The sequence below is a fragment of the Haemaphysalis longicornis genome, unplaced genomic scaffold (genome assembly GCF_048455015.1).
Source record: "Haemaphysalis longicornis isolate Haplotype H1 unplaced genomic scaffold, Haemaphysalis longicornis Haplotype H1 scaffold_14, whole genome shotgun sequence".
Taxonomy (NCBI): Eukaryota; Metazoa; Arthropoda; class Arachnida; order Ixodida; family Ixodidae; genus Haemaphysalis; species Haemaphysalis longicornis.
Genome location: NW_027526245.1, coordinates 42,735,088 through 42,807,176, shown reverse-complemented (window position 1 = coordinate 42,807,176; position 72,089 = coordinate 42,735,088). Strand labels below are relative to the sequence as shown.

At 46.0% G+C, this 72,089-nt stretch overlaps 1 protein-coding gene across 3 annotated transcripts; it reads left to right on the top strand.

Annotated features, from left to right (window-relative positions):
* The first annotated feature begins 16,918 nt into the window (after positions 1–16,918).
* On the top strand, positions 16,919–24,221 carry LOC144165272 (uncharacterized). 3 transcript variants are annotated; one of them, XM_077695403.1, is made up of 5 exons: positions 16,919–17,319; positions 17,431–17,573; positions 19,041–19,175; positions 20,095–20,213; positions 22,930–24,221. In XM_077695403.1, exons 1-5 carry the CDS (start codon positions 17,109–17,111, stop codon positions 22,982–22,984), a joined length of 663 nt encoding a protein of 220 aa, XP_077551529.1. In that variant the 5' UTR covers positions 16,919–17,108; the 3' UTR covers positions 22,985–24,221. The 3 variants fall into 3 exon arrangements, with proteins under 3 accessions (XP_077551529.1, XP_077551528.1, XP_077551527.1); XM_077695402.1 differs by having other exon boundaries at positions 22,926–24,221; XM_077695401.1 differs by having other exon boundaries at positions 22,907–24,221.
* The last annotated feature ends 47,868 nt before the right edge of the window (positions 24,222–72,089 follow it).

Sequence of the window (72,089 nt, the reverse complement as noted above, 5' to 3'; positions counted from 1 at the left end):
TTCCGGCAGTAAGACTAAGCAACAAAATTAATTAAGACAGTGTCCAGACCACCGCCCGACGGCACTTAAGCTCAACACTACAAGCATTGCTAGAGTGCCGTCTGACGAAATTCCAGTAACGACATGCCTGACACAAGCGAGAGTATCTGCCGTTCTCGTTTAGGGGTTTAGTCTGAGCTTCTTGTTTCGAAGGGAGGTAGTTCAAGTCTGGCTCTGGCCATCTTTTTCTCTTTTACTTTTATTTCAATAATTTCAATGGCCTAGGCTATTTGTTGGTGTTTTAAATACTTTTTTTGTGTTCCTTAGGTTAAGTTAGGATATTTTACGTTGCGTTACTTTATTGGAGAGCGAAGTAGCGCCGGACGCTACATTTTTTCATCGAACCACTGGTGGATATCGCTTTAGCGGAGTGCTTATAATAACATCGAACGGCACTCTAGACAGAGCCATTAATAAGAGGGATGCGTGCACGGTGCACCACAAAAGGAGCGGGTGTAGTATTTTTTTCTAATCACTGAGCCGCGAAGGGAATGAAACCGATGCAAATGCAACGTTCGGGAGAAAAAGTTGTTAATAAGTTTCAACAAGCACGTACGCATGCGTAAATGCACCGAAAATGATCATACATTTAAGAAATCACCGTGAACAATCGTTTTTCACGACACCATATGAAGACGCACACGGCATCTTCAGAGCAAATACAAAACTGCCATGTTAAAAATGCTTGAATTCAACAACAAAACCTATGTCCTTCCTTGGCACCACGGCTAGGTATTGTGCATCAAAATGCGAGACCGCATGTACGAAAACACGTGAGTTTAGATGCAGCTACATGATAACTCACAATACAATCTAACATGCAAGTTGTGAAGGTGTTATTCTTCTATGATTTCGTTACTGCCAATACAATAGTTGGATAACAACGTCTTTGCAGTACGCTTTTGGCACTGGCCACAGCGGCGAGCTTTTTCTGTAAGAACGCCGTAAATTCCTAGTATTCAATCGATGCTTATTCTAGGGAAAAATTGTTTTTCACGGCTGGAGTACATATACTCTGCAGGTTTTGTCCGCATATTGGTTACGAGGGACCGCTTCTTTATTGCGTCACACAGATAGCCTTAAAACTATGTGTGATATCAAAACTGCCATTAATGGAAAAGAAATGTACTTCATTTTGTACAGCATGCCTGGTATCACTGTTTATAAATGTTCTTTTTCACGACAGAACATTCGGGAAGAAGTTCACCAGATCGCCCGTTATCTTTTTTATATTAAGCTATTGCCTTCCGATCAGAAGTAATTGTCTTTCACAAAGCTGTGCCGAGTAACACACAGTAGAATTCATTGAACAGTCGTCAGAAAAAAATGAAAGAATTGATGAGCTAAATGTTGCAACCAACTATTAAGGTTGAGGTGCAGGGCAGGAGCGTAAAATGTGCAAGACCGAAAAATACAAATTGAGTTAAACGATTGAACAATCAAGACAGAATGCACATAACGAAATGTAGGTTTTCACGAGTAGCTTTTCTGGTGGTAGCCAGCGAAACCGTCTGTTGGGAACACAGTTCTTTTTCCCCTACTTGAATCCATGCTCGTTCCCTCGCTCTCAAGCATAACCTCACCTGCATGCCAAGCGATAACTACGCTCTTATTACAATACGCGTTGCTATCTGCCCGACCCTCGCCCATTCCGCTGTTGCATGCGCTCGCGTGAATACATGAATTCACAACAATATTCTGGTCAATGCCCAGCACAAGATGTGTTTCCTGCGGGGAAGAGAAATTTACATTACCGATGTGCAGTGCGCTCGCGTAATACATGTACTCACATCAATATCCTGGTCAGTGCCCGGCACAGGATGTGTTTTAAGTGGGGAAGAAGAATGGACCAGTTTAATTGCTAACATGAGACAAACAACCGTCAAGGCATGTTATGTATGCTTAAAATCAGCTAATTGAAAAGTGCTGATATAAATTTGTTGTTTCAAAATTTCCTGTTCTTGAACTTTTTCTTTAACATTTCACTTTCCTTGGGCTCTTTTTTTGTTTTTAAATTTTAAAGAGAACCCGGGTCAATGCAGTCCGCGCAAAATCCGGTCAACGTTCTACGTAAGTCTACAATATTTTATTTTTATGCTAAACCAATGGTTAACTATGTTGCTCTAAAACCCCACCTTTATGTCGCGCAAACTATGGATGAGTGCTCGAACACTTGTTTGCATAATCTTTTTTGAAGAATCCCCGAAGCAACATTTTTCACGGCCTTTGCTCCCAAGCATGCGAATATCACATGCGGGCATTTGTTTATGACTCAACCGAGAGGTGAAGGTGGGGACGGGACCTGCGAACGATGGGATTCTATCTACGATGTGTTCCTCGTAAATGTTATGTTTGCAGATCATCTTTGAGAGCTTTTCAGTACTTCTGTAACTAAACAGAGCCCTTCTTGCCCAAGACGCCCAACGAATGCATCAGGCTATAGAGGAGACAGCATTTCCCGCCAGATATGTCGAGCGTAGTGTCAGTAGATACGGCATTATTCTACAGTCACTGAGACATGCAAGTAAGTAACGGCAGCTATTTTCAGGTTTATCAGTGTTGCAAAATTGCCGAATCAATTGCCTTGCCATTAACTTCGACTGGTTCATTTGTTAACAACACTACGGAAGATACAAAAAAGTTCATGTTTGGACACACTTCTGCTGCTGAAAGGCTGTAACACAGGCTATCTTTGAATCGCCATTCGCAACGACGCCAGTCGCGTGCAGCCGCATAGCATGGAGGACAAGCTAAGCCTACCAGAGTTGACACCCTAAAACGCATAAAAACAAAATGACGGCACCCATAAACATCCGCAGTGCCAATAATGTTATGTAAGGCGAATTGACGAATGTTCATGGCGAAGGGACGACACAATAGGAGAAAAGTGGGCCAAACTTTGTACGCTTATCTAGTAAGCCTAGCCGATCGCAAGCCACAAGCCCGTGGTGACGACGAGAAACATTTGATACCCTCCTCTATCACCATTTGTGGTGGTTTCAAACAGCTTTAATGTACATCCACTTTCGCAGGGCAGGTTGGCCACCAATTTTTATTTATGATTTTAATGGTTTTGTAAGAGTAGTGCATCGCCTAGTGCCTGCATTTGCACGGTGGTACAACAAGGTTTTAGCGAGATGTAGTGGTCAGATGTAGGCCCCCGAAAAACTCGGGCGGAGAGTGTGAGGGACAGTGCAAAGGTAATAGACTTTGTCCAGTTTAGCACTTGACGTGGTTTAAAGCGCCAACGCAATGCAGGCGTTGAGGTGCGCCGCAGTGGAGGGCTCCGGAATAATTTTTACTACCTTGGGATCTTTAACGTGCGGCAAAATGTCGTGTACATGGGCGTTTTTGCTTTTAGCAGAAAAGCGGCCGCCGCGACAAAGAATCGAATCCGCGTGCTCGTGCTGAGCAGCAAAACGCTTTAGCCCCGGATCTACCTCGGCGGGTCTTATGCCCTTGTCTCTTTTTTTGCGATACCAAGGACACCATCGTAACTGCAAATAACATGAATATCATCAGCAGATGTAGTTTTAACATAGCTTTCTTGAATTGCAACAAAAATGTTTGAGGCATAAGCGAAAAGCAAAGCTTTTAAGGGGACAACTTGGACTACAAACGAATGAACGTCTACTTCTACCTTTTCTAACGTTCTACTTATAACGTTCCCCTGTTTAACGTTCTACCTAAAATTTTTGTTGATATCATGTATGCTGAGCGATTCGCTTGGGACAGTTTTACACGTGGTAATATAAGATAATCCAACAGTCACGTGTTCAAGGATAGGGAGAGGATCTGATGCGCGACGTGACCAAACAAATTTTGAAAGTCTAAAGGGTGAAGCGCCGCCGTCCTCTAAGCGCTTCAACGCACTGGACGTTCAAGGCATGTTGAACGTATGAATGTTGTACTTTTACCTGTGCGAAGAGACGAAGCTGTGACTGCTAAACTGAGTGTGCATAAATTCATAACTACTACACGCATGCGCAAGGTTTCTTAATATGCGTTTTCGATAGCCAAGGGCGTGGTTGTTCTTTGGTGGTTTGTATCTCTGGTTTAGCATTGCTGTCTGTGAACAGGAATTTAGAGTTTTATTTGAACATCCCCAGAGATGTCTTTAGGTTCCTCTATAATCCCAACAGTGGCTCGACATGCCAGTATTGACCTTCTACAGATGGCTGCAAACGTTTGCACGGCAGGTCATGTATTTGTCTCAAGAACAGGTCATAGCCCAGCCCATTCCATCTTTCGGGTCACTACAGTTTCTTTTGTGGCATTTCTTCGCTTGTATGCGTAGCTCATTTCGGTCATAGACGGTGCTTAACACTTAGACAAGAAAAAGAATAGAACAAGGTGATAAACCGAAGCACCTCGCTATGCATGAAATGCAGCTCACTGGTTCCCAATTAAATTGAGATACACGCAGAGCAAAATAAATGTGCGCGTGTCATATCTTCGCAGCTATTTGTTTTTCAGAAAGCGGCCTCCCAATGTGTGCCGTGGTACGAGGACATTTTATTATTGGTTCGCTTCAAACTAGTTTTGAAGCACAATAAAAAAATAATTGCACGAACGTAAACCAAGTGTTTTATAAATCACTTTAAACCATGAGGAGAGAAAATCTTGCCCTCTAACACGCCAGACCACAAATGCTCACATACGTCGATCCAAATGCACAAAACACTTATTTGGAACTCCCGCTCCCCCTTCGTACTGGCACGGCTCTCACACTGAGCGTAACCTTTGTCCCGTACCCTCGCGGGGACAGAAATACGTACAGGTGCAGGATTGTCCACAGAAGTCTCCTACTTAGCTATACTTTTACGTACAATATATCAAACCATAAAGCCGTAAATGACGCTCCGAAAACAGGTGCGCACCTTAAATAAAAGAAGGAAGACAACGTCCGCTCAGATAGTCCGTTGTAACTTTTCTCAGTCCGCAAAAAAACCATAATCTTTTTAACACCACAGCGGCCAAATCTTCTTCAGTGCTGAATTCATTGGCGATGAGGATGCGGTCCGGTAAGATGAGAAAAAGTATTCTTGATGTCGGAGAGGGGTACAGCATTTCTCGCAGTACACCGTCTCCTGTGCTAGAAATACTCACCCATAAGTTTTCTTCAAAACAAAAATTCTATCGTGGTGTCCTAGCTATCCATTTTTACCAGACTTGATGTTCACAATCTCCGTAAACACCGGTGAAGATACACCGAATAGAAGCGGAACGTTTTCGTGGCATCACGGCACTACACAATTACACTGACAGAGAGAGAAGAGAGTTTATTGTCATTTCTTTTAAGACGAATGCACCCTGCGGAAATGTCCGGTATCTTCACCGCATCAGACGGTGGTCAGGAACCCGTGCTCCCTGGCGGTGTCCTCTACCAGTTGGATGACAGCAGCTTGTATCACGGGGAGAGCTGAGCAATGTGGCCTCCCACTGCTCCCTACATCTTAACTATATTGCTTGTTCAAAGGCCTGTGGTTTATTGGGACATTGCCAGACGTACGTTGTAGTGTGGCTGCTGAGATGTTGCACCCCTTGCATCTGGGCATGTACCTATCCGAATAGCTGCGGCGACAAAGGGCTGGGTGAGGGAACATAGTTGATTGCAACCTCTGCCAAGCAACTGTTTGGCATTTGGTAAGCACAGTGTAGGCAGCAGGTATATTCAGTCGGATCAGCCTATACTGCTGAGTAATCACTCGGTAAGTTGCATGTCTCTCCCCCCGCCCCCTCACAGACGGCACGTTGTCGGATTCGAATTCAGCCTGGTTCATGTATCCCCGTGCTGCTTCATGTGCCATCTCGTTGCCCGGGAGAGACGAGTGAGCTCGGGTTCATACCAGGGGTATGTGCCTTGAAACTCGGGTCATTTTGGCGGCAGTGGCGGATGTCCTACCGCACGCATGGTTTCGTAGGGCGGCCTTGGATTCCGAGATGATGAAGTAGCCTGCGTTGCTGTAATTGCAAGAGCTATGGCCACCTGTTTACCCGTTTCTGGGTTGGACGTAGGGATTGAGCAATATGAGTTTGCAGTTCCCGGCTGATCTACCACCACGGCCACTATCGCAGCTTGGCCAGGGTAGTCCCGCGTGTTGACATAGCTAACCGCTAGGTTTGAATTGTACTGCTTGGAAGCGTCTTCGCAAGGGCAAGCCATCGGTCTTGATGGTACTCCGAATGCATGTTTCTAGGCAGTGGGGCTACAAATATTTTTTCTCGTAGGTGCGCTTCAATGACGTCTTTGGTTCCATTCGGTTCCGCGAAAGGTAGGTGCAGCGACTCCAGAATGGCCCGCCCATTCATGGTCCCCGTCAGCCTGTTGTACTAGGCAATGCGTTGCGCTTATATAAGTTCATCCAACGTGTTTGAACGCCCATCTTTAGTAATTTTCTGTGGAAGCAGCCATTGAAATGCCTACAGCCACTTTTGTGGCTTTGCCAATAATTCGGTCCATTTTCTCTTTGCTTTCTTGAGTTTCACAAACGAAGTAACGTAGGTTATTGTGCTGATGATAAAGGTTTGAACTAACCGGAGGAGATTGTGTTCCTTGATACCACGGTCTTTATTGGCTACCCGGGCAATGAGTCTGCCCGTTTGTACAGATACGTTGTGCAGGGCCTGTATAATAACTGTGTTGGTTCCTTTCACATGTATTTTAAGCCTTATAATTAGTATGCATTTATTTCAGGGTATTGGGCTGCCCTGCAGCAGGAGTTCGATGTTGGGGTCATGTCTTTGTCTCCTGCCGTGTTTAGCGGGATTGTAGAAGAGAACTTCCGATTTTTCTGGAGGACATGCGAGGCCTCTTTGGGTTACGGAATCTTTTGACGTGCAGCGGCTGCTTGCAGGCATTCTTTTATGTTTTTATCGCTGCCTCCTACGGTCCAAATTGTGATGTCATCAGCATAAATGCTGTGGCTTTGTCATAGTAAAACAGGTAGTTTAATAATTGCCACATTGAAAAGAAAGGGACGTAAGACCGAGCCCTGCTGTGTTCCGCGACTGACCAAGCGTATGCGGTCCGACTGGAGGCCTTTTACGCTTAGTTATGTGGTTCGTTGCGCTAGTAAATCCGCGATATACTTACAGCCTTCTTGCCCACGTGAAGGTCGCTCAAGTTGTGGTGAGAAGCGCTATGTTGCACGCAGTAAAAAGCTTTGGTAAGGTCTAACGCCATGATCGCTCGAGTGTCTAGTGGGAAACCAGCTGAGTTATCGATGATTTGATGCAGTAACTAGAGCATAACGTCTTGTGAAAGTAAAACCTCTCGTGTACTGTTTAGCCCAAAATGGATAAAATTTTAATAACTACGGCAAGCAGGGCAACACGTGAAGTGGGGCAACAAAACAAATTTTTTGTCGCTAACAATTTAATATTGATTGTGCTCTAATAAATCAGTACGTCACGCTGGTTTCTTAGGCGCTTAAACGCATTTAGTTGAAAATATTACGCTGTAAACCGCTGTCCCACAAAATAACGCAGCAGCCTTTACATTACATGGCATTGGAAACTCGAATGCTAAGTGACCAATGTAAAAAATTACCATCACTTCCTAAAGAAAGTTGGCCGAAGCGCTAAATCTAAAAGTGCGTCCAACGTTCACTGATAGTGTGTCAAATGGTTCGTCAAACCTCCAAATACCCAAATAGCAATCAAAGAACAAACCTGGATTTCACATATTAGGTAAACACACCCCCGTACGATCTCAACCTACACCGATATGTGAATTCTGATATAAAGCAATACCATTGCACTCATTGTTCGCGGTTGAAGCGTGTGCCGTTTTTATCTAGCACCAAACCGTTTTTTTTGCAGACTTTCAAGTGCCCGTTCTGACGCACTTGACGCTCGGTTTTCCGCAACCACTGTGCGTCTAGATACATCAGCAAAGCTTTCAAGTCGACCAACCTGTCTATAGGGCAATTAAGTATATTTTTGACAGAACCAATCGGTCCCACTGAGAAAATGTTTGTTTTAAAAAGCGCAGCCTCCCAATGAGCAAACAGCTGGGATATACTACAAAACTATCGGGATGTAAGCGGCCGTACCATGCAATCCGGTTGCTCTTTGTAATCGAATTCTGTTTGCTGTATAGCAACAACTCCAGGATTATTCCAACGAATAATCAACAGCTGCTATAGTTGGCTTTCTGCGCTTTGTCTTCTCACATTTAGCCTGGCCACGCGCATTGGCACCTGTCAGTTTGATGCCACGTCAGCCTGTGCGCGAGCAGATGCTCCGTAAATCGGCTGCCTTAAAACACCAAAAACACACCAATGCTGACCTTTGTCAAGGTCGTTTTACAATGTGTTCGATAACTGCTGATGCAACCAGGTACACAAATAGTTTTGCGATACTTGGGACACCGTTTGACATCAATGTTAGTTCATTTACTTATTGATACTGCAGGCCAATATTTAGGCCAAGGCAAGAGGGGCACAAATGCAAAAACGAATAAGCAAAACAAGACTAGCATCGTCACAGACAATGCAACAATGCAGAAGCTACATCAAATACATCAAACTACTTCACACAATACAATAAAAGACGAACTCCCCAAACAACGACGATTATAATACGCAGCCGCTGAGGTTGAGCGGCGAGCGCTCACTGGCGGGTTTGTCATTTTGCGAGGTTCTTAAAGCGATAGCTGACAACACATCACTTTGTTCGTAATCTCGCATATGCTGAAACCAGTCATGATATCTTCCCACACCGCAGATATCTTTTGCGCAAACATCAGAGACGGAATGATAATATCAGTAGTTTAAATCACCTCTAGAGGTACAAGCAGACATCCATGCCATCATGCATAGACATTACGCACGAATGTAAAATCACAAGGAAGACCTGAGATTGCCATCAGTGGCTATATTGTTGGCAGTGGGAAGCAGGAAAACAAGGAGTAGCGCCTGGATTCTGTATTTTATACTTTTCGACTCACATGTTCCCACTACCTCAGGCCACGACCTACATGAGACAAATTGCGTCGCAGTTGAATCTTCTGAACAAGGAATTTGTAGTATTATTGGTCGAACGTAAGGAACTATTGGAAATACCCATACGAAGAAGTAGAAGCTTTGGAGTTGCTCCGCACAGCCTCTATCTCGCGGAGAAAGAAATTCTGCAGCATTTTCTCATTCTAAGTCTGCGTTACAAACCATGGGATACTAAAGTAAAGGCTATTAGTGTCCGATTAAGAGACGAGTTGTTCAATCACTTTTTGTCACAAAAATGCTCCTGTATTTTTTAACTTTCTGAGTGACTTTCCCGTAACTCATTTTCCAGAGCTTGGAGATAACATGTCCGCTTTCATTGCATGACAGAAAATGGGCACACAAGACGGATGAAAGGCTTCTAATAACCAAGTGTTTCTTTGCAGGTGAGGGTGGCGGAGAGCTGTACTAAAACGTGCCCGAATGGGACAAATGCGACACTAGAAGATGGCATACAGTGCGCGGTAAGCAATATTTTAGTTGCTCACTAAGACCACTATATTTTGTGATACTTACAAATGTTTTTATTTAAGGGATGCCGTTTATTTCTTTGATATCCTAATTGTGTGGTACCTACCAAACTACGAAAAACCTTCAACAGCTTGAAAGCGTTTCTGCAAAGGGTACTTTATTCTTTATTTTCTAAATTTCAAAAGGTTTCATACAAAACACTGGCACGCTCAGGCTCGTTTATCTGAAAGGTTGAAAATGTGTCAGCAAAAATTACAAACAAGGGCGTCTTTATGCCCCTAAAAGTTATTTTAAATACCAAAGTTAAAACATTTTCTTAAAAAATGGCGCAGTATATGCTCCGTTCGAAATGTCGACAAAAGACGATAGTCAACGGGAGCCCCTGGCAAATCTTTCGCTTTCCCGCTCATCTCTCACGTTTTTCCTCTCACCGTGTTGTTTCGCAAAATGGTTTCTGCTGAAAAGCTTGAGGTTTGCTCAAGTGTATTTAAATTTACCGGGTTCCGCTGCTCCAACTGCGGTATCTGTATGTCACCGCTGCCGTACGTTGGAGACATGCGTGAATCGAGGCGCCCTACTACAACGTTCATAAAACCACGTTCCCCACTCCACAAGCGTTCCAAGTGGAACGTGGATCCCAACCAGTGGAACCTGTAGGTGCTCTTGCCGTTTTATTTCTTTGATGCCACCAAGAGCCATAGTAGCGCGTGCAAGAGCAGGCGAAAGTCCTCTACCGTTGATGTAGTATTTCGTTCGCTATCGCAAAAGCCGAGCATCCATGAATTTCTTAATAAAGGAACACTGCAAATATTACTTGCGTATTGGTTTTAAGCATTAAATTGTCACGAAGCCAAAGACGACGCCGCTGTCCCCAAGGGAACCAAGTTTATTGGATAAAACTTGTGCTCCCCTAACAACTCAAACAATACAGGCGGAGAAGCAGTAGTCAACAAAGTGACGTGCGAAGGCGAGCGCGACGATTCGAATGCGGCGGCATCTGCTCTGTGATAGTTTATCACTCGGCGCGAGGGTTTCTCGACCAGTCCAAGTGTATCCAGAACACTGTAGATCAACGAAGATTATTCTAGGCTGTTGACGTTAGTTGGGAAAGCTCTCCCTATCAGAAGAGATAACATATGCGTCTCAGAAAGAAAGAACGGAACACGCTCACGCAGACCAGCGCAACCGGGCGCAAAAGCAAAAGACAAATAAACAAACCCAATCCAAGGTTCGCGGCAGTACCCCCCCCCCCTATAAGAGTGCATCGACCCGATCCTCACATAGGCGACAGTCTGAACAAATAAAGAATAAAAGTCCATCCCCGTTCGTACACTCTTAATCTGGTTCCACGTAAGATCCACTTAGTAACTGGAACTTTTTTGCAAAAAAGTTCCAGTTATATAATTGGAACCGTGATCCACATATTAAGTGGAACAGTGCCCCACATATTTTTGCAACTAAATTATGTGGATCGGTGTTCCAAATAAAAGTATGCGGATCACTGTTCCAAATAAAAGGGTAGTTTAAGTTACTGGAACATTGATCCATGTAAAATGATTTTGGAATTTATCCGGTGCGCCGTTCCAGGTACCTTCAGACCAGCTGTTTATATAAAACGGTGTTCCTATAGGCATTGGGAAGCTGTCTATGGGACTCCACTTCTCCAATATTTCTGCTTTCCTGTCGGTATACACCGAGGTCATATGCCAGGCTGGTGGATGCATTGGTATCAGCAGGAAACCGCAAGCACCATTTTAACACAGCCTTGATATATGACCCGCAGTGATACCAACAAATGGAAAGCAGAAACCACCGCAGCAGTGTGGTCCCTGACAGTTCCCAACAGTTGCCTATCGGAGCACAGTTCTATATAAAAGTTGGTCTGAGGCACCTAGAGCGGCACACCCTCTTTGGCTTCACCCGCAGAATCCTGTGCTGGGTTTCAGCTGCATATAAAAGAAACAATATACTTGCATTAAAATACGCACGAAACAAACTACTATGACTCACACACTGCTTTTCAACATACTATACAACTTTATTGGGTGTTAGTATTCATACATTCCAGATTTGAATAGCTGTCTATTTTAAATTGCACAGAAAATGACCAACGTACAAGGAATAAATACCATAACGATAACACTAGGCTCCAAGTGGCATTTTCACATATTCACTTTTACTCAAAAACATGGTTAATAAAGACGGTATTAGGGCCGACCGCTTCATAAATAAATAGACGTGTGCGTCTACCGCGGCACTGACACAGACATTATACAACAGTGAGCATCAAATATGCTGTCTTATCAGAAAAACCAAGGTAATTCAAAGGCGGCATTACTCATTGCGCTTGCCACACTGTGTTTACGCATAACTGTTTGGGAAAATGCAGTTTGCTATTAAATTGTAGGGAAAGGCCTAAAAACAAGCCATACACGGTTGTATTATCACAAACCTACAACAGTGCAGTGCAAGAGTTTAGGAAAACAACGCTCGAGCCAAGATTAACGATGAAACATTTTGACACGAGAGGTCACATGCGGCAGTATGCCACAATTAAAACATGATTATTAAAGATGGTAGTTTCCTGACACCAGACGTAAGTGTAATATCAAGCTATTTGTAGGCAAAATAGACTTTATGAGCGTCCTGAAAAGGCCTTTGACTTAAGGCACGTTACTTGACCAAACAATTTGTAGTTGTTTAAAATAATTCATCCCAGGAAATCTCACAAAAGCTAGCGTGAATCTTATATAATTTTGCAAACCAGGTAGCTGGAAGCATGTTACACATAATAAAATTTAACAAGCAGACTAATTATATACGTCATCAATTCAAGCGGGAACAAGTCAGACATCCTTAAGAAGCAAACAAGCCAGCGTTGAATCATACAGGGGACCAGTTTTACAAAGCAGACTTGAAGCATTTTTTCCAGCCTCAACGTTTTACCTTAGGTAAAATTTACAGTTGCGTGCTATAAAAACCCTCCTGTCTTGCTGTCAGTGTAATTGTGACCAAATCCCTGCATCTGCCAAGCAAGAAATGCAACTTTGTTCAAAGGAGAGTACTTGTTCAAGCCAAATAAGCACATTTTAAATTCTTCTACGGCATGGGTGTCAGCTCACTTACAGTACTAAAATTTATCAATGAAGGCACAAGCCATCTGCGTAAATAAGCACAGTCACTTTTGCATCAGCAGCAGCACTGCCACGAAAAAAAATCTCATGAGCTACACTTGAATAATAGGACGTTACAATGCGGTGCCATGAACTACATTAACACCCACTATAGATTCAAAGACAGCCTGCGCATTGTGCCAATGATGAAAAATAAGGCACGACTTCAGTGTTCAGTTGACATAAAACTTGCATGTGCCCGTAACTTAAACCTCTTCATCTGATTTTACCCCCTTCATGCCTTTCATCTGACCTCCTTCATGCCTTTCAAGAGATACTTTAACCTCTACCAATAATTTAAAATCCCAAGTAGAGCTGAACACTTCAAGTATTTCAACAAAGACTCCAACTTAAATGACACCAGGCCACTGTCAAACTTATCATGCTTTCCAAGAACTCCCTGCAAAAGTCCCAAGAACTCTTCAAAGGCACACAACCATAAGAACATGATGACACGATGAAAAAGATGACATATGCGGCGAAGAAGATGACCACATCCTGAAGTGACAATGCAGGCGGCGAATCCGTGATATGTTTCTTGCGGGCAATATTGATGGCGCCAGTCCCTTCTCTCAGAATAACCGGGCCTCGAGAAGACACACTGCTCACCTCATGTACCTTCAAGGAAACAAGAATATTTTGTTACATGGTTGCTTTAAATGAGTGGGTTGCTAAGACCCTTTCATAACACAGTAATTGATTTAAAATCAGTGATTTCTTCCGTTTTTTTCTGGGAGTGCTGCTAAAGGTGAAAGTGCGCTAAACAATATCACCATAGACAATCAATGAAATTGCCCTGATTCTGGAAAGTATCCCACCTTGCTGCCTCAGTATCCTTTAGTCCAACTAACGTGCTAAATTCCAGCAGAGGTTTCGTTTATTAATCAAATAATAATTACTATAATCACCTTTCGGCATTATATTTTACACACCTTCTCTCTGCAAAAAATGTTCTATGTAATGTATAATGTGCTCCCTAGAATGCTATAGTGAGGCTGGCTTAATATAACTTACAGCTAAACGATGTTTCTACCGCAAAGAAATAAATGGCCACTCATAGGAAATCATAAATATCGCACTGTGGCAGAAATTTTTGGGGGAATTAGTTCCACCTAAAATATTTCCCTCTCGATATGTATTACCTCCATGGTTCGTAGTGGTATGAAGCAGAAGTTGAGCTGACTAATGCTGAACTAGGCTGTTGCACAATTTTCTTATAAATCACAACTATAGCACATTTTTTTGCAGACGACACTTTCTGTGCTCTAAACAATTCCCTTAAAAAATTACCCCTTATTTAACCACCTGTCAAAATCCAATGCAAGCATTACTCATGCTACGGCTGTATTTGGGAGTATTATTGGTGCTAAGGGCGTATTAAAAGCGGGAAATTTAAATCGTCATTTGCCACCGTATTGTTGTAGCAGCAACCACGTTGGGCGTGTCCGTGGTGCTGGCAAATCACAGCAACAACTTTCAAGGTGTAAAAGCTATATATTTGCCAAAACTTAAATACAAAAGTGTTTTTTTTTTGGCCACTGTTGGAGCATCCGTTATAGGCAGAATGTGAACATGTCGCGGGTTTGATTCCCGGCCGCGGCGGCAGCTTTTCTGATGGAGGCGAAAAGCAAAAACGCCCGTGTGTACGAGATTTCGGCGCACGATAAAGATCCCCAGGTGGTCGAAATTAATCCGGAGCCCTCCACTACGGCGCGCCTCATCGCCTGCGTTGCGTCGGCGCGTTAAACCCCCACAATCAATCAATCAGAATGTGAACACAATGGCCAATATTGGCGTTCACGATAACTTGTTAACAGTGAGATTTTATTAGGATGAACAGCCCCAGAAATTGAGTCCCGCAAAAACAAAATGCTAGCTTACCCAACCAAAATTAAGACCCGGGTGTTTCTGCCAGGGACGTCTCAAAGTGCACTTCCAGGAAAGTTTCGCTAACGTGTTCTGAAAAGCTCCTACTGTCACCTTGAGCCACAGGCCAAGCTGTCACTGAAAAGAAGTTCAAGTTTCAAACCATTAGTTACAAAGAAACTACCTAAAACGCGCCATGAAAGACCCAAAAATGGCAGTGCGTAGTTACTTGTAGAATGCAATGATTTCATCCCATGCAAGAGCTTTAATGTGTTGCCGTCTGATGATATACTTCCAAGAAGGGGTCCAAATACAATTAAAATGGTCATATGCATTCCTTGTACAGCTGTTTTAGGTCTATCTTCGCCCTATTGCCTAGAAAATAAACTACAAAAATATCAGAGAATAAATTTATGCCTTGCTTTACCCAGGGAGCACGAGAAAATATTGAACAATGTCTGATTCGTTCCACGAAAGTCGAATGTCTTTTTTACAGCGGAAGCCCTGGTAATCTTTTCTTGCTAAACAATTTGAGATACAAAAATATTTGAACATACTTTAAGCTCACCTGTCCTTGGTCTATGCGAACTGGTGAATATCTGCACAATATTCACGACTCAAAAGGTACTCTTTTGTGGCTTATGAGCTCCACAGGGCATTCATAATCCGCCGCACTCTCCCCGACGACCCTTCAGCATGCCGAAGATGTCTTCAGCCAGTAATGCCACAGCCATGACTTCGCAGGAGCATGTAAAGAATGGAAATAATTTGTTTTCATTTTTTTTTTGCAGAGAAACAAAAACATTTGTCACAACCTATCAGTGGAGGGCCAAATGTCTCCACAGTCAGCCACAGACTCTTTCTGAACAGGTCATAGAGTATGAATACAGAATGTAGCAATCTGCTTTTGCAGTATAATTTCTACGTTCAAAGGAGAACAAAAATGCATTAATGTTTGGTGCACCTCATGATTCAACAACTTTGCACCTGAGCGCTTCGAAAATTATTCCAACTCTCTAGCTGCCACAGACATTGATAGCATAAAATGGCAGGAATGAATTATTTTTAAACTTACTTTGTGACGTTAAAACTTCTAATAGTCCACACGTGAGCTTTATGGGTAATTATTCTGAGGTCTCAGGTTACCACTGACATTGACAGCATAGAAACGGCTCCACACTTCCTCCGTGTTTCCACCTGACTTCCCCTCCACAAAAGGAACGTTTTGTTACTACGCTGCTGCTCAGACAACCACTTTCCCTTGCATTTCACTACACGTCAGGGAGCCAACTAAAGTTGACTAGTGTAAATAGACCATCTGAATTCATCGAATGCATTGTAAGAAACGGGGAACAACTACACACAGAGCACAGATAAACGTAAGCAGTGCTGCCGCCAACGTCTTGAACGCACATCAACATTAGGCGGAATAGCGTGATTAGCACAGTAAATGTATGGCTCTCAGAAGACAACACAACGCAATTAACACGGAAGTTTGAAAATACCGATAAGGCTAAAGACAGACGCTCCGACAAACAAGCCGTGCAGTGTGTGCGCGCGAGACAATAGCGTGCGACTAACCCGAGAAGATTCAGTGCCGCTGACAGGTACAGCAACGGTCAATATACAACTAAGCAACACCACACCATAAGGGGACATGCAGACTCGAGAAATGCGCGCACCAGCAACTTTCTAAATAGCACTAGCTAACGTATGCAGTCAGAAATGTCAAGCCGACTCCGACCCACAAACACACAAGCTTAAGTGAATAACGGCCGCAAACGTTTCTCGCATCGAACAGGCAGCGGAGCGGCACGGTTATCGGACGCAGTGATGAACAAGTCAATGAACAACAACCGTTACCAGAACATAAATAAGCAGCACTGACCTTTTTTGCGCCTCCCGGCAAAACTTCACTTCGTCGAACAGTAAATACAGCCCGAGGACATGAAGAAATCCGCAGTTTCACGCCACAACCAAACTGGTAACCGTTCCCGCCAGTCTGACCGACAGTTCATTTAGTACATCAGGCGCATAAGGCGAGCAATCAAGAAAACCGGTATAGAAGGCCACTGGTGGCGCTGCATGCGGACGAACAAAAACTAGCTTGCAAAAACGTTGAGATGTAGGGGCGCTGCTGTCGTTAAACGTGTTCACGCAGTCCCGTTTTTCCCTCATCGTCGTTGTACCCGTTGCCGTCCCACTATACTATGTATCAACGCAGGGAGACGTTTTTCGGCGTGCACATGAGGGCGAAGGTAGGGTGGCTAGAATGGCCACCCTACCTTCTAGAATGGCCACCCTACTATTCTAGCCACCTTAGCGAAGGCGTGGCCATGACGTGTGACGTCACGAGCTTTTTTTTTTGCTGCGAGTTGTGTTATATTTTTGTTTCCTGATTTTGTTTCTTTTTTTCTCGCGCACGTTTGTGCTTTTTTCTTTGCTGCGAGTTGCTTTATATTGTTGCTTCCCTTTTTGTTTTTTGTTTTGCTGTTTGTCCCGAAGAGCAGCGCTTACGGGCGTGCGTTCATTCGGTCGCAAGCGAGCGCTAGCTATGGCTGAGGAGCCGTGCGCGGCTTCTGCCGAACAACTTGCCGAGGAAGAACAACTTGTGCGGCGATACCTAAAAGAAGCAAGGAAAGCGGATGGGGGCTGGACCGGATACCTCGACAGCGAGGATGCGCTGAAGGAGTTTGAACGAGACCTTGCGCGCACAAATGTATCTTTTCAGACAGAACTGTCAACTGCCTTTGATGTTGAGAAAAGTGAGTATGTTCAGTTTCCCAATTAATTGCCATCTGATCGTTTACATGAAGCAACTATACTATATCTCAGAGCTGCGGCCCCATAGCGCTAACTCTGTTCCGTTATTTTAGCTGGACGACTTCTGTTCAGCGCCAAGCAGAAAGGCTGCATACTTCCGATCGAGCTCGAGTGCCCATTCAGGATCCTCAGCAAGCGCACCAAAGGTTGTGTGTTCGGCCGAGAGCGTCACAATGTCCACTGCGAGAAACCTGTGGTAAGTGCAGCTGTGTGTTTATGTATCTTGCATGTATGTACGCCATATCCAGTTATTTAGCCCACAGTTCGTCACTGTACAGTTGTCCTGGTCATCAATGTTGTGAAATCACAGCTGCAAAATTTCACCAACCTTTTTTTTTCTGCAGCTTCAAATTCAAGGTCATTTGATTTCAATCGGAAATATGGGAAGGACAGAAAAAAGCTAATTAGGTCAGCTTCGAACAAAATGCACAACTAATCCAAAAGCCAAAAGTGATCGAATGTTGCAAGATATGCTTAGCATATTTTTACAACGAAGCGAGATATGGTGAACCCGGCCCCAGTTTCCATCCCGTTGAAGCGCTGCTCCGCTCCTATCACCACCGGCATCACCGATGCCTGCATGGCGTTGTGCTGCTGAGCACGCGGGTTCGATTCCCGGCCATGGCGGCTGCTGTTCTGATGGAGGAGAAAAGCAAAAACGCCCGTCGTTTTGAGATTTTGGCGCACGCTAAAGATCCCCAGGTGGCCAAAATTAATCCGGAGCCCTCCACTATGGCGAGGTACAAGAGCGAAAACTGAAAGAGTGTCGACACGGATCTGCAGAAGCAGGAAAGTCGCTATCGCCAAATATGCTGCTGCCGTGGTTGTCGCCTCAAGTCCCACCACATCGAGTAGCTGGGAATTTTTTCTCTCTGGTGAACAGCAACTTAAGTGCTTGGAATGTCGACATGAGGCAATAATTCTTGTTCAGCTTGAAGGGCTTTCAGAGCGACATTATTGCCGATGTATTTTACGTCTAAGGAAGCGCACATCGGCCTGTCGCAGGTGCACGCATGCATGGTTTGGGTGTGGAGGGAGAAAGGGGGCGTGCACGCGCAGCTAGCTGGCTTCATGCCCTCACCGATAACACGCCCTTTGTGCTGGTAGATTTAAACGTGGACGTCTCATGACCCAGTGCGACCTGCCTGCTTTCCTCCGTGGTCGAGCATTTTGGGTTGGTTTGCTACGACGCGGGAGGGAAACAAACAGCCAAATATGTTTGTCTGCTAAAATGAGTTCCCTTCAGCTAATTGGCTAGTAGGTATGCTTAATTGAACATTACAAACAAACTTGTTTTGAATCGTACACTCCTTGGGTTCAAGAAAAAGATTGCTAAAAACCACAACAGAAAAACGAAGAACGACAAGACAAGCTCTGGCTCGTTGTCCTTCGTTTTTCTGTCGTGGTTTCTAGCGCTTTTTCTGGAAGCGCTATACACCAACTAGCCCAGAAGCATAATTTACTGAAGCACTTCTTGGGTACTGCGCCCAGCTTCGCTGGTCATTTTTCTTCACGGAGTAGGTTTTTTTTGCTGCATTTCTTTCCTTCTACTTTCCTTTGTTTACACTGGAACATGGGGTTAAAAAGCAAGGTGAAAAGCAAAAAAATACTTTTGCATGTAACTCGGCGTGGCTATAACCTGCTCGCTTTCATCTTTTTCAAGGTGCAGGACAGTGCTACTGGTGACTGGGATTGTGAGACCTTCGCTAAAAGAAAAAGGAAGGTCCAAGGCACAAAGAAAAAGGGATGTACTGCAAGGATGCACATCAAAACAATTGAAATGTTTCCAGACTACAAGGTAAGTGTGTTACAAAGTAATTATATGTGGCTTAACAGCGTCAAGTTACATTGAAGCATCACTAGTTTGTTCGCATACAGAGCAACATTTATCTACAGATTAAACAATAATTAAACAGACTGAACATATAGTAAAACATTATGTGCACTTTGGTATCATGAACGACAGCACACTTATTCAATCATGGAACCACATAAGCGAATTGCACATAGGACGAAGTTTGGATTTTAAGACGTCATTTACCATCCTGAAATGACATAATTGAACCCTTGAAATGAAAAGCCAGCGCTGCTATCAAAAATTAGATTGTTTAATCAATGAGGTTACTGACACGCTTAGTTGTATTCCTGCTAGATCTATTGCAATCAATACCAGACATTGTAGTTCGCATGCCATTGTAGGATACCACACGGTCTCGTCAGGGCCAAAGTTCTATGCCTGTCTTCCCTGTTCCGTGCCCATCATGTCCCATCCAGTGCCGTCTTATCCTTTTAGATGAAATTGATGGTATCCTGGTTGTCAGTTTTCACTCATCACTATTTTTAGGGGGTGGCAACATACGGGGACATACTTTTGAATAAATATTTGAAGTGCCTGCTAGGGCTTTGTAAGACTGCACTATTTAATAAATGAAATGAAGAGTTGGGTGAGGGTGATCTTTTGAGGGGGTTGTGCCACTCTGTATATTACAGTACTTTGTGAAATCAGGTTTGACACCATCTTCTCTTACCAGGGTAGGGCTCTTAATGCACTACAATCAATGGCTTATGGTAGCAGCCCGAAATGTGCTTGTAAAGTTTACATATTCTTAAAATCTAATTTGCCCAGTTTTGCAAGTACTGAGGTATATCTGTGTATATATGTCTCAAACATGTCATTATGTGCGTAGGTTTCAAGGTTTTCTTGATTTACATTGCAGATTGAGCTTCCTCCAGAGTCCTCTGCCTACAAGAGGAAAGTGGCCTCGAAAGCTACGCTGGCACATTTGGAGAGGGCACTGAGCTCAGGCGATGAATCAGTCACACGTCAGGTGCGGGTGTACGTGAGTTTTTCGTCTATGATTGGCCACACTGCTCACAAGTTTGGAATGGCACTGGGCTATGGGCAGCCTATGAACCCTGAGCTGTCAGCGAAGATCAACCTGTTTGTTCAGCAGGGCACCACCTCAGTTAGTCAAGTCCAGAAATGCCTGCGGTTTTACGTTGAGCATGTCCTGTTTGCAGACAAGCCTAACCCCCCACCCTCATGCAGAGCTTTTTATCCAACTAGAGAGGACATACGGTCACACATACAGTCATGTATCCGCAAAGACAGATACAGTTCTGTGGACCAGGTCAATGCAGGCAGGCTGGTCGAGGAGCTACAAGAAAAGGACCCCGCAGGAAAATACTTTTTCCAGCCCTACAAGAACCAGAGACAGCACGAAACACTTGCACCAGATGCCGACGAGGACGACATACTTGAGGGCATGGCAAATAAATGCGAACAAACATTGATGTTTTGTATGCAAACTGCATTCATGAAGATGGCGATGGAGAAGTACTCGGGTGATGTCGTGTGCCTGGATGCAACAAACAAAACTACCGACTATTCACTCCCCCTGTTTTTTCTTGTGGTGAAAACACCAACTGGCTACGTGATTGTAGGTGTGTTCATCGTTCAATTCGAAACGTCGGAGTGCATTTCGGCAGCCCTCGAGATTTTCAGATCATGGTGCCCTAATTTCAATCCAAAGTATTGGATGATCGATTATTCCCAAGCGGAAATTAATGCCATAAATTCAACTTTTCCAAGAGGCAAGATAGCACTGTGCGATTTTCACAGAGAGCAAGCTTGGGACCGGTGGCTCAGGAAAAAAGAAAATGGCACTGACCGAGACCAGGCATTGTTGTATTTGCGTCAGTTGGCCAGAGCCCGCACTGCCGAAGAATTCACCGCAGCGGTCACACAAATGAAGGGCAGCGACCTGTGGGCTACCAGCCCTGCCTTTCAGAGCTACGTAGAAGGCCACTGGCTCCCTGTGAGTGCAATGTGGGCAGCCTGCTTCAGGCCTGGCCTATGTGTTACGACCAACAATGGCACTGAGGCCCAAAACAAAATGCTCAAGGAGCACTATCTCAAGTCAGAAAGTGGCCGACGCAGCTTGACTGGCCTCATCCAGACCCTGAGGACATTTCTATTAGACAGGGAACAGCACTTCCATAGAGAAAATTTGAAGGTTTCATCTGAATACAGGCTGTATCATGATGCAGTGCCAGAGTACTTGCATAACCGACCACGTAGCGTGGTGCTTCACATCATGAGCAGGCTTGCTGCAGCTGGTGACATCGACCAGAAATCTGTGACGCCAGGACCCCGTCAAGGCACTTTCCATGTGAAAAGTTCTAGCTCTGAGGAAGTTTCTCATTGTGTAGATTTTGCCGCACCAAGCTGCACCTGCCATGATTTTAGAAAGCACGGGCTTCCATGCAAGCATTTTTGTGCCATCTTTTTGCGTGATAAGGACTGGGGTTTCGATAAGCTTCCCGAAGGGTATCGAAATGGACCTTTAATGGCTCTTGATGATCACGTCATGGCAGAAAGCCATGGGTCCGAGGAGCATGACACTGGTGATGCTAGCAATAATTACGTAGACACTGCAATCACCAGTGAGACTTTTGAAAGTGTGCCAGATTTGGAAAGGGCATCTTCTTCCAGTGTGGGCGCAATCAAATCAAAAGTACTGAGGGAATTTGATAAAGCAAAAAATCTGGCTTACTACTGCACAGACAGCAAAATTTTAGAGAATGTACTCGAACAGCTGCAAGGATGCTCTGCACAGCTTCAGTTGGGCACTCGAGCAAGTGAAGGCCTAAATTTGAGAGGCTCACCAACAAAAGGTTGTTCAGGAACAAAGCGCAGACATAGCCACCATAAAAAACCTGATGATGTGTCAGAACTGAAAAGATCCACTCCAGCAAACAAAGAACACTGGAGATCCAAGGGGCGTGTCGGTAGCAAAGCTGAGATGCTGCGAAAAACATACAACAAAGCTCCGTAAGGTGAAAAATAGTGTCTCCATTTCTTTTAAATTAATAGCCAAGTGGAATGATGTCATGACTGCAGTGCTATGTACATTACTGCCTTGTATAATTCTTTTATTGCTGCAGCTGATTTCGCAGTACAGTGTTTTCATGGAACTGTTAGATATTTTTGTTTCTGTTGTTTTAGTCATTTCCATCTGTGGATTTTTAACTACTTCTGGTTTGTGAAACAAGTGATATGACTGTGTGTGCCTATCCAACTGTTCTAATTTATCTCACTGGTACAACCTAAGTATCTATCCTGCTTCAAAATGTGATTGGCATCCATCACTCTATAAGAAAGGAGGAGTTTTTATTAATAATTTACCTTCCTCTATCAATCGCTGCAGCATGCGTTCTTCTAACAGGCATTGAAATATTCATCTAGTTATGTTGTGCTTCTGTTAAGATGTAATTCACTTCTCTCATATGAATGTGTGATGTATTATTATTGCTAGTAGTACTATTTCAGCCCAGTAGTATAGTGGTGCTCTTATGCAGTCTTGGCAGTAATGAAATTACAATAATTAAATTACTTTTTGCTGTAATGAGTAATGTAATGAATTACTTTTGACTGCTGGTAATTTAGGAATGTAATAAATTACTTCAGGCCAGTAATTTCATGAAAATTACTAATTACTTTCACAATTACTTTTGACTACAATATAGCCTGTCCGCTTCTCTTAAGGCAGAAGAAATGGACTTCAAGATCAGGAGGACCGGGCCCATTCAGTCGTCAAGCAATGAACTCGAGTGTTGGAGGAGCAGCGGCATCGCTGATCTTACTGTTTTCGAAGGGTGCCCGAAAATAAAAAAAGTTCATTATGTTCAACACAACCTGGCGCTCATCCGCACCAGCGGAGCATCTTTTTAACATGGCAAACAACACTGTCGTACAAACGGGGACACCTTTCCAATGCCCACTTTGACTCGAAGCTTCTTCTGAGATGTAATAAAGATATCTAACATATCAATGTATAGCGCTGTAAAGAAACTGTACATAAGTTGGCGCATAATCAAAGCTTTTTTTTTTTTTGAGATTGCAGTTTATATGTATATGAGAGTAAATAAGTGTATATGAGTTGGTAGTGTATGAGTGAAGAATTTTTTTGTAGTAATTTCATTACTTTGGAAAAGTAATAGTAATGTAATGTCATTACTTTCGGCCACCTGTAATTTGTAATGTAATTTACATTTTAGAAAATTCTAGAAAAGTAATGAGTAATGTAATTTAGTTACTTTTTATAGGTAATTTTGCCATCTCTGCTCTTATGTTCGTATGCTTTGTGTGTGGGATAAGGATGACGCTCAGACATGTTGTTGAACTGCCTAGACTGTTCACCAATACACACTTTTTGTCGGATAAAAATGAAATTATTTGTAATTAGTGAAGCCTTGTTCAATAAGTAGCCTCATTCTCAGCATACAATGTTCGATCTACATTGTTGATGTATTTAATGTTACCTGCTATCATTTGTACAATGTGTTTTTAAATTATTTGTCTTGTATTTTTGTACTAGTAATCAAATTCTTTGTGCGAATGTAAGTTGTGAATTTTTATTTGTGCCTGAATAAAATGCCATGTGTTGTGTGATTTAGTTTTTTGTTCATGAAGTTGCAATGGGCTGCATTATGATGACCTTTACCCTAAGATAACTTCAAAATTGTTATTAAAAATAGAATGAATTAAACATTAGACAGCTTCATTTTTACCAACGTTGGCGATATTATACATTACCTTAAAGAACCTAAGTTGCAGAAACAAGTAGAACGGTTCATCACGTACGTTATCATGAATACAAAAATTCCCCTCACGGCAGCAGCAGCCACTCAATAACAAATTGTCAAAGCAATGAAAACAAGTACAAGTGCCTTATCCAATTGTTCTTGGAACATATCAATCGTGAATGATGAAACAGGTGGGGTGGAGCTTGTCTGAGCATTTTTATGAACCAAACAGAAAGGCATGCTAGGTACGTTTAAATCTAAAATAAATAATGTGCTATGCAGAACATAGCACATTATTTAAAAGGGTGACAGTGAGCTCCAGCTCTTAACAATATTAACCAGATTACATAGAGACAAGATTTGATTTAGTTTTTATTTTAATAAACTATTGTCATACCAGTAGTCAGAATTCGCTTCATGAGGGCACACAAAACTGTTACCATCTGCGTATATTTATAATGCGAGAACCATGGGCAAAATTGTCTGCAGCTACTGTTGCAATCGGCTACACGACCTGTTGGGCAGTAATCTTTCATTGACTGGTGGTCGCGCTTGCCCGAGCGGCATTCCGAAGGCGTATGCAGTCATTCATGTAGAGCGGCATGCACGGTCTTCTTTCACTTCCCAGGTGCATATATGCTTTTAACTACAGCTATTTATAAAAAATACGTCGTCAGAATGAGTTTTCATGAAATCATTGCGCTTTTTCTACAACGAGCAATCAATAAATGCAGCAGACATTGCGACCTCCAAGGCACCACGAAGTCGCGCACGGCACCACGGCATACTTAGCAGTTTCTCTTTCCGTTCCAGTGTAGCTAGAACACTGTACCTTACATCATGTTAGCCAACGGCGTTGTTTTATGTTAGCACAGTCCACGGCGCATCCTCCGAACAAGGCCCAGTTCGCACAAACGCAACGCGTGCGTGCGCGGGGAAGAAACAAAAAAGAAGGGAAACAAAAATATAACGCGACTCGCAGCAAAAAAAAAAAAAGTTCGTGACGTCACACGTAATGGCCACGCCTTCGCCCTCATGCGCACGCCGGAAAACGTCTCCCATCAACGCAAGCGACGCTGCCTTGCGGCTGTCAACGCATGCGCACGGCATGCCGCACTGAAGTGGCGGTCGTTTCGTAATGGTTTCGGCCAACTTTTTCTTCCTCCTTGCCTTGGGCGATGCACGCCGTGGCCAGTGACCAGTCCGCGGAAGAGATCACAAGCTCGACACCCTTGATCGCTTATATTTGCTTCGGAAAATGGGAGTAGGTCTCTAGGCGGACGTGTACGCGGCTCTGAGGCTGGAACAAAGAGCTCAGATATTAGCCAATTTCGCACGTTAGTTGGACTAAAGTTGTTTCTCGCCGCGGGCCGTGAGCGCGTGCGGTATGAGTGCATAAACTTCGATGACAGCTTTATTTCGTTCTTTGCAGTGAAAACAAAACGACACTTCTTTATTGACTGCGTTCTCTTGACAACAAGTCTTTCCAATAACAATAATATATACTGCGACGCTCTTTGATATCCACGTTATAGAAAACTACTTCCGTATAGTGAATCCAGTGTGATTACTCGCTAATAAGCAAGTAATAATACACCTTCCCGTTTTCCAGCAGTTTGTCTTCATGAACACCAATAGTGCAGGAAAAGAGAAACGGGGGGACCGGGAGGAGAAGGCAGGTCATTCGGTGAACTTGAATTACTATGGCAAGTAACAACATTAGGGTAACACTGTGAATTTTCGCAATACTGCAATGCATAATTTGAAATAAGAATGACATTTCAGTATATATATATAGAATGTAAGGCAGATGCCGCGGGGTAGATTTAGTTCTCCGGGTTCTTTGTTGTTCTCCTCCTGCAAAGAGGCTTTCGTTTTTGCTTGTAAAAATTAATAGCCGGGACGAGACAAAATACAAAAACGAACTTCTTAGCATATAACTGCATGCGTAGCATGATGTGTGTGGTGTAAAATGTGACGCAGTCGGTTACCATGCCCCATCACAACATAAGTAACGTGGACTAAGTACCATTGAGCGCGTACTACACCCCAGCGAGATGATGACTGAGTGTTGAACAAAAACTGCCGTTTCGGCAAAACTTTGTAAACCAAATGCATAAAATGTAATTGCCTCAATAAGTATTTCGTAATGAATATGTTCACAAAAGCACCACGAATTCTTCAGCGCTATAGCAGCTATGGCTTTGCCCGAACGGCAGACGGGGAAAGGGAAGACGTTTAGTCCTTCTCAAATTGAAGTCACTGGTGATTTTGTATACTTGACGCCTCAAATTAGAAAAATACGATGTTCACAAAAGCGGTTTGGGTGCCGCAGAACACCTGGAAATGGTTTCCTGCAATTTCTTCTTTTGCCTAAGATATCCTCCTCTCGACATTTTTAATGCTTTGTACGGCGTTGACAAAAAAGTGGGATTTCGTTTTCTGTCAAAGGACATCACTAAAACTACAGCTCAGCCGTATTATGAAAGTTAACTGCTGCAAGGCAGTTTCATAGATGTCGGCGAAGTTCATTAAATTTTATGCGCGGTGTGCGCGTGTATATTAAACGCGCACGTGCATCTTAGGTCAAGAAGCACCTAATATATATGCGGTTCATTGTTCCAGTTGATGCATGAAAGAGAGTATACTTCACTGCCATGCACGAGTTATGTGGAACAAGACACGAGCAAAAAATATACAAACGCACTCTCCCCAACCGTTTACTGGGACTTAAGTGGAACAGTAACCGGAACCACCGACATCGCATGACCCCATTTCTTCGGTTCCAGATAAAAACCACGAACATAAAGAAAACAAGCTGACGGTTCCAGATAAGCTCCATCTATATGCTTCGTTCCAGTTATTCTTTCATTTGGATCCACATAAAATATATGGATCACCCTTTTTAACTGGAACTTATATGGAACCAGATTAAGAGTGTAGAAAGCTTTAAGCGAACCACGTGGACTACTTCGGGACGCGTGCGTCGTCGTGATGTCCCGGCATCAAAATCATGGATCACCTCGTCGTTAAGGTAGGCCACACGTTGCAGAATCCGCTAGGGTCCGAAGTACCGTCGCAGAACCTTCTCACTGAGTCCGCGTCGTTGGATGGGAGTCCATACCCACACACGAACCCCTGGGCGGTACTCGGCGTCTCGGCGTCGGAGATTGTAGCGTCCGGCATCCACCAGCTGCTGGTCCGTTGTACGAACTCGAGGGAGCTGGCGGGCCTCCTCCGAACGTTGAAGGTATCCTTGGACGTCGGCGTTGAGGTCGTCGTCTTCTACGTGCGGAATCATGGCGTCGAGCATCATAGTCGGCCGCCTTCCGTAGACAAGAACGGTGTCATCTGCGTAGTTTCCTGGGTCGCCGTGTTGTACACAAACGTGACAAAATGGAGGACTTCGTCCCAGGTCTTATGTTCAATGTTGAAGAACACAGGATATCCGCGGTCGTCTTGTTCAGGCGTTCCCTTAGTCCGTTAGTTTGGGAGTGGTACACCGTCGTTCTTCGGTGATCCGTGTTGCTGTAGCGTAAGATTCCTTGCTTGAGCTCTGCAGTGAAGGCGGTTCCGCGGTCCGTGATTAGGAGTTCAGGGGCTCCATGTCGCAGCACAACTTGGTTTATGAAAAACTTGGTGACTTCTTGTGCAGTCCCCCTTGGAAGAGCTTCGGTCTCTGTGGAGCGCGTCATGTAGTCTGTTGCTACGACAATCCACTTGTTCTCGGATCGTGACGTAGGGAACGGGCCCACAAGGTCCATTCCAGTCTGTTGGAAGGGCCTCGATGTGACGGCGATTGGCTGCAGAAGTCCGCCGGGTCTCGTCTTTGTATTTTTTTCGCTGGCATTCACGGCAGCGCCGGACGTAGTGGGTAACATCGGATGCAAGGCGGGGCCAGAAGTACGTCACAGCCAACTCGCTAGCAGCGGTGCGCGCCAGCTCTTGCATTCAACGTATTTCATTTGGAACATATCGTCCGCACGCTTCTCCCTTGTGCATCCAAGGCCAGCGGAACATCCGGAGAACACCTTCACACCAAGACATTACCTGGAAACGACTCAAGGCTCCGGCAAAAGCTTCGGAAGCAAGAGCAATCGGGTAAGCCTAACCCACCGCTTCAAATTTTCAAGACCTCCAAACAAGACAACAACTGCCGGAAGTATGGTGTGTTAGGTCCTAATCGACTCGCGAACATTTTCGGTGACTTTGACGAGTGAATATCCGCCAAAATAGGCGCAAAGAGGAAGTAAAAGCCGTCTTACTTTCTCGGCCGACTAGACCCTGGGCGCAGCCATTAGGGACAATGTAAACAAACACATAGTTGCCGGAGGAGAGCCGGGTGGGCTCCGAATTTAGACGAAAGTCTTCAGAAGGGGAAAACGAAACCGAGCGGAATCTGAACAACAAAAAAAAACTAATAAAAGCTCACTCCCACGCATCAAAGTCGGTTTCGCCTTGTGAGGCCGAATACGGAAGTGAAGCGCTCGAGAAGGAGACTCGTGGATACGGAAAAGGAAGAAACATGCGAAAGCAAGTGGGAGATCCCCAGCAGTGAAAGGATGAAAAAAACAACGCAGAAAGAAACAATCTGCAGACCCAACAAAAAAAGTGAAACCAAGCCAACTTACACCAGCGGCAATGAAAGAGTCTCATCAGAATGCGACAGGTGGCAAAATGGTGGCTCACAGCTAAGCGACACGGGCTCAAACGCTCCTCCTGAACTTTCGAACATGAGTAATTCACGCAAAAGAGTTGAGACTCAAGAAAGCGGTGAAGACCACCAACGAAGACTCCACGAACCAAAATCACCGGATGGAACTGATATAGCGGAACATTTCCCTGCTCTACCTGCCTGAGAACACACTACACCGGACATTCCGATCTGTGATGACAGCAGTGACCTGCTAACAAAAATAACCAGCTGTGATGAGCGTTTCATGAGCGCACTCATGGAAATCGCGACGTTTACTAAAAATGTGAAAGGTCTGAAGCAAGGAGTCGATACACTCCTCAAAGAGTTCATCCAAAGGAAGGAGCTCACATTAAAAGCATCTCACGACGTGCAGCGATTGAGAGGAGAGATCTCCGGCATGGAAAAGACTATCAGCAAACACAACCGAGGAGGTCTTAGTTATGCAAGAACTGTTCAAGGAAGTGATGTGATAGAACCAACCAACGACAAAGACCCAGGACAAACAAGAACCAACCAGCCGCCACCTCGCGCCGCGCTAGTGGTGACGTCACCCACACTAAAAGGAGAAAAGATAGTTGAAATACTCCAAAAACACATTGACCCAGCAAAACTCGGCCTAACAGAAGTCTCCCTACGACAAGGAAGAGAAGGCATCGTAGTGACCTCGATGTCAAAGGAAGGACTGAAGAAACTGTCTGAAGAAATAGCGAAAAATCCAGCAACCCACCAAATACAAACAAGGGAACCCAAGACAAAACTTCCCCAGGTGAACGTAATAGGTATCCAAGACGACGTTTCAGTCGAAGACATTCCGACAGTCTTAGTAAACCAGAATCGACTATCCTGCGACCCCGACGACATCCAAGTTCTCAACCATTGGAAGGGAAAGAATGGCACAACAGCCGTTCTGTCAACAAAACTGCCAGCTTATCAGAGCATCGTTTTGAAAGAGAGACTCTACATAGGATGGACAAGCTGCAGGTACTTCAACAACGTTTTCCTCCCAAGATGCAAGCGTTGTGCGAGCTACGGCCACTCCGAAAAACACTGTGACATCAAAAGGAGACCACGATGCGCCAAATGTGGGGGAAACCACTACTACCAGAACTGCGCTAGTGTAGAACCTCATTGTTGCATCTGTGCGGAAGAGAGCCAAGGAATGGTTGAGAAGGTTGACATAAGGCACTCAATGATGGAGAACACATGCCCGACGTACATTCAGAGGCAGCGACAAGAACAAGAGGCGATTCTCTTCCGATTGAATTGAACCGACTGTGTAGCTCTGCTTCGACAACGCAAGCGGCAAGTAATTGAACATTTAGCTAAGTTCAGTGTTGCGTGAAGTGGACTGAGTTGGACGCTCTAAAATTGTGAGTTGCTATGGATAGGTCAACGCAAACACACTCTCATCACTACAACACTCACAACACACACATACATAACACTATGGCGAAGAAGTACTCGGACCAGCGAAAAATCTCGCAGCCACGTTCATCACTACACATCATCCAAGTTAATTTGGCAAAGTATGCCAAAGGGAACGAGGCGTTAAGTTTCTACCATAACGAAAATCATAATCACATCTCAGCAATACAGAAACCTTATCATGTTAAAGGAAAGGTTATAGGTTTTCCCATCCGACATCAAGTCATAGCACACAAAAATAACCCGAAAGTCGCTCTAGTAAATCATTCTCCAGATGTAAAAATATTCCCTCTTATAATCAACCAAAAAATTATTGCGGCGAAGGTAAACTGGGAAAGGAATTCATTATAATTAATTGCTATGCCCCCCCCAGAGACGATTTCGAAAACACGTTAAACCGATTAGAACTCTTCTTTCAAGATTTTTCTACAGACCATGTAGTACTAATGGGTGACTTCAATGCTAAACACAGTGTATGGGGAGGAGGTATAACCGATACAAGGGGTGACGATTTACTTGAACTTTCCCTTAGTCACGACCTTTCTGTTATAAATAGCCCTAACTCACCTCCGACATTTGAAAACAGTATAGGTAGACTTGGATCGACGTATTCAATATAGGTCAAGCGTTATTACCAGAAGTTATTCACTGGGAAGTACTCGAAGAATACAACAGCAGCTACCACAAATTTATTAGTTTACTTTTATACGATATCTTTAACAAACCCAAGTATCGTCTCACCCTGAAAGGTGAGAAACATGTTCTAGAAGATTTAAAAAATGACACTTGGTTCGAAACCGCTAGAAACGGGATTAAAACAACCGAAGAAATCTAAAATACTGTGAACACATTGTACGATAAAATAGAAAAATTAGTAAGTAAACATAGCAAAAAAGTTAAACTATCCCACACACAACCAAAACCGTGGTGGACAGTTGAACTTGAAATCGAGAGAAAGCGATTAAGATCACTAAGAAGGAGGTATCAAACATCGCGAGGAGAAATCAGGGAACAATTTAAGCGCGAGTACTATAATGAACACAAAGATTACAATGATAAATTAGCCACAGCAAAAAGAAAAAGTTGGGAACAACTTTGTTCACAAGTTCATAAAAATCCATTCACATTACCGTATAAATTAGCCAGAGGAACAGTAAACCAACCAATCATCATTTCAAGTTTAGAAAAAGAAAGTGGAGGAAAAACAAAATCAACCGAAGAAACAGTTGAGCATATATTAAGAGAGTTATACGATGTCGACTTAATTGGTCACAGTTGGCACAGGACCGGGGTAATTGGAGAATAATGGGAGAGGCCTTTGCCCTGCAGTGGGCGTAGATAGGCTGGTGATGATGATGAGGATGTCGACAAGGTTTGGACGAAGAAGAAATTCTTCTTCTTGAAAGCGAAAGCGATGAAGCTGTTATTACTGAAAATGAAATTAACGCAGTCATTTCTGAATTACGCAGAAATTTAGCTCCTGGACCAGCTGGCCTACGAGCCACATTTGTACAATTTCTATATAATTACCAAACATTATTCTTTCTTGAACTTTACAATGGATGTATCAAAACAGGATACATTCCATCACGGTGGAAAGAATCAAATGTAATCCTAATACCAAAATCAGGAGATAACCAAGGAGCTAACAAATATAGACCATTAGCGGTCAACTCTATATTAGGAAAAATACTTGAAAAAATAATTAAAGACAGAATATATTACTTCTTAACCAAGAAAAAACTCCATAGTACAAAACAGTTCGGATATACCCATAACACGTCTGCAACCATCGCCTTAAACGAGTTAAAAAAGAAAATAGATCAAGCAAGATTAGATAAAGCGGTATGTGTTGTCATTTCTTTAGACATAAAGAAGGCATTTAGCTGTATCAAATCATCTGTCATTGTAAACTTTCTATAAAAATCAGGGTGCCCGAAAAATCTGATCATTTCGACTCATAACTTTTTTAAAAATAGAAAAATTATCTATAACTTGGAGAAATCAAGAATTCAACTCTATCTTAAGTCAGGCTCTCCCCAGGGGTTACCTTTAAGTCCATTACTCTGGAACATAACAATTATAGATCTCCTAAACAGCAAATTTTGTAGCGATGTATATATTAAGCCTTTCGCCGACGACATAACCTTAGTAATAAGAGGCAATTCAAGAAATAATATCGAACAAAAGGCAACCGAAGCGCTCAAAATAGTAGAAAACTGGGGAATAGACAAAAAGCTTACATTTAACACAACAAAATCAAAATTCACTGTAATAGGGGACGAGTACCTTAAAAGACCTCCCATTATCAAACTAGGAAACAAAAATCTTAAATTCTGTAAAGAAATTAAAATATTAGGCGTCTATAAAGACAACAAGCTCAGTTTTATCCCTCATAATAACTATGTAAAGCAAAAAGTAAACCAAATAATAAACAGCCTAGGAAAATTTACAGCATACAACTGGGGGCTTACCAGCAAACACCTACAACAAATTTATATCAGAGATATAGAAAGAATCATAGTTTATGCCGCTCCAGTTTGGTATACAAAACAGGTACTAATAAGAACAAAAACTCAGAAGTATTCAAAGAACAAGCCTCCTTAAAGTTACCAAAGCATTTAAAACAGTATCTAATCCGGCCTTAAACATCATAGCTAATGTCCCACCAATTCATCTGACGATCGAAAAAGAAATCGAAACATTTAACATACTTCTCGCCGGAAAAATGTTCATCTGGAAAAACCGCGCTTTTACGGGAGACCAAATAAGTAACAAAGTAGGTACATGACAGCTGCATCCAGCAGATAAGATATCTTTTACCTATCTTACTCAACCAGTTTCGCAGACAGATTTTGTAGTATTTACAGACGGCTTGCAAGATAAAACCGACATAGGAGCAGCTTTTATAATTCTAGACAAATCCGGCAAAATAGTAGAAAACAAACAATACAAACTCCTGCAGTACAGCAATAACTTTGAGGCAGAAGGAATCGCGATTTTAAAGGCACTTGAATACCTCCAAACTAGCTTCAAAGGTAAAGTACAGTTGTATACTGATAGCCTATCAACCCTAAAAGCAATTAGCAATCCAAATAAGCGGAACCCAAATATATTTAGAATTAAAGAAATGCTAAGCAAAATAGCAAAACATGTGAAAATAACGTTAACTTACATTAAAGGTCACAGTGGCAATTTTGGTAACGAAATAGCAGACGAAATGGCTAAAAAAGCCGCAAAATACGGCGAAAAAATTGACTGGCCTATTTCACTAGAATTTATCAAAAAACGGCTCAATATTAACCTAAGAAAACAGTGTAATGTTGAGTGGCAACAAGAAGGAAATGAAAGCTACACCTTCCAATGGATAAAGAATATTTACAAAATTCCGGACAACTTTCCCACCAATTATTACACGTCACAGTTTGTCACTGGACACGGTAGATTTCCGTTTTATTTTCATAGGTTCGCCATTGCAAATAATAACATATGTAAATGTAACCTACCAGCAGACAGTTTTGATCACTATTTACAGGACTGCCCAATAACAAACAAACACAGAGAACAACTTCTTGATATTCAGAGAAATTATCTCGTAAGAAGGAAACCGGAGCTAATAAAACATACAAAAACATTAAAAATTTTAGAAGAAATGACAATACTAGTTAACGCTAATATTCAACAATACTAACCCATCAAATATTTATTCACAATTTCACTCACACGCAGAAACAAAGTCAGCGGCAAATAACGCTATAATAGCCTTTAGATCCTTTGTATTTACCATTGTTCTTCAGTAAGTAATTTTCTGTTAAATTATCTTGTTTAATTACCTTTTTGCGCTTTTTTTATTTTAAATCCATACATCCATTTTCAATTTTTTAATTTACCAGTTATACTTCGGTGGAACGGGAAGGGTTTCAGTTCTTGAGCCCGTTTTAATAAAGTACTTTATCTTGATTTTCCCAATAGTGTGAGCTGTGCCGAGGTGCCCGGAAGGCGGGTCGTCGTGGCATGCTTCCAAAATTTCGTCACGAAGGTCAGTAGGGATGACAAGAAGATAAATCGTTCTTGTTCCTGGGCTGAAATTCTTCTTCACGAGGGCGGAGTTTTTTAGGCTGAATGCTGGTAAGTTCTGTTTGAATGCCCTAGGCACGGCGACGTTTCGTCCTTCGAGGTAGTGGATCATTACGAGTAACTCGGGGTCGGCAGGCTGCTAGGTGGCTAAGTCGCTCTCCGTCGCGACTCTGAAATGTGCGCTGTTTTCGTCAGAGTCTTGCGGCGGTGGGTCAACGGGGGCGCGAGACAGGCAGTCGGCGTCGGAGTGTTTCCCCCCCATTTATAGACTACTGTAACGCCGAATTCTTGCAGGCGCAAGCTCCACCTACCAAGAAGGCCAGAGGAGTCCTTCAAATTGGCCAGCCAGCACAGGGCATGGTGGTCGGTCACAACCTTGAACGGTCTTTCATACGCGTATGGGCGAAATTTCGAAATGGCCCATATAATCGCGAGGCGCTCTTTCTCAGAGGATAAGTAGTTTTTTTTTCCTTGGACAGACCACGGCTGGCAGAGGCGATTACGTTTTCACCCCCGCTTCACTTTTGGATGAGGACGGCACCCAAGCCTATATAACTGGCGTCCGTGTGAATTTCCGTTTCGGCGTTCTCGTCTAAATGGGTGATCCTGGACGGGCTTTGCAGGCATTGTTGCAGCTGTCAGAATGCTTTTTCTTGGCCCATTTCCCAGCTTAAAGGGGTGCTATCTTTCGTCAAGCGCGTGAGTGCCTCTGCATGGCGGGCGAAGTTTGCGACGAGGCGCCGGTCGTATGCGCACAGTCCAAGAAATCTGCGCACGCCCTTCTTATCGTTCCGTCTTTGGAAGTTCGCTATGGCTCAAGTTTTCTCCGTGCCAGGCAGGACTCCCGCGGCGTTGATGACATGGACCAAAAAGGGCCCATCTCCCCGCGAGGGGGACTCGAGTAAATACGTCGCATAGGGGGTAGGTGTATTGCGATAACGTTTAGTGTTTGGGGAGTTGGTGGTAGCGAATGCGTTGTATCAGCAGCTTCTTGAAGTAGTTTGAATGAGTCAATGATATAAGGCGCGTTCATTGCCTTTCATTCTGTGTCGGTTTTGTGGCGCAGTGGGAAGAGCACCATGTACCTCGCGCTCCGCCCACAGGTAGTGAATGCGTTGTATCAGCAGCTTCTTGACGTAGTTTGAATGAGTCAAGGATATAAGGCGCGTTCGTAGCCTTCCATTTTGTGTCGGCTTTGTGGCGCAGTGGGTAGAGCACCATGTACCTTGCGTTCCGCCCGCAGGGTTGTGGGATTGAAACCAGGCGCCGGTAAGTATTATTTTTTATATAGTGTAGGGGGAGGGGTGCGGACCTGTTGTTGAGAGCAAGGAGGGTAGCGTGATGCGGGAGAGGAGGAGTGGGGGAGAGGGCGCACCTGGAACGGCTGTTGCGGATGCCGAGGCACGCCGACAACGCGGGGTGGCATCGTGAGTTAAAGAACTGCTCTGCATTTAAAACTTGAGTTCTTCGGACGCGAAGCGGCACTTTTCAGCCTTCAGAATTAAGCCCGACGTACGAATGGCCTCGAGTAAAGACTGCCACCTTGCAAGGTGTTTGCCGAAATTCCGGGAGAATACCACAACGTCGCCGAGCTATACGAGGCAGGTGTGCCACTTCAGACCAGCTAGCACAGTGTCCATGACTCTCTGAAACGTTGCTGGCGCCACACAGCCCAAACGGCATCACCTTGAACTCGTATCGGCCGTCCGGGGTTATCAATGCGGTCTTCTCTCGGTCTCTCTCGTCCACCTCAATTTGCGAGTAGCCGGTCTTCAGACCCATGGATGAGAAGTACTTCGCAAGGAAGAGGAGGTCGAGGGCGTCGTTGATTCGGAACAGGGAGTACGCGTCCTTTTTGGTGATTTTGTTCAGTCACCGGTAGTCTTCGGAAAACCTTATTGTGCTGCCTTTTGTCTTCACCAGTACGACCAGCGCAGCCCAGGGGCTTTTCGATGGTTGTATAATGTTGTCGCTGAGCATGTCGTCGACTTGAGTCCGAATGGCTTCCCGCTCATGTGAAGAGACGCGGTACGGTGACTGTCGGGTAAGTCGGGCTCCCCATTCGGTTACTATTCGGTGCTTCGCTAGAGTTGTCTGACGTAGTTTTGAGTTCTACGAACAACACTCCCTGTAGCGACGCAGAGAGTTCCGTTCTTGCGGTAACGCCGGATTCACGCCGAAAGGATTCGAAAGTTTAAAGGCATGTTCGAGTGCGCGCTCAAATTCGCCTACCGCGATTACGTCACTAGCTTCTTGCGTTTCTTCAGGGAACGCAATTGCAGCGCCCTTGTTTAAATGGTGGTACTCGTAGGTAAAATTAGTGACTAAAACATGGGATTGCCGTTGCTTAAAGCTAGCAATGCCTCTTGCGACAGAGACGCCGCGTCCGAGAAGCAACCTTTGGTCACTCTCTACGATAGCGTCGACATCAGTAACCGAATCTTTACAGTAGCCGCTCATCATCCAGCTTGCGCGTCTTGGCAAGGTGACATGATGATGGGCGATCCTCACAGCTGCACGGTGTTGGGGGTTCGTTTCCGGCGTCATTGAGTGATCGTAGGAAAATGTTATCGACTTGGTCTGCAGATCGATTATTGCGCCGTTGTCCGTCAAGAAGTTCATTCCGAGAATTACGTCACGGGAGCAGTTAGGCAAGATAACGAACGCGGCAGGGTACGTCGTAGCGTCTATGGTGACGCGGGATGTGCACGTTCCACTTGGCGTCACGAGGTGGCCTCCTGCTGTGCGTATGTTCGCACCGTCCCATCTGGTCATAACATTCTTCAGCTTAGCCGCAAATGGTCCGCTCACTACTGAGTAGTCGGCTCCCGTGTCTATGAGGGCAACTACATCAAAGCCGCCTATGGACAACTGAACGTCGGACGCCGCTTTCCTCGAGTTTCGGCTGCGTCGGGGCGTCGTATCTCGGCTTGTGCGTGTTGGTGGTGGGGAAGCATGCATCGTCTTTATCCTCGTCTTAGCTTCAGTCCTGGTCTTGTCGGGTACGCGTCGCGCCGTGTAGTTGCAGTCGTGTTCCTGAGTCATGTCCGGGTTATATCGGGTCGTCGGCCTGAGGAGAAGTCGTGAATCATGGTCTTCAGCGAGTCGTTGCGTCGTTGGAGGGTTTTCAGTTTTCCGCCATTGTGAAACCTCACATCCTGAAGTTGCTGCTTTTAGTTTCCCCTGCGTGGGCTGGGGGACCTTCCACTTGCGAAGTCAGCATTACTACGGTGGTTGGGCGACTGGTGTAGGTAGGGCGATGGCGAACGGTTGAAGAGTGCTGGGCCACGGCTGGTTTTATAGAGATACTCGTCGACCTGAATTGGCCGTTGGCCAGGGAGAGGGTGAGGTGCGTCGACGGAGAAACCATGCAGACCGAGTTTCTTGTAAGGGCAGCGATGGTAGATGTGGTCAGCCTCTCCGTAGTGGTAGCACAGAGAATGATTATCGGGAGTTCGCCTTTCGTCCGTCTTCCTCGGCGTCTGGTTTTGGACTACAGGGGGTCGGGCGGGCGAAAGTGGGTGGCGGTACGGTGGGGCCTCTTAACGACGAGCTGGAACAGGGCGGGGTCGATGAACAGCTTCGGCGTAGGCCATAGCTTATGGCTCACGGGGTGCTTCCGACGGCGTGGAATTCCCCAGTGCCTGTTGAGCTTCTTCTCGAGTAACGTCGGTCAGGGAGGTGACTTGGGGTTTCGGCGTTGTTCGGTAAAGTTTGATCAGTTTTTCGCGAACAAAGGCGCGGATTGTTTCCCGTAAGTCTTCTGTAGCGAATCCAGGGGCGTTGATGGGGATCGCCAAAAATGCGTTGTGTGGTCGATTGTACTGCCTCGAACGCATGTCCAGGGTCCTCTGGATCATGGACGCCTCAGTCACAAACTCAGCGATGGTTCTTCGGGGGTTGCGAATTATTCCAGCGAAGAGCTCCTGCTTTACGCCCCGCATTTGAAAACGCAGCTTCTTTTCTTCCGTCATTTCTGGGTGAGTTCATCGGAACCGCATCTTCATCTCCTCAAATAACACTACAATACGTTCGTTGGGGTGTTGAATTCGCGTCTGCAACAACAGCTCAGCTCTTTCTTTACGCACTACCGTTCTGAACGTTTTAAAAAATTCTGTTTTGAAAATTCTCCATGATGTTAGGGAGCTCTCGTGATTTTCAAACCAGACTCGAGCCGAGTATCCGAGGTAGAAAAACACTTGCCTCAAGGTTTCTTCGTTATCCCTTCGGTTGAAAGTTCACACGCGCTCCAGCTTCTCCAGCCACTCGTCGGGGTCTTCCCCAGGATATCCTCGGAATGATGGCGGCTCCCGAGGTTGCTGCAGAACGACGGGAGGATTGCCTTGGTTGACCAAGGTGTTAGTAGCGACGTCTTCCTTCTACAGGTTGCCGGTTAGTAGACCGAGTTCGGGTGGGAGGCCTTCCTGTCAGTGGCTGGTACGAGTGGGGCTTGCTTGGCGCAAGTTGTCTTCAAGGAAAACACGTTTATTGGAGCGAACTTGTGCTCCCCTAACAACTCAAACAATACCTGCGGCGAAGTAGCAGTCAACAAAGTGACGTGCGAGGGCGAGTGCGACGATTATAATACCGCTGCATCCGCTCTGCGGGAATTTATCACTCGGCGCGAGGGTTTCTCATATAGGTCAAGTGCATCCAGAACGCTGTAGATCAACGAAGATTATTCTAGGCTGTTCACGTTAGTTTGGAAAGCTCTCCCTATCAGAAGAGATAACACATGCGGCTCAGAAAGAAAGAACGTAATACGCCCCTTCATTGGCACACACACAACAGCGATAACACAGACCGGCGCAGCCGTGCGGCAAAAGCAAAACACAAATAAACCCAATGCATGATTCGCGGCAATATTTGCGTTGTCTCGGTGGTCACAAATGTTGACAAATATTAACATTAACAATACACTTAGACGTTTAAATTTGGCTCTGTGTACAAAAGACTATTGCGCAGCTTTTGCTTCCCTTTGGCCGGTTGGCTAAATCGAGTCACAGACAGACAGACAGACAGACAGACAGACAGACAGACAGACAGACAGACAGACAGACAGACAGACAGACAGACAGACACACAGACAGACAGACAGACAGACAGAGAGACAGAGAGACAGGCAGACAGACAGACAGACAGACAGACAGAGCAAAATTTTTGTGCTTAATAGGTCAGGAAAGATTACCCTGTTAACTAATGTCCGATGAAAGAGTGTCGCACTGTGCCGATTTTGTGCAATGTTTTATGTACATATGTTGCCTGTTTTTGTACTAAACTCAATTGGTAGTCATCATTGTGTCCGTATTTTCGTCCTACGTAGAGCGGTTTTTCTTTTAAGCTGAAGTTTCAAACCGATATGAACAAACTCGCCCAAACCCAAGCAATTCTCTTTAGGCCTTTATATTAGGCGATGGGTATATAAACAGATTGTGCAGCTTATATTTCCATTTGGCCGGGTGGCTTAATCAAGCTACAGACAGACAGACAGAAATTTTACGTTCAAACACCCGAAGGAGGAATATCGGCTTTAATTAGTACTTTTCTAGCTCTTTTCCACGCTTTGAAATGGGGGTGCAAAAACTGTCGAAAATATTGCCGTTTGTCTCAACGAACTGGAAAAAGACGGTACAAGAATCCCTGCCCACAGCTGGACATACAAGCCCAAGGACAAGTGCAGCGGCCATTGCCTGCGCCTCCGCTCTATTCTCCATTTCGATGACCACACTGGTGTTGGTATAAACTTTATTTCTAGAGGAAAATGTAGATGCAGCGTTTGGTATAAAGAGAGGACGACGAGAAACGATCGTGGTAATCAGACACGCTCTGTGTGAGCGTGTCTGATTTTCCCACAGCAGTGGCGTTGTAGTCGTAACATCGGCGCCCGCAACCTTCTTTTCCGGGCATTCCGAACATCTGCACCGAAAACCGGAGTGGCAAGAACCCTTCAGCTAGCAGTCCAGCAGAAAGAGAGCCAACTTACCATTCAGAATCCACTTATTACACACATGAGAAGGCCATATCCTCTACATCCAATCACTGTTCCGAAGACAGCACACAAACATTTTACAACCGCAGAATCCTCTTGAAGATTATCACCATCCCCTTCTCATCAGATTTCCTCTGCTGCAACTCACCCCCTAAGAAGTATCATCTCATTTACTCCTGCACACATAACCTCAACACCACAGTCAACACATCCCTACAGCAGGGATTGGTTGGGTAGCCAGAGCGGTACAGGAAGGTCCTGAAGCCACCGTGCAACACGACGTGGTATCGGCGCGGGCTTGCAGCATCAGGAACGCGGGTGGCTGACCACATCTCCGTTCCAATGCAGTACTGCTCGAATAAATATTTATTCCTCCCCCTCATCTCATACTGCGCGTAACCGCGGACTCCCTCCCTAATGATTGGTGTACTGATGTCACGCGTGAACAGCGGTGGGCATCATAAATAATTACGCCCATCTTTATATCTTATACCGAATGGTATGAGATTTTATATCTTATGCCGAATAATCTGAAATGGTTATTTATTTTATTTATAATTCATTTATTTATTTCTGGATACTGTCAATCCCGTTATAGGATTGTTACAGGAGTGGAGCCACATTGTAAAAAACAATACACAGACTAAAAATACGTGTTGCAAGCATTTGGAAGTTCAAGCATATATTATGGACGTAGTGCAAAATTCGCCACAGTGAAAGGCAAAGAATCGCCATGAATATAAACATTGGTTGAATTGCTGGGGCAAATGACAGGCATAATAAAAACAAATACAAAAAGTAATTGCACACACATCAAGTTGAAACTTGCGCCATCGTCAACTCAAGAAATCACGACTACATCAAAGGCAGCACAGATTCACTCGCTCAAATAACAAATTTCTCAACTGTCGGCTGTGTCAACACAGTGGGGTGCAGTGCATTCCAGGCGCGTATGGCTCGTGGAAAAAAAACTGGCCACAAACATTGTTCTTGGAGGGATACTCATCAAGTGTGTGGCAATGCTTGTTTCATGTTTGGCGCTTACAGTTAGCATTAACATAACTAGCCGGATTCATTTTCAGTGAGTTGTGTAACACCAGATACAAAAATCTCAGACTATAAAGCTTGGCGCGGCTCGCCAGGGTGGGCAGATCCGCTCTTTCCAAAAGAGCAGTAGGTGAATCGGCACGCCTATAAATATTATAGATAAAACGAACTGCTTTACGTTGTACTCTTTCAAGCGCGCCTACATGTTTGTTTGTGAAAGAGAACCAGGCCACATTCGCATATTGGAGGATTGCACGGATAAGCATGGTATACGATGGAAGTTTTGTCTGGGGTGTCGAATGACGAAGGGTTCGCTTAAAAAATAAATTGCTGAGAGACTTCTTTGTAATATTTTCGACATGCGCAGTCCAATTTAGGTCGGACGATATCAAGTTGCCGAGATATTTGCAGGCATCGAGGTTGCCAAGTGGTACATTTTTCAGCGAATACGAAAAAATTGCCATCGTTTTTGTTGTTATTGACATGGCGACAGTTTTATCAGTATTTATTTCTATTTGCCACTCTAGATTTTACGTTACAATCGTTTTTTTAGCGACTCATCGGGCTGTAACTGATTCTGGTAGCAGGCTATTCTCTGGTAGAGGATACAATCGTCTGCGAACAATCTAATTTTTACTTCGGCTACGTCAGCGACGTCAATATTAAAAACAATCGAACATGGGGGCTAAATCAGGACCCTGGGGCACTCCTGATAATGCTGGAACCGTTTCGGACACATGTGCACCATACTGAACAAATTCATAGCGGTAGGTAAAATACCTTTCGATCCACTTGGTTACAGGTCTGTTGCCCAGTATACTGGTAAGCTTTTGGATCAGTTTGGGATGGCAAACGCGGTCAAAAGCTTTTGACAGATCCAGAAAGACTGCGTCAAGAACCTGCGATTGATGGTTAATGCGATTGGCAGGGTCATGCAAGGTCTCAACCAGTTGTGTGACAGGAAATAGGCCACGACGAAAACCGTGCAATGGAGAATAGCATTTTCTGCGACGTATTCGGTAAGAGACTTTAAAATAACATGCTCAAGAATTTTGCAGGACGTACACGTAATAGAAATTGGTCTGTAATTAGATTTACAAGACGATTCACCACTTTTGTGTATGGGAAGAATTTTTGCAATTTTCCATTCCGATGGAACCTGGCAATCTTTAAGCGATTCGGAAAATATCAGAAAAAATGTATTTACACACTGGTTCAGCGTAACGCTTTAAGAGGCAATCGGAATCCCGTTCGGTCTACTACCTTTTTATTAATCGATTTTCAATAAAAGTCATTGCAAACCCGGCTGAGACAATTGAGGCAAGTACTTAAGGTTTTATCCTGAAACAGAAGCCGCGTTTTTTACCCTTGTCAGCTGTGAAGACAGATTGTAAGTAACTGTTAAATAAGTTAGCATTCATTAATTTCTCCTCCGCTGAAACGGCAGAAGTGGGGTTGTTTATTTAACCAAGATATTGCCAGCACTTCTGGGGCGACTCTCATATAAACTTACTTACCGTTGCGCTGCAGACGTTTTCTTTGGCACTGCGGACTTTTACCTTCAATGACAGAGACAAGTAATTTATTTTTTGTTGAAACCCATAAACTGAGCTTGATTTGCTAGATTTTCTTAGTCTTTTTACTTTACATTTATTACGAATAATGTCACGTGTGATCCAAGGGTTGTGCTTTTTGTTACTTTTGCAACCTGCAGAACAAAATTGGTCATACAATGAGCAATAATAGCTTTACATTTAACCCAAATTTCGTAAGTCGCCAAGGACCCATCAGCATATCGAAGAAGTCGTGGAATTCATGCTCTAAATACGTCATAACTGCAGCGTCATCAGCCTTGTGAATCTCCGGGACATAGTTAACGGGCCCTCGCATGCGAGCGGAGCACGGCACAGGCAGGCAGCATGAAACATTTTTGTGATCAGATAACCCCTACAGGGTTTCTGTTAAGATATTCTTTGATGGGAAATGATCACTAACAAAGATGAGATCTAGTAAAGAACTAGATTCCCGTTGTTCACGGGTCGGCGTGGCAAAAAATTGTGTGACAATATATGACAATAGGTAATCGTTTGGAAGGTCATTTATAGTTGTTCCTGTACTCAGACATTCCCAATTTACACCGGGCAGATTGAGGCTTCCAGCCATGATTACTGCACCACCGGGCACATTTTTTGCCATTTGCGCATGCGGGGGTCGGAATACCGCACCGATGGATACAGTGACACCATTTAGGGAGACCTTACACCAGACCGCTTCGACGTCCGGAACATCTGGCATGACTGTGAAGCTTATGCCTTGTCGTACGAGAATGTCAACGCCCCAACCACTGTACTCTCTATCTTTGCGAACAATCACGTAGTTCGGCGGAACAATTTCGCGGTTCAATATTTCTTTGTGCAACCATGTTTCTGTGAGGGTGACGATGTCTGGCTGATTGGCGATCCAAATGGCCTCAAACTGGTCGGCTTTGTTCACAAGACTTCGCGCATTAACGTTAGGTAACGTTAGTGGCGTCGGCTTGTGGTGACCCGACCTTCCCTAAGCGGACGATTTTGGTTTATTGACGGAGCAACAAGATCACCACGACTGTTGCCCCAGCAGTAGCGTTTCCCATTATTGCTCACTGTATTATGAACCAGCATCATCGTTTCACCTTTTTCTCGATTTCTTTTGTTCTATCCCGGAGTTTCTTCCTAACGTCTCGCATGGTAGGGGAGAAATCGTCAGTAATTGAGTAACCGGAACCGTTCAGTATAGAGCAGTCTTTGAATATTTTGGTTTTGTCCCCGTAATTCCAGAATTTCAAATTAATAGGTCTGATCTTATTAATATCTTCAGTAGACTGTTTTCCTAGGCGGTGATTTTTTTGTATATCCCCGGAATTCAGGTTTATTACACCCTCAAATATTTCCTCCCATTTAACACTTAGGAATGTTCATGGGGACTCGTTCGACTGCTCCTGTACGCCATAAATGATGAGGTTAGACCTACAGCTCCTGTTTTTCAGATCATCAAGTTTTTTTTTGTAACGGCTTGAAGGTTGTCCTCTAGTATAGCTGTTTGTTTTTCACGCAGTCTGAAAGCTGTTTTTTAAAACCGCTGATCTTTTCCAGTTTCTTGTCTATCGCGCTTTGCCTTTGGTTGGTTTGTGCTTTTGCATTTTTTATTTCTAGAATATCGGCAGCGATATCGCTAAGTTTCTTGGCGAGCGTCTGCGAGTCAGGACCACAGTTTTCTTCAACATCCCCTCCCGAAAGCAAAAGAAACCTTAAGGAAACAATCACACACTGAAACATTTCGTACAGTGCCCGTGGGCACGGCAGCATAACAAGGCAAAGATTTCTACTTCTGGAACATTTTTCGTAACTCTTCCTCACCTAAATGAAGAAGGAAAATGGGTTGGACAACTGCATCTTGGCGTTGACGCCGTGCCTCCTGGCAGGAGGCCGCTGAAGATCTTCTTTTATACTGTTGTCCCACGGTAGTACAGCCCATGCGCTTAACCGTCACCCGAGGACACAGTAGCGCCGCCAAGCATGGGGAAATGATCCCAGAACGTCGTCGTTGCTGAGATTCCTTCAGGATCCGTTGCTGCGCAGAAGCGCGTCGTGGACAGCTGGCATTGCGCATATAGCGCCGGTGATTAGCTTGATACGAACAGCGATCCAAGCAGGGCGTGAATGAAGAAGAGAAATGGGTTTGACGACTGCATCTTGGCGTTGCCACCTTGTGTAGTAACACTCAAGATGTATTACGAACTAACACAACACCGAAGGCACACCTGGAAAAATTTTGGCGCTTTTTCCCAATGGATGCCCTTGCGCCTAAAAAAATGTACATAGCAATAAGGTATAATCTTCTGTCACTGTCCGCGCTTCCTCAGCGCGGTAAATCCTCACCCGGGCAGCTGATCGCCTTATGTCTCTTTTTATGGGGTGCGCACAGAAGCGACACCCAACCGCTTATGCGGGGTGGATCATGTATTTGTATAGGTACAGTGAATATATAATTACTAAACTCGCCTCCTCTCCGGCGCCACCGCGTGGCCCGCACTTATTGGTTGTCACTCAGCCCCAGCACCATCGCCGCTGGAGCGCCGCCACATAGCCCGCTCCCCTTGAGACGGAGTCTATAGGAGGAGTACTTGTAGAAAGCGGCACAGCAAAACCCTCAGTCTTTGCGTTGCGAGGGGGGTGGGTGGTGGTGCGAACGCAAGGGAGAGTGGTGGCGTTCAGGGTGGAATGGTGGAAGGTAGAGTAAAACACAGGCAGGGCAGCTTCGATGAAAGCGGGCTTGAGGTGATCGATGGAAACGAGGGTGTCGCGGCCGTTGATGTGAACTGTAAACGTCTCGTCAGAGCGTGAAATGACGAGATGAGGGCCGTTGTTTTGCGGTGGAAGTTGCCGGCTGTCAGAAAGGTTTGGATGAGTAAAAGTGTGCTTAGTGGAACATGACCGTTGTGGGTGGGGACGGATATAGCTGAAAAACCGGGTGAAATGGTTTTTGTTGGGCACGCCAGCAAGGAAAGGTTGTCTTGCGGCTGCGGAGGGACCAGGAAGTCTGCCGGTAAGCGCAAAGGCGTGCCATAGACCATTTGAGAGGCGGCACAACTAAGATCGTCTTTGAAGACAATGCGTAATCCTAGCAGCATAAGAGGAAGGTGAACTGGCCACTGTTCAGGCGATTCGTGCGCCATCAGTGAGGCCTTTAGCCGCCGATGAAACCTCTCGGCCATGCCGTTGGCTTGAGGATGGTAGGCCGTTGTTTTCAGGTGAGTTACAGCGAGTAGGCATGTCAAACGGTGAAAGAGCTTGGATTGAAATTGGTGGCCATGTTCTGTGATAATATGCGAAGGCACGCAAAAACGGGCGATCCACGTGGACATAAGTGTGGAATCAACAGTCTCAGCCGTAATGTCGTTGATTGGAACCGTTCCGGCAGCGAGTAAAACGGTCGATCACTGTCAAGATGTAACGGTAGCCCTTAGATGGTGGTAGTGGTCCAACGAGGTCGATGTGAATTGTAGAAAAGCCTAGAGTCCGACAAGGGAAAACGGGCCAGAGGTGACGTGGAGAGACCTTGCATTGCTGGCAGGCGAGGCAGGAACGAGCCCAAGCGCGTACGTAAGAATTCATGCCAGAACAGACGTATTTCAAGCGCGTACGTAAGAATTCATGCCAGAACAGACGTATTTCTCGGCCACCAAACGCCGTGAGGCACGAATGCAAGGATGAGGGAGACGGTGAATAGAGTTGAAAGCAATGCGCATGAGAGAAGCAGGAAGATACGGTCGTCTGCGGCCAGAAACCGGGTCAATGTCGCAAACAATGCTGATTCCCGAATCAGTTCAGATAATGTCCTGGAGTTGCAGAGAGGAACTGTTTGAAGAACGCAGAGTGCGGAGCTCCTCGTCATCTCCTTGGGCGTGAGCCAACTCCTGATTACTGACACCGGAGCGTTGTATGGCCGAAATATGGCTGAGGGCGTCTGCTGGGATGTTGTTAACTCCCTTGACATGCTGAGTGTTCGTCGTGAACTCTGCAAGATACGCCAAGTATTGCGTCTCGCGTGGAGAATATGTAGTCTTCGATGACTTTAGGGCGTTCGTAAAAGGCTTTTGATCGGTCAAGATCATGAAGCAGTGGCCCTCAAGGAAACAACGGAAATGCTAAACAGCGGGGTATGCCGACAAGAGCTACCACCCGAACGTGCTGTAGCGTCGCTCAGTTGACGAAAGCTTCTTTGAAAAGAAACCGAGCGGGTGGCAGGTGCCACGTATGTGTTGCTGAAGTAGACCGCCAACCGCACAGTGGGAAGCGCCTACCATCAGGCTCGTGGGAGCGTTGTGGCGCGGGTGCACAAGGAGAGTAGCAGAAGCCAGGTGCTCCTTGATGGTTGTGAATGCGTGATCGGCAGTTTCAGGCCATTCAAGCCTACACTCGGCAGACTTGAAAGCTTGAAGGGAAATTTCGAGAGGATGCAAAATGGCCGCACAGTTTGGTATGAACCGTCGATGATAATTTACCCGCCCTATGAAACGGCGCACTTTGTGTAAGGACTCAGGCCGAGAGAAGTCGATTATGGCCTTCACTTTCTCTGGTAGAGGGCGAATTCAATTGCGGTCAACGATGTTACCGAGAAACCCCAGCGACGGCAACCCGAATGCGCACTGCTCACTGTTAAGGATGAGGCCATGCTCTGCTAGGCGTTCGAAAACTATCCGTAGATCGTGCAGATGCTCAGATGACGATGAACTGGCGACAAGGATGCCATCTATGTAGGCGGAACCAAAAGCTATGCCATGGAGGATCACATCTATGAAGCGTTGAAAAGTCTGAGCTGCGTTGCGCAACCCGAAAGACATCCGGGTGAATTTGAAAAGGCCAACCGGTGTAATGATGGCAGTTTTCTTGACGTCATCAGGGTCTACAGGGATTTGGTGGTAGGCTTTTTGGAGGTCAACCTTTGAAAATGTGGTACATCCGCTGAAGTTATTGGTGAAGTCTTCTATATTACGTAGGGGTACCTCTCGGGTACAGTGGCCACGTTCAAGGAGTGGTAGTCTACGCTGGGTCTCCAGTCACCTGATTTCTAAGGAACCATGTGTAATGACGAAGACCAGTGGCTCGAGGATGGGCGAGCAATGCCTACCTTGACCATGTGATGAAACGCCTGCTCCGCGATCTTATGTTTCTGCGGAGCCAGGCGACGTGCCACGGCATGCGTAAGGGGACCGGTTGTAATGATCTGATGAACGAGGTCATGCTTCACTGGCTTTGCCCACTCAGGAGGTGCGGTCAAGGAAAAAAACTGGTTCAGCAACACCCGGTACGGAGCAGGTAGGTCGCAATCAAACATAAGCGCGAAAGGGTAGGTGGTAGACGATTGGCCTTTGACAGAAAGGCCGGTTGCGGCATCCAGCATTATTTTTCGGGGCATGTCGACAAGGAGGCCGAAGTTCGAAAAGAAATAGGCTCCTAGAATGGCGTGACTCACGTTGGCCACGAGGAAAATAGAGCGGAACCCATCGTGTAGGCCGATGTTTACCATCGCGGATTTTTTCCTGTGCACGGGCATGCTGAACTTGTTAATAGCTTGGAGATGGCCCAGTGGTGGTTGACTGCAGTCATAAAAATTAGCGAGGAGCACACTCACTTCAGCAGCAATGTAAACTAGAAAACGTTGACCACTGGTTGCATCCGTGACGTAGAAGAGGCGACTGTCGTTGGCTGGGGGATCGGTCGCCACCGCTGACGATCTCTGGTCGCGTTTTGCGACCAGCCACAAGGACGAGTGCAACGTTGCGCCGCTGCACCGAAGCGGCGATGGTACTAGCACAAGGAAACAGTGTGGTGAGGCTGCTGGCCTGTTGTGTATTCCTGACGGTAAACGTGCGGCGTCGAGAGACGGGGAGAGCGACGAAACCAACGACTGTTGCACCCTTGGGACGAGCGGTAGCCAGCAGACGCGACAAGCTCCTAGAGGTTTCGCATGCGCTCTTGTAGAGCGGCCACGTCATCGGATACCGGTGAGGGCAAAGTTTTAGGTGCCACCGCGGTGGTATGTTCGCAAAATCGAGCGGATGCCAGCGAGGATGGAGACGAATACAATGTGGTAACTTTCATTAACTTGTCGGCGTGCGCGGCCAATTGTGGCAAGGGGAGGACAGAAGCTGTCGCGAGGATCATCTGGACAGACGAGGGAAGCCGTTGCAGAAAAACGTTCCTTCAGCCAGAGGGAGTCCGTGGCCGAAGGTGTATCGCCGAGCACGATTTGTAGTTCGCGGAGGAGCTGCGAAGGTCGACGATCACCCAACTCCTCCGCAGAAAACAGACGCTGGAAACGCTGCCTTTCCGAAGGCCTCGTGCGGCTCAAAAGGGCCGCCATTAATGTGTCGTAAGGGTTCGTTGTAGGCGGGTTTGCGAGGATGGCCCGGACCTCGAACACGATCTCAATAGGTAGTGACTGTTGGATATGGTTGAAGCGGGCCTTTTGGGATGTGATGTGGCTCACTCGGAAACTTGCGTCGGCTTGAAGGAACCACACGTCGGGGTGCTGAGTGCTCAAGGTGGGCAAACGGCAACTGAGGACGGAGATGCCATGTGAGGAGGTAGCGGAGGACGCAGAATTATCGCCGGTGTCGCGAAGAGGGTCCATTCTGGCTCCTTTACTCCTCTGCAGAGTCCGGGTAACCAAATACGCGAACGTGACAGAGAGATGAGCCGAGACACGGCCGAACGCTATGCCCCGCACCCAAAAAACTGGTGCCCCGTTTTTTTCCACGCTCGTGGCGTTCGTGGCTCCTTGCTTACCGGCGCCACGTGGCCCGCACTCATTCGGTTGTCACTCAGCCCCAGCGCCATCGCCGCTGGAGCGCCGCCACACCACCATAGTATGTGATGCGAGCTGGGGCAGAAGCCGGGCCCTGAAGGGTGACTAGGCATGCTGGGCCGTCAGCCATGTATCGGACTTGCAAGATCTTGTGGGACGTGCATGTGAGCGTAGCCGCAAGGGTTTCCGGTGACTCATCCGGGTCGACGCCGAAGTCTACATTATTGCGAAGGTCGGAGAATGAAATCAGGTACGCTTGAACCCCCACTGCAGTACGGGCAGGCAGGGAGACCTCTTTCATTCGTCGAAGACGGTCAACACCTGCTAACAAAAGCACCCACACGCAGACGGTGTTGGTGGACGGTGAATGGCTAAACCTTGAAACCCATTGGTTTGGAGGCAGGAGTCCAGGGTGGCTTGGAGGAGCCTATTGGGCAGAGTCGTCATGTTGAAGCACCCCCGTAGTTTAATCGCCGCTTTGTGCAGCAGCGATACCCCAGGAGCCACCACAGGCACTGTAGATGCACGGTCACGTTTACGCACAAATGTGTCGACGTAGCAGGCACTCCCAATGGTTGTTGAGATGCTCGCCTCTTAGAGCTATTCGGACCATCCCCACCCGTTGCGGTAGTTCCTTGTTCCTCCATCGGATCCGGCGCCGCACGATGTCAAACGACAGTAGTTTGTCTCCAAGCTGTCGTGCTCATCGTCGCGTCCATGCAGAGCGAACGTAGCCCTGGTGTTGCCATAACAACCGCGGCGCGCCTAGCTTTGGGGCCGGCGGAGCGGGTGACGCTAGACCTTCTCGGCGAAGACGATGCAACGCAGGCCCGACGGACGGATCAGCGCCTCGGGCGTCGTCACTGACCGGTCGGTGAGATGCCAGGGGCCTTTGTGATAGGATCACAGCAAGTTTGGTGGCATTCCCGAGGCTGATAGACGTAAAATCACCAAAACCGAATGACCGAAGAGCCACGATGTGTCACGTGTGTTCATCGTCGCGTCACACGGCTACGCCACTGCTCCACTCCCTTGTGTGTCTCCATATTCCTTCGGCTCCTACTTTCGCTGTCTCTCACTCCTCTGTAGTGCAGCCACATACTTTCAATCATCGCCCTTTGCCCCATTCCCTCTTTCATCTCTCCCACTATTTGTCCTGTCCTTTTCCGCCTTCTACACTGGTCTTCCTCCGGTTGTCTCCACCGGATTCGTCTATTCTACTCATCCTGCTACACAACTTTTGTCTCCTCCTCTTCTCTGTGCAGACACCTCCCACAGGTTACATATCCACTCGTGGGTCTGTCAGTGGATCACTAACCACTAGAACAAAAAGTTCCACATAGGGCCGATTCGTACGACAGAGAAATAGCTTAGTCTGGGCGTTTACCTACCCAAATAAAGGAAACTACACGAACAAAGGAAAATACAGTACCCAGCAGTTTTTCTGCGCTCATGTGTCGCGCACGCCTGAGCGGTGGTTAATATCTCACTTCACGGCGCTGGCGAGCACACAATATTCCAAAGTAATTTTGGCTGCGCTGGTGCTCTTATAAACGTTTGAAGCCAGAAAGCTTGGAACCAGGCTTTTCCACTTCTGTTTTTCTGGGCACTCAGCCATTTTCGGTTTCTTTACTGCGGACAAACAGCATCGCTAACCTAACCATACCAATTTCCTATACTGAAATAAGACAAAACGGATTTTTTCCATACGCATAGGACCCAGCCAGATACGACACATGGCACACGTGTTGTTTGGAATGAAAAATAAACAATTCAGGTTCTTTGTGCTGCTAAAATAAATCCTTTCGAAGCAGGCCGGTTCCTGCATTGGCACTCTCGAGACTGTAGTTTTTCTATTTCTTTTTTTTTCTCGTCTATTTATTTTTCGGCCATACGGTAAGTTTTTTTTTTCGTTTTTTACAGCTTACTACTACATGGCGGAAAGTTGCTAGCTGGACGAAGATTGCAACTACCCCAGGTGTATGCAATCATGGAAAATGTGTTGCGTTCTGTGAGCACTTTTGTTTGTTTTACTTCTCGAACGTCTCAGGCTGAGTTTGGAGAATATCAGCCACTCTCAAATTGGTACTAAGATGTCTTCAATGTTGCGTAAAACCTTTAGGCGAAGTCTAGGTTTATAAATAATTAGGTATGTAGTGGAAATGGGTGAAGTGAAAGTTTATCAATTGATAAAACCCCCAATTATTTTCAATTTCAGCAAACAAGTTCTTCCATCCTCCTCGTTTATGCACAGTCATATACTTTATTTAGGGTACACCATACCGTTACCTTCCCGCACGACCACTACATCTTTTATAAAGTACCTTTTATTTTAGTTGCACAATGCAACTATACCGCTAAGTATTTTTGAAGCACCCAATTACCGTTCAAGGGGGGGGTATTCAAAAATTTTATGCGTGAATATTAACGTGGCATAAAATGCACAACATTTCTTGCAATACCACGAATAATTTAAAGTTTTGTTCCTTGTTTTAGTTACTAAACATGGAATGAAAGCGTCTGGTTGTCAAATAACCCTGTGAAAAAATTGTAAATCATCTGTAGGCTTGAGCCAATGGTTTGAGGTTAGAACGGAGTTTTTGCACCGTGCACATGCGGAGTAAAGCTTTTTGTTCGTTTTTCACACCATAAATAGCCTTTCTCATAGTCACTTATACGACGTCGTTCTCGCACCATTTAGGCGCATGGCGCGTGCAGTTCCCCAACGATCACACAGAATACCTCCCCCGGGTTCACAAATGGTGACTATGGCAGAGACCAAGGAACCACTAGTGGAATATCTCGGCGTTTCCAGGTCCGTCTGGGGCATTTCTGTTGGTACTGTAGAACTTACGACTGAAATTCAAGAAAAAGGGAATAGGTAGATGCGGTGTCCAACAATGCCATCGCACTGTTGGTATGGTCCTTAGTAAGTATATGCAAACCTAAACTGAAAATGGCATAACAAAATGGTGAAGCTCTATCGAACAAAAAACACAAAGCAAGTAAATCATAAAATCATTATGTAAAAAGTTTCAATCGTGGAACCCGTTGCGAGTCCTGTAAATGCCTACTCCTAAGGTGTAACAAATGCATTCTTTGTAGTAGTGTATGCAGTGTAAGGGTTATATCCTGGAGTCATTAAAAATACGCCCAGGAAATCAATAAATGCTTGAATAAAAAATTGAAGTGTTGCTTTAGTTGGACGCCCTCAAACGTTTTCAGAAGGCAAAGTAACTATCAACATACGCTTATACACAACAAAATAATAAGAGATGCGCACCAGTGCAAAACTTTGAGCATTCCCAGAAATACGTGGATGTCGATGTTTATACATGCGATCGTTGTAGCCGTATTTCATACCCTCATGTGCTGAATGGTTGCATTCTATATTTTGTACCCTTCATTCACGTTTTACGCACCCTAATTTAGCTCCGCCACCCTAACGTGACGGTGCTCCAAAATAATGCGTGCAAACAACTGTTCAAAAGGGTGCAACCGCAGCCGAAAATGGTCGTAAACAATTTATTTGCAATTATGCTGTTCCCACTGCATCGTGTTGTTTGGGTGTGAAAACGAGGGGTGCAACTTTTGTGGTAGAATGAAAAAAAAGGCATAAAAACGTGCTGAATCTTTCAATCACACAGTGCACTTTTACTTCGTGGAGTTCACTACAACGTTTTATTTTGATATCAGCGTATACCACAGAAAAAAGGCTTTAAATATCTCTGCTAGCATAAAAACAAAACTTTACGCAAGCTATCGATGTGTGCAACCAAACGAAATTTACGTAATAATTTGTTCTCGTATATTACGCAGTGACACTGTTGAAACGAAGCTAAGCAGTCTTTGAATCAGGGTTTCGCATTTTGGGATCAACTAACAAGGACACAATGATATCATAATTGTTTATGAACCTGTAGGTACGCGAATGGAACATGACAGAAAAGAGGGAACAGCACAACCGAAAGTGAAGGCACTTACGGTGCAATCCCTCTTCACCAAACCGCGAAGCAGCAGCTGCGGCACCGACAGGGAAACAAAACAAAATCAGGGCTTACTTATTAGAAATATCAACACAATGTTACTTATGCGGAGCAGGGAAAACGACTATTTACAAGAAAAAAGGAGACTACTTTATTTACAGATAATTTGCAAGGGAGATTCCGGCAGCCAGCTAGGCCGTTCTGCTCGTGCACACGCTAGTCCACCAAAGCTTCGTCTTCTTTCTCGACGGCTAGCTAGGCTGCCCACCCAACCGTGGCACATAACCACTGTGGGGGATTGCGAACTTTGCTTGTCGAGTTTCTCGACAGCAAACGGTTATCTCATCTCTTTAAGAGCCGCTTGCGGAATAGGTGCCCCACAGTATAAACACCGACTCGGCGCTGTGTAGCTACGATGTGGAAGGTGAATCAGGGGAGTGGTACTGTCGGAGGCGGACGACATGGACGATGTCACTCCGAGGTCGAGAGGTGTAAGGGACGACGGGGAAAATTTCATACGTACTTTCCTAAACTTAACGGAGTACGTTGTGAGGTCCAGAATAGCTGTAAAGCAGCTTCTCAAAAAGTCCGACGCGACCAAAGTAAGACCAGGGACCCTGGTGAAAAGTGCACGACGCGGTGACGTTCGTCTTAGCGGTTCTTCTGGATTACTTGCGAAACGGCGAGGTGGGAACGAGCAAGCTGACACGCTTCGTCGGCCCGAGCGATGGTTTCGTGTCCATATTGGCTGCACTGGTGTGTGGCGAAAGGGTTTCGAGCGGCATGACCGGTTCGCTCCTGTAGAGAAGGTGACAGAGAAAGAAGCTGTAGCGCCACCATGATCATCTTCTTAAGTGCCACAATCATCATCAGTAGATTGGCCAGCTGGCACAGCGGAACACACTCGGCACTCGGCACACCTCTGGAACGGCCCCCTTGTTTCTACTCGCTTCGTTCCGACCATGGCGCAGCCAGCGCAACCGTAGTAAACGTGGGCTCGGCCGCACAGCCTCATCGGCCGCCTACAATTTGGTGACCCGGACAAGCGGTTTCGCCATGGTTTCGCAACGCTGCTTCCCCAGCGACAACGCGGACGACGGCACGCGAAGAACGCTTCCCGCCTTCCCAGACCTTCCCTTGCTGACTCCGTTTGGCGCCATTACAAACCACTCTGCATGGTTCGTCATTCTGGAGAGCCATGTTTATGTAAATGACATCTGGTCCCCGGTCATCAGGTACCACGTCACACTACAGCAGCTACCTGCTGACCGCATTGAGCAGATCCCGCTGCCGACCCCAGGACCCGGTGCGTATGACGACTTGAAGGCCGCTCTCCTAAACCACTACGGTATAGGAACGCCTTTGTCCACACCACCACGCCTTCCAACGGCATCCGTGTATTACACGTCATCGGCAGGTCCATCCTCGCCTGACCAACAAGCGCGAGCCCCGACTACGACTTGCGGCACTTCCGAATTGGCGTTTCACTTAGCCAACTCGACACAACACCATGGCGCAGTCCCAAACGTTGTTGCGTCTGCTGCACAAACCCACCCGGGTGTTGACTGCTTTGCCGCTAACAACTGGGACACTTCACCGCCTTCGCCGCACGGCACGGGTGAGAAGGCTCTTTCAGACCCTTTTCCTCCCCGCACACGCGAGACCTCTTCCCGGTCACCGGGGAAACAGCTTCCAGCAGTAAATAGCTCGTGATCCTCGGATGTGCAACTGGCACTCGAAGCTGATCAGACTGCCCCCGACAGTCCTGACACCCTGGCTATGATGAAGACACCGGAGAAGCAATTGCGGGACAAACGTGCCAACAAACGTCACCGAAAGAATGTCTTGTTCCTATTCAGTCAGACGTGCCACGAAATGGTCACCCACCTCGACCGATTTCCTGCTACAGGAGCGTATTCGGTTTACGGTGTCACAGGCGCTCTGCTCTCCGACCCCGAATGAAACCAGCGCGAGTGCACTGCACGTCAGGAACCCGACACACCGGTGGTTCGAGAGACGCTTGTCGTTGGCGCCCTCCGCTGCTCCGTCTCTCACGGCGCGTGCGCAAGTTGCCCAGACAGCGACACATCCGCAGAGCTCACACCACAGCACAGTCAAGCCACTCCGGTCGTCATTCTGCCACACCACGCTTCACCTTGTCGTTGTTCTTCCAGTTACACCTGCCGTTCGCGCCACCATCAATTGCAGCAGCCGCTTCGCACCCCGCAATGCGTCCGCGGCCGCACTCCCAGCCTCGTCCACCAGACGTTTCCCCACATCCCGGACGCTACCTCGCCGATGACCAGGACCGTGCAGTTAGTCAACCTACTGCCACTTGACCACTGATTGTCCAAGGACTCTTCCTGACTACGGAGAAACTGTATGTACGTGTACATAGTGCATAGTGTATTTTCCTGCATTGTTATTTACATTTCTCACTTTACCACGCTTCAAGCTAGGGGGGGAGCCCTCTAGCGCCACCATCATCATCTTCTTAAGCGCCACCATCATCATCAGTAGGTTGGCCAGGTGGCACAGCGGAACACACTCAGCACTCGGCACACCTCTGGAACGGCCCCCTCGTTTCTACTCGCTTCGTTCCGACCATGTCGCAGCCAGCGCAACCGTAAGAAACGTGGGCTCGGCCGCACCGCCAAATTGGCCGCCTACAAAGCCTACAGTGTCGTGACACGGAAATTAAACGCGAAATTTTCAAAGCCAGTGCAAGTTCCCAGTTCCTGTGGTCACTAGACACGTATATGTCGAGGGTATCCGTAAAGGGATTGCTGAAATGCTCAGTGAAGCCATTTGTTTCTGGGATAAGTTGTAGTCACCTTGTGACGGAGGCGACGAGACTTGCGGCAGAAACGCTGGAGGAGGAGGAGGAGCAGAAGGAGTAGGTGGAGGAGGAGGCGGCAGAGAAGTATAAGGAGGAGTAAATACTTCGATTCAGATTTATTCGCGGCCCCAGAGTGCGACCCAGGGGACTGGTTCCTTCTTCGCTTAAACGAATATGCAGTCCGCGCCGCCTGTGCTCTGTCCACCAGCTGAAGCTGGGTAGGCAGAGAGGTGCTGTACATCAGCATCTCCCTTCTCTTGCTGGGTAGTTGACGGAACAAGAGGAGGGAGCTCCGGGCTAAAGACGCACACCCTGATTATGTGGCGGAGTGTTCCTACTTCGAGAAAAATTTACATTCAGCGTCGTAGCGATTCGGGTGCATGAAGTGAAGACGCGTCGGGTGTGGGAAGGAGCCGGATTGTATGAGCCGTAGGTTAGTTAGTTGTTCTCTGGAAATGTGAGGGTAAGGCGAAGGTAGGGTCTGTCTCATAAGGCAATAATGCTCGGTTATCTCACTGAACGTGACAAGCGGGTGACTGTCCTCGTGCAGCTTCATAGCACGGGAGGTAAAAGCGCAGGCTTGTTGGTGGGCGTACCCGCTTCCCTCTATGGAAGCGTGAGGTGTGCGGATGTGCTGCATGGAACTATTTCGGGAGTGGTCTTTTAGCACACGCAGTGCTGGTCGGGACACCCAACCCTACTGGTTATTCCCGTAGGCTTGCTGGGAATCAGCGACTACATTCCGAACCCTTGGTTGAGTGCGAGCCAAGGTGATGGCTCCCTCTTACGCTGCCGTCATTTCTTGGGTCTTGAGTGAGGTACACGCAAGGAGGTTGGTTCTGGAGGTAGCCACGATGATGGCGTATTGCTGCCCTCGATGTTGGGAGGCGTCTGTATGGATAACTGCATGACGCCCACCGGGGGTGGTGTTGACCGCTTGAGCCCGTGCTTGTTGGCGACCCTCGTCGTGTGAGGGGTCATATTTCTAAGCAAAGCGAGCTTCTTTAGATTTAGTCGCCAAGAGTCCGGGAGTACATCAAGCGGAGTGACATTCTGTGCTGCGCAACCAATGTGATGAAGCATGCGGCGACCCGCCGCAGTTCTGAGTCGGGGCTTCTGGTTAGAAAGATGGCCTTCTATCAGCTCTTCCACCGTGTTGTAGAGCCCCGTGCTAAGCAGCCTCTCTGTGGACGCACTCAGGGGAATACCAATGGCCTGCTCAACCGCGTTTCTAATCATTATATAAAGCATCTCTATGTCCTCCTTGCTGAGAAGAAGACAGGGATTTGACGTAACTGATTCTCGAGAGGCTTCAATAAAGGTATCGTGTTCCTTGAGGCCTCGCTTCTTGGTGGCAACTCGCCTGTTCATGTGTATGATTTGATTATTGCTGTGTTGAATGCGCTGCAAGGATACGTCACTCTTTCTGTTGGCCTGGAGATGTAGGCCCAGGATCGTTATGCTGGGTATGGAGTGATGGCCTGGCCATCAAGGATTATTGGAATGTGTTTCTTAATTTGGCGTGAGGGCGGGCGACAAGTAGCTGTGATTTTTACGTGAACACTGGAGGCCACAGGCTTTTGCACATTGGAGTACTAGGAGTGAGATTCCATGCATTGATGTGAGCTTCCTTTTATTTTTGAACCCTTAGCACATGCGCAAGGCGCGCAAATGGCCGCTAGACGGGCCGTGGGCGGACAGCACAGCGGAGCTAGAGGTCGCGTGACTCTTTCACGTGGCATTCAGCGAGAATGCAAGGGGTTAACCCGTAGATGTGCTTGGTGAGTACACCAGCTGTCATCCCTCTGTTTGCGTGGGCTCGTAGGTTAGTTCCGCGGAAAAAGTAGTACCGTGATTTGGTTGACTTTGTGCTACCTGTGCCCTTGTACAGGACAATTGGCGTGCGCAGCAAAACATTAACTTAGTTGACACCAAATCTAACTCGTCTACAGCTTTTACAGATTGTTTACGAGAGGCCCTATCCGTAGTGCACATACTATAATCACATTCAAGGCTCTTCACAAAACACGACACACTCTCTTAAGAGAACTCTACAGCCAACATATTCTTCTACATCCATCGTTGTTTCTAGGTGACGATGCCATGGTTTCCGTGAAACGTGTGTTTGAGTATTTGTCAGACGTTAAGTTTTTAAACCTCATTTTCAATCACCCATAATGAAATCTGGCCGTATATACCAGCCACCACCATTATCTTTAGGTGATTTTACTATTTTTGGTTTACACGTTTTTATACCAACCCTTGTGTGGTAATCACTTCTCTTCATTAAATAACCTCTTCTCTTGTGCTCTTTGCCCTCGTTGGCCTTGCGCCATTAAATACTAACCATCATCATCATCATCATAATCACATATTGTTTACTGGGTTCGGATTCGAATCTCTGATACATTCACCCACCAGATGCGTGCGTAATGGTCCTTGCACTTCATTAGACCTTGCACTATCTAACCTATCACATCAACCTTTCCCAGCCGTTCTTCACTCAGATATCAGCGATCATTTTCCTATTTTGCTCATTTTTGACGCGGACGTGCCTAAAAAATGCAGTTGTCATTTTATATGCGTATTTGATTCAGTAAATTTTACAGAAGCTATCAGGGCGACTGACTGGCGTACCATTAACTCTACGGATGATGCCGAACTAGCACTGCAGAACATTTCTTCAGCGTTTTAAGAGCTGTGTCATCTAGCACTACTCGTGTTAAATGTAAAAAAGATTCAGTTACCCGGATATATTTTGGGTTACTAATGATCTTTTAGAAAGCATGCGAAACAAAGATAATCTCTACAAAAAAACCAAAAGGCGGCCCTTCATTCTAGCTTAGCTAAACGATAGAAAAACTTCTTGTCGCTCCTAAACATTCTTTAAAAACAGGCAAAAAAACGTTATAAGAATGAATTTGCTAAACACAAAAATACCCCGGAAAAACAATGCAATCTATTTATTACCTTCCTTAACACGACTACCCTTATTGCATCAATACAAAAAAATTACTTACAATAGAACAAACTTAAATAAAACTACTGATTTTGCCGATGCTTTTTGCGATTATTTTTCCTCTGTCTACAACACTACTCTTCAGTCTGCGAATGCGCAACATGGTATGCGCCGTGCTAGCCAATCTTTCTTTTTATTCCCAGTTACACCAGAAAAAGTCCGGTGTACGCTTGGTACACTAAAAAACAGGAGCGCAGGATAGACAACATTTATATTTGTCATTTGAAGTTAGTTGTCGATTTAATCGTAAATACACTTACTCATATAATTGATTGATTGATTTTAGGGTTTTAACGCGCCGACGCAACGCAGGCGATGAGGCGCGCCGTTTTGGAGGGCTCCGGATTAATTTTGACCACCTGGGGATCTTTAATGTGCGCCGAAATCTCGTACACACGGGCGTGTTTGCTTTTCGCCTCCATCAGAAAAGCGGCCGCCGCGGCCGGGAATCGAACCCGCGACCTCGTGCTCAGCAGCGCAACGCCTTAGCCACTAAGCCACCGCGGCGGGTTTTACCCATATAATAAATGTTGTATTTAGGTATAGAACCTTCCCATCTTCTTTAAAAAAGCAAAAGTGATACCCATTTTCAAAAAAAGTGATCGATTATTACAAACCACCGCCCCATTTCCATTCTCTCCTGTCTGAGTAAACTAATTGAAAAGCTGTGTTCCAAACGTCTTAATAGCTACCTTAAATTAATATACTAAACCCTTGTCAATTCGGTTTCTGGTGTAGAGGTTTCACTAACCTAGATTTGCTTTCGTTAACTGGCTTTATTAAGAAATATATTGAATCTTGAAATTTCGTGGGGTCAGTTTTTTCAGACTTCACTAAAGCATTTCATACCATTAATCACAAAATCTTGTTTAATAAATTAGAAACGCCCGGCATAACCGGACCGCAATTAATTATTTCTGAAAAGTTACTTACTAAACAGAAAATACACTGTATATGTTGCCGATACTTTCTCTGAAACGTGGACATTTAATGAAGGCGTTCCCAAGGGATCAATATTAGGTCCTTTACCTTTTTTTATATAAACGGCCTTCCCAATTGCATTAATCCCTCTCATTGCGCTTTGTAAGCGGACGATACTGCAATATCATTATATAATATATCAATAATTTGCCTTACCTTGAACTTGAATGCAGTCCTTAACAACGTTATAAACTGGCGCCGTGACAATTACCTAATTATTAACCCAGAAAAAACTAAATTTATTGTATTCAGGTCCCATCAGAAAACTATCACTATTTTTCCTGAACTAAAACTTGGGCCTCATTTAATTGCACCATGTGACCGCGTTACATTCCTTGGCATTCATCTCGACCCTAACCTTACATTTAAATCGCACTTTTCCAATCTTAAGCAAAAAGCCGCTTTTGGCATAAGAGCTTTGATGAAGGCTCGGAGCATTTCCTTTCATCACGCCTAGTTGTGTTTATATTTTGCTTTTGTTCACAGTCATTTCCATTATGACATTGTTTCATAGGGCAACGCGTACTCTTCTCACGTTTCATCGGTTCAACATATTCAAAATCAGTGCATTCGCATCATAACGTTTAGTTCCTGCCGTTCTTCTGCTTAAGGCCTTCTACGTCAGAATAACATACTACCAATTAATGCAGTATTTCGCTACAACCTGGGAATATTTTTGTACAAATTATTGCACTCTTACCAATTTTATGATTTCATTGATCTTGTTAGATTACGAAGCAAAGCTTCACCATATTTTTAAGTAATAATAATTTTTATTACAATCTGTTCGTAGTAATTACGGTAGGAAAACATCTTGTTTCGCAGCTGTTATATTGTGGAATAATGTGCCTGTTACGGTTAAATCATCTTCTAATATATGCTATAAAAACAATCTTAGACAGTTTTTTCTGGTTTAATTGTAATCCTGCTTTTGTTGGTATTTATGAGTGACATTCCTGTTTGCTTGTGCCGTTATTTCATTTGCGTTACTTCACATTGTATAACTTTTTGTATACATATTAGGCTTACTGTTGAGAGCATGTAGATTATTTAATAACTTCACTTGTCTTTTTACTATTATGATGAGATGTCATGCCCATTTGCTGCTTTCACAAGTTTGTTTGTTTATTCATAATCGAGAGTCCCTTTACAGTGTGGTAACTATGGGACCCTCGTCTGTATAATAATATGTTTGTATTCTTTTTATAAAATAAACTTTCCCTTTCACTTTTACTTTCACAGCTTGAAAAGATATGGATTACAGCTTCGTTGACCTTAGGAACGTAAGGGATGCCGACGCGTCTTCGAAACGACTTGCCCTAGGACGTTTGAGATTGAGGACAGGATATTCAACATTCTTAATAAATATATTCAATTGCTAAATATTCACCCTTCTGAACGGCATTTTTAGCACTTTGGTCCGTCGACTTATTTCTTTCTCGTTGTATCATTGGGAATTTCTCTCAGTCGATCCCAATATTGACGTTGAAGCTCTTGCGTTCTCCGTCTGCATCGACAACAAAATACCCACGTGCGTATGTTCGAGCCCTGCTGCACGGCTTCCCCCACGTAGTTCAACCATGCCGCATCGTTGTCCAACATCTTTTGCAACGAAGGGACGAGACAAGGTCGGTTCCTCAAGCCTTGTTCACGCTCAGGTTGGCGACTTTGCTTCACAAAGTCTACGGAAGAACACCGGGAACCTTTTTTGGCAACTGCCCGTGAGCTTTTTAAAGGTCGCCGCATGCAGTATTAAAATTAACATGAATGGTATCGAAATAACACAAGAGGTGTCCAGGACGCTGCACCTAGGCACATAGTTCACAGTACAGCCAAAGAGAAATGCCATGGAACTTTTAACTTGTACTGGGTACAGTACGAATTGATGACGCAAACACGAAACTGCACGCAACCTATCTGCAAATTACACTAGTGGCAAGTATTTATAAACATCAAGTGTTTTGTAGAGTGCCCAAAGGTACCACGGAAATATTCCACGCTTCAAAAAATTAGATCTTTGGGGCTACACGCCCGATTGATCTATATGATCTGAAAGTCTTTTTTAGGTGACTCAAAATGACATATAGTGGGATCGACTGTTTGAAAGTTTTATGAGGAGGGGCAGAACAATATACTTTGTGAAAAATGGGAAGCATACGTATATTAATGCACCAAGCGAGGGACATTGTCGCTACTGTTCTACCACGGTGTGCACCTCCAGTTCCACAGCTAGCAGCAATTGTAGCTAACGCACACTAAGCGATATTTGGTTAGCAAGTAAAGGAAAACATACCCTGGATATAGTGCCTATTGAGAAGGAGCAGGCTGAAACTCTGCAGTCATTTTACGCTTTACAGCAAGTGCCTTCATTACACACGCCTGCCTATCCCCCCAGTAGCCCTTGATAGTATTGTACCATATGTGAAGTTTTCTTCTAGCGGGCAGTTTGAACATATAGCCATCATTCTCGTGCCCTTTTTTACCCTCATTGCGGTAACTTATGCTTTTTTTAAGAAACTGGCGTACGATGTTTTCTGGTGAGTGTTTAGGTAAAGCATGAAGCATTTAGGTAATGCATTTAGGTAAAGCATGAAAAGGGACAGCAGAAATTGTACAGCTAGAGGTGCTTCAAAAGACAAGGGTCCAGCATCCCCGCAGTACTGCTCGCTGCCTCCAACGCCCACTCCCGCGCCAGAGTAAACAGAATGCTTACACTTTTTTCAATGACACCCGCGCCAAACAACCCGGGAAAAGTCCAGCTGCTCAATGTCGCCGGCGTATTAACTGAGCAGGTGGCAGTGCCTTGTGAAGGCGCTGCCACCTGTCACAACATGTCGCACCAGCTATACATGTTGGCATATTGGTGGCTATTTAAAGTCAGGCAGTGCGTTTCGATTTTTCATTAACGACATTGCCGGGCGGTGAGGTCCGCAGGATGATTCGGTGACTCTAACTTTGCTAGCCATGCAGCCAGTTCTTCTTGCTGATACTTGTTTCGTCCTCCGCATAATGCAGATCTTACACGCACTGTATAACTGGTATAATCCCTTCGGCTCTCGGGCACTGTGATCTGTTTGCACTGTTTCGCCCACCAGTATTGTGTGCCCATACAGTAGACATGCATTATGTTTCCACACCAGAATTGTGCATCGCACCAGCTATTGTCTGCCAAACCAACTTTTATATCTTCCATTCAGGGGACAGTAATTATTCGCTGTTTATTTTGAAGCTGGAGGAATCTATTAAAAGTGTCCGTGATTTACATAGTTGAATGGGGTGCGGTTATAATTCGTGGCTATAGCAGTAGGAGATGGCCGGCGCTCTGCAGTGTGTTAATCGTTTTGTTTTTGTAGTCTCTTGACGTGAACTAATCGTGATCTTTGTCAACCAGAATCGGATATTTTTTGGTTCTGTCTACATTTAATTTTAGTTCTTGTTACAAACAGTATGATTTGGGTCGAGTTCTTTGAGATTTTACTCGAAATTTGAAGTCCACAGTACGGGCATTTCGTTCGCAGAAGAAAACGTTAAGCGCACACGAATTTTACACAAACCATTTCAAAACGTCCAATGCGAGTATATTATTCGTTGAGAGAAACTTCACCTTTTTTTCCGTTCTTCTGGTAAGGTACCCTTCGATAGGTGAAAGCTCAGTTTTAAGCTTTGTATGCAGCTAGACGAAGTGCAGAGTTCGTCTGGCTATTCCCTTGCGACAGCTCTCACTACACTGGACAGGACACAGACTTGCAGTGCTATTTCGGCGAGTTGACGTCGCTAAAGTTAGATACAGGGCATACAATCACGATTACGACATCTCTAGGGGGAATTGGCTCGTACTTTTCAGGCCAGCCGCGGCATACAGTGTGCGTCGTCGTTGTGAAAAAGCCGTCAAAGCGAATATAATAATGACTGATTTTCGACGCCATGGTGTCGTTCTATGTGGAAGTATCTGTGGAACTTGTTTTGTTTTCTCACAAAATGTTCGAGCGCTTGATGACGCGTTATTACGCTCAAGTGGGGTTAGTGATGTACTCGTGAAAAAAGGTAGCAAAAGAAATATCACACAACTTTTCTTGTGAAGGTGCGAGTAGCTTTTATTTGCCCGTGCCAACATTCTGATCAGCCGAATGCATTTGTGCGTTACTGCCATACTCCTCCTGAGCAGGAATTGCGGAAATACCGAAAGGTGGCGCATTTTCTCCCTTCTATGGTATAGGGCTGAGAAGATGTTCCATCATGTCCCCTTCCAACTACTGCCAACTTGCAGACAGCTGTCAGAGGTTTGAAAGCAGAAGCATAGCCGCTGATAGATTCTTCCGCCAGTTGGCTGCGTCACTAGAAAACCTACCAGCTTTACTATCATATACCTGAAACTACAAGCAACGAAGCACGTGGCATTTCGTGCTGTGGGTTCCCACTTGAAGCGAACACGGGAGCATGTCGCACCAGCTATTACCAGAGCATCCTAACGTCACGCAGGAGAATCAGGGCACGGGAGACTATACTCTCACCATGCGCATGATGTCATCCACTTCCGTTCTGCGCAAGCTAAAGCGCTGCTGACGTGGCCAGGGCAGTGAGCGACGAGAAGAATTCCATATGACGATGCAATCATTTTCCGTTTCCCGTTCCATGAATTGTTGCTGGAGTAAAGAATGAACACATTTCATTTATTCTGTAGGATATGCTCCCGCCCAATGCAGCTAGAGCTGTCACCACGACCTGCGGAATACGTCGGAGAAGCACTGACGTGGTCATAACTTCAATAAAACTGATGTAACTGGCGGCAACCATAACTGCCCAGTTTCTTGTTCATGAATTTGATAGCAAAGTATTATCACTAACGTTCGCGTATCTGGCTCAATGGCAGTTTCTATTGGCATGGTAATTTTAATTTTTGGTGCAAGTAAGTGGCAAAAAAACGTACTGCCGTTCTCTTCTGCAAAGATGGATGACCTGCGATGCTGGATGCAGCAAACGGATTCCACGCAATAACCTACGTTTGGTAGTAATTTGTTATTGAGCCATAGCCATTTCCATCATAGCCTTTAGCTCAATCAGACTTGGTTTCGAGGATTGGAAGGATTCAAGGGAACTGTCTGTGTCCCCCCCCCCTTCCCCGTTTCGCAGGCATTTTACTGTTTTACTGTCTGTGAAACAGACAACCAAATACACTTGAACAATAACGACCCCAGACATGCCGCATTCGCCTATTAGACGTCTACGTTCAAGCATCCTGCCAGAACAACAGACATACTTTCAGTCAGTTGCCCAATCTATGTCTTCGTGGGTATGAACGAAGCCTTGGTGCGAAAAGCCGAAGTCAACGTAGGGGCGACGCCGCCAGAACAACCTATAGCAAATCCTGTTATTCTACCCTATATACATATGGTTAAGCACAACCCGAAAAACGTACTAGAAAGGTACGAAGTGCCGGTGGTGTTTTGTGCTCTACAAAAACTTGACCGCTCGTGTGCGTAAACTTCTGGCAAGCCCAGACAAAAACAGTGGGACAAGAACCATGCCAAGCGTTTTGTGCCCTATGACGTCGTCGTAGTGTGTCATAGATCTTTCACGCGTAGAGGCTAATATCGACTAGAAAGGCAGATGTGTGAATGACCATGCACGCGAGCACAGTTCTGCACTGAACAATAATACACGCGCGCATTTACCGCGCATTGTGAAGATGGCAGGTCTGTGAAATCCTTGGAAACAAAATGAAGGACTTATCTTTGAGCAGATGTGAATAGCGTGGGAGCTCTCCGAAGAATTTTAGATTAAAAAAAAGGGGGACAAGTGCGTCAGCGACGCATCTGCGCTTTTGCGTGCCAGTGAGTTTGAGTTTTTGGAAACCACGTTATTCGTGGCGATCATCTGTTTGGTTCTTTCTGCCTAGTGTATTCCAGTGTACGTGTTACCAGTAAAAATAATTGCGTAAATACGAGACGATATTTCAAATAACTATTTGTTGCGGGTGAGCGTTTGTGCCATCGTTCTTTCTTGTGTCGTTCTGTAAGTTCTAAATGACACCTGGAGCTATACGCGCACGCCACAGTAGGAGAGGGCTTACTGCAGTTGATTAGTATTTCATTAGGTGCCGCAAAAACCAAGCATCCATGATTTTTTGACAGAGAAACACTGCGAAATATCACTTATGTAGTGACTTTCTTCCTTATATTTGAGAACTGCCTTGTTCGTGTTCAACAATTTTGACAAGTAAAAACATTGACACCGGACTTAGACGTTTAAATTAGGCTGTATGTATATACGACTGTTGTGCAGCTACTGTGTCATTTTGGCCGGGTGGCAGAACCGAGTCACAGAGAGACAGGCAGACCAACATTTCTGCGTTTGAGTAGCCTAAGAAAGATGATCGTCCTAAAAACGAAAGGAAAGACTGAAGTGGGTACATGAGGACGCTATCTTCAGGAAGGGCATACAGTTTTTGTCAAGCGATGACGAGGTGCTCGGTTGGTTAGGATTGATGGCTTTCCAAAATTTGTACGCGTTACTGCGTAACATGTAGTGCACAGCGGGAGAGAAAAACGCTTAGCTTTCATTGCAGGGAAATTTAATAATTTTGGTATTCTAATCTATTCCAAACGCTAGCGCTGTAGGACTGTTTTGCCGTGTGGTGTAACCGATTTTATTGTTGTTAAGATGCTTGAGGGTTGTATTCAACCAATATGACTATGGCCATTCCGGAATAGTGGCAGTGGGAAAGCACTTATTTATCAGCTCATCCATTTTACTCTTGAACAAAGGCAAGTTAGTTTCAAGGGGGCGTTTCAAAAAAAAAGTTAGATACGAATTACTGAATATGGACAGTACAGGGTTTATAGCAGGGGTTGTCCTAATTGTAGGGGCAGTGATTGTGTTATAAAGTTTTGTGCGCGGTAGTTGTTTTTGAAATGTAGCATGCAGTAGAGCGTGATTTCTGATCTCGGGGAGAGCAATTAAAGGTTAAAGGTTTCTAGGATGTGACGTCCGGACAAGATCGAGACTTTTTGCGGAGCGCTCTGTAACTCTTGTCGGAAAAGAAATAAGTTGGGCAAACCAAACGTTAAGCACGCGTTACCAAAGGCACTGTCAACATTGTGTTTGGAAAGTGTTTGTGCGAAGTCGTCCAAGCCCATTCTGGGAACGTTAAAGTCGCCTATCAAAATAGCCTGAACGTTAGTATAACAGTTATGCGATAGATAAAGTACACCATGGAAGTTTGAAACAAACGCAGCATCAGCGTCGGGAGTCCGACCTTTTACTACAAGGGTAAAAGGGGTATGAATTTTTGCAGCCATCTTTTTCAAGATCGCCGGATTATAAAAACAGTGCTCGCAGGAAATGAAAACAGGTGACATTATTCGTAGAGCAGCAGCCATGGCTCGGAAGCACAAGCAGGGCAATAAATTTGGGAGGTTTTACAACGAGGGAGCAGGCATTATTTACCTGCATCGAAAACAACTGGTATGTGTGAGCGAGGCCACATCGTCGTGCGTAAGCGTGGGCCACGACTTCTGTGTTGCGGAGCGCAATTAAGAGCACACCGCTCTTGTGTTGCTTTTAGATGCAACGCATCTCATGCTCGCCCGTCTGTCCTTCCTGCGTCTGTCCGGCGTTGTTCGCACAGCTGCGCCTCTCCTCCTCTCTCTCTCCGATAGCGAACACTCTCTCCCAAACAGCTGCGGGGTAGCGCAGCACTCTCTCTCTCCGTTGCTGGGCGCCGGTGGGCGGCGCTGCGCTCGGCGCTGCGCGCGCTGCGCATGTGCAGTACTCTCTCTCTCTCCGCGATCTCCTCTCCTTCGGGCGCTGTGAATATAAAGCGGCATGCCGCGCTCCGACGGTCTCTGTCAATGGTCGTCCGCGTTACGCTTGCACTCTCCCGCAGTACTCGACGATTTCTTGATGCAATCGTCGAGCCCCTAACTGTGCAATTTACGGACCCCAAGGCACTTATTCTCGTCTGCAATAAAGGCAGTACTTGAGTATACGTGTACTGCATGTGCATTGCATGGTGAAAATGGAAAATTACACCCACATCCCCTTCGCGTTAGAATCCCTGCTATAAGCGTGATTAATACAATGAAAAACGACAATGGAACCCCCCCAAGAGATGCGTTGCATCACACCAGGGTTCCCGCGTGGTGAGGTGGGCGTAATTTTATTTTGGGGGGGAGACGTCAGTCATGCGTGGTTGCCCTATGATGAAGAAGCTACAGGTACCGGGATAGACAGAGCAGGGGAGGGCGCAAGGCCGTGCACTGTTGGGGCGGTACGGGCGATTGGATTCAAGCGTGAAGAGGCAAGAAGGAGATCCAAGGGGTCGGGGCTGAAGCATACAGGTACATTTTTTAGGCTACCACAACGTGCATGCCGGCTATTTCCACGTGGCGCCGTTAGGATGCTCGGATAGTAGCTGCAGCCTAGAGTTCATGTGTATCGGTTAGCGCCAGAGTGGCGCGTCTGCTTTCCATAGGCCGCGCGGCCACTTACGACCGAAAAGCCCGCTTTCAGTCAGCTTTGGTGAAGTGAAATGGCGCTGGTCTGATGAAGTATGGGGCGGCAGTTGCGGGGGCGCCGCAGCGGCAGAAGCGGCCGCTCACCTGATGAGCAGCCGAATACCCCCTTAACCTTTTGCCCCAAAGCTGCTGGCACACTCATGCGCCGATTCCTCCCCGGCGCTGCAACTAGCCCGGCGGCGGATCCTACACGAGACACGCGTAACGTTAACGCAAGGCTTTGCGGCTCAAAATGACTGAATGACGCGTACCTCTTCCCCCCAAGTGTAGCGATATACAGGAACCCTACTACAGCCTTCCGCGCACGTTTTCCCTCTTAGAGTGAACGGCATGCCACGGATTGAAACGCGACACTGCGAGCGCGTGGCCGCCGGCATATGTAGCGCCGCCCGTGGACGCCCGTGGAAGCAAGGCGTCGCATTGTGGTAAACCACGAGGGGGAGAGCGAGTTGAACGTAGGCTTACTACTTCCAGTTGTCAATGAGCGGGAGTGTCGTTCCCCGCAGTGACAGCGGGGCGCTGTAAGCCAGGAGCGCCGGAGCGCGTCGACGGTAGTTACCCGGCAGTGCGGGCAGCGAATTTCGCGACATCGTCTGCTCGCGCGGTTTCCTTACGCGGGACCTTCCGATGCGGCTCAGAAAATACGCATGTAAGGCACGGTCACGCTCATCTGAACTAAACGAACGTCTTCTGCAAGAAGGAACAGCAAACTTTATTCCAGGATGTGAACTAACAAAAAGCAAAGACGCATTTGCAGCCACGTTCGTGTGTGCAGCCTCGTTGGCACTCCTCTCGCGGCCAAGACGGAAGCCACACTGCTGCATGCATCACTAACCTCCTGGACGAGAGGTGTGCGATGATGCTTGACTGGCCGCCGCAAGGTGTGGACATGAACATTATTGAAGACATCTGGGGGGAAATAACGAACGGCCTTTCTTGCCGTCCTTGCCCAACGATGTTCCGCGGTTTACCTGTGGGTGGCGGTGCACACGGAATGGCAGAGGCTGGGACCTTGCTCTACATTTACCACCAGCCTGTACGACAGTCTGCCACACAGAATGGTCGCCGTCATGGCCCCGAGAGGAGAGCCGACGAAGTACTAATGTCCCGCACTGCAGGCGAGCGCGACTGCAAATGCGTCTTTCCTACTTACTAGTTTACATCCTGGAATAAAGTTTTCTGTTCTCTCGTGCAGACGTTCGTTTTATTCAGGTAAGCGTGACCGTGCCGTACATGCGCACTATCTGAGCCGCATCGGAAGGGCCCGCGGAACTAGAGCGCGCGAGCAGACGATGTCGCGAAATTGGCTGCGCGCACAGTCGGACGACTACCGTCGTAGCACAAACGCGCTCCGGCGCTCCTGGCTTACAGCGCCCCGCTCTTGCTGCGGGAAACCCCACTCCCGCCCATTGGCAACAGGAAGCAGTAAGCCTACGGTCAAACCGCTCTCACCCTCGCGGTATACCACAATGCAACACCTCGCTTCCACGGGCATCCAGGAGCGGCACTACAAGTGCCGCACTACATGGTGGTCTGTCACAGCCATGGGCAAAATTTTTAAAAGGCCCTTATGAAAAGCCAGACACTCTTTTTGTTGGCAGAGCAGTTTTTAAATGGGGAGCATTTCTTAGGCTCGCCTGGTCCTCCGTCGTTGATGGCGGCGCCGTCCACACGCTCACTGCGCATGCGCTACTCTCCTCTTTACACCCACAGCTCCGCGATACTACACTATAAAAAAATAAATAGTTAGTGGCTCCCGGTTTTGATCCCACGACTCTCTGGCCGCAACAGGAGGTACGCGGTGCTCTTCCCACTACGCTACAAATCCGGGACAGGAGCAAGTGCTACGAACGCGCCTTATGTCCTTGACTCATTCAAACCACGTCAACAAGCTACTGATACAACGAAGGCACGCGAAGCTGAACGTCAACGGAAACGACGAACTGAAAACTTTAGAGGGGGATGCTGAATTTCCAGTGGGAAAGCTGTGGCGGGAAGCGCCACGCGCCTTGCAGCTCAACCAGCCCCACCGCAGCGCCGTTGATGCTGATTGTGGAAGGATGCCCCTAGGGATTGGCCAACCAAAGAATCCATCACGAGATAGGATCGCGTTCAACCACCGTCGTCATCTTCCCGTAGGGGAACCGCCGAAGAAGAAGAACGAGAAGACAAAGCTGCGAAGAGGAGGGCGTGTACATTGCTCTCAGCCGGTGCACCAGTATCAACAACCTTTACCTCACCAAAACTGACGGAGACTACCGATTCTACCACAGAGATAACATCGACAGGAACATGATGGACGAGTTTCGGCGCCTCGAGAAACACCGCCTACTCACCGTAACACAACAGCACTTGCGTGCCTTTGCCACCGGTGTGGACCTGGACGCGGAATTCCCTCTGGCGCTAGTAAAAACCAGATCACTCAACATAACGGTAGCACAATAGAACCACACGGAACCACCACGATGCTCCGCATCCTCATCAGGGTTCCCCACGGGAAGATGGTGTAATTTTTTCTCCTCCTTCGACAGACCCCGGCTTGCATAGGCAATTACCTTTTCGCAACCGCTTTGATTTTCTCTTACCCTCCCTCCCCATTCCTTTCCCCATCGTGACCAGTGGTCATCCTTTTCTATTAAAGGTTGTCTCTCTCTCTCTTTTGGACGAGGGTAGCACCTAAGCCTATATCGCTGGCGTCGGTGTGCATTTCCGTTTCGGCAGTTTCGTCGAAATGAGCGAGCACGGGCGGGTGCTGCAGGCATTGTTGCAGCTCGCAGAATGCTTTTTCTTGGCGTTTTCCCAGACGAAAGGGGTGCTATCTTCCGTCAAGTGCTTGAGTTGCTCTGCAATGCGGGCGAAGCTTGCGACGAAGCGCCGGTAGTATGTGCATAGTCCGAAAAATCTTCGCACGCACTTTTTGTCTTTCGGTCTTGGGAAGTTCGCTATGGCTGATATTTTCGCCGGGTCAGGCAGGACTCCCGCGGCATTGAAGACGTGTCCCAAAAACGTGAGTTCCTCGTAAGCGAGGCGGCACTTTTCGGGCTTCAGCGATAACCCCGACGAGCGAATAGCCTCGAGTACAACCTCCAAACTTGCGAGATGTTCACGTCCGGGCGAATACCCCAACGTCATCAAGGTATATGAGGCAGGTGTGCCACTTGAGGCCACTTGGGGCCAGTGTCTATGACTCTTTGAAACGT

Excerpts from the sequence above, each read along its gene's own strand:
- LOC144165272 (XM_077695401.1), top strand. The coding sequence starts at position 17,109 with ATGGCTGAGGAGCCGTGCGCGGCTTCTGCCGAACAACTTGCCGAGGAA. Across the intron at positions 17,574-19,040 it reads TCCACTGCGAGAAACCTGTG|GTGCAGGACAGTGCTACTGG; the intron begins GTAAGTGCAGCT and ends ATCTTTTTCAAG. Across the intron at positions 19,176-20,094 it reads AAATGTTTCCAGACTACAAG|ATTGAGCTTCCTCCAGAGTC; the intron begins GTAAGTGTGTTA and ends TTTACATTGCAG.